Below are 72,089 nucleotides of genomic sequence, written 5' to 3'. Positions count from 1 at the left end.
AAAAATCTATTAAAAATCAAATTTAAAATCTGAATTATTTTATAATTAATTTCTAAATTATTTTGGTAATTTGGATATTCAAAATTAATTAATTATTTAATTATTTAAATATTTATCTAAATATTTATCTAAATATTTATTTAATTATCTATTATTTTATAATTAAGTAATTATGTAATAAATAAGATTAAATAATAAGATTGAATACTCGATTAATGACTCGATAATTAATCAATAAATGCGAGTAACCCGTAATTATTCGAGTTGTGTTTCGATAATTCGAGAATGGCGTTCAAGTGTCGATTTGATTGTTTATGCGATCCGATTTAGTTATAATTATTGGTGTCGTATAAGTAATCATAAGTAAGCGATTTAATCAAATAATTCGTAATTAATTATAATTAATTTTAAAAATTAGGGAATAATTATTTTAAAATATATTAATTCTTAATTAATTATTTAAAAATATAATTAAGGTTTAATTAATTAGGATTAATTAATTATAATTGATTTATAATTAATTAAATTTTGTTTAATGCGTAATAATTAAACCGTTAATCCGATTTAAGTGAAACGAAGACCCTTAGACTCAGAAAAATGAACCGATTCCATTAAAAATAATTATAAATCATAATTTCTTTTGAAAGCGAGTCGGCTTATGATAAATAATTGTTTATAGACCCTATTAGTGATAAAAACAAGTCTAATAAATCCTGAAAAATTAGGAATCGAACCAGCTCGTGTTTGGTAACGCGAATATAAGTCTAGTATTGATTCTAAAAAACTAATTATAAGTCTAAAATTAATTACGTGCCTTATGTGCTATGTGCTTTGCGTGATTATGTGAACCCTATGTGTTATATAGTAATATGCGAGTCAGATAAAATCGTATGGGTAAACAATTAGGGCTACGTGGTATCAACCTGAGATTTCGTATAAAGTAAGTCATCTAAACGCATATCTTTCCCTGATAGATTCAGTACCAGTAAGGCAAATCAAGCAGGAGACAGAAGGCCGTGAATCATACGAGGTGAAGTGCGCACCAGACAAGTTTTTCCCTTATTCTAAGTTCAGAATAGTGAAATATATCCAACTTTCCATATCAATTACACCTTGATAACTCTTGTTCACATATACTGATACATAATTATTGATCCTTATTTCTATTTTATTTCGATTCTCGATTTCTCCTAATTCATTGAATCCTCTATTCATATTCCAATACTAATACCCTTACATATATATACTCTGGTATATCCTGATGTTGGGATATATCGAAAGTATACCGATTGTTCCGGATGCTAAGTTATGGACTGGATGGTTACGATGTGGGCCGAGTATTAACCAGACCCTTGATTATTAGGCCATAGTTGCCTGGGTACCCCATATGTTGGTTGGGTCTATGCAGTTGGGTATAGATCCGCACTGTATCCTGACTGATCAGCAGGTTATAGTGCATATATTGGTTCATGTTTCCAGTCTTGTTCATTTGGCATTCGCCAGTAATGGCAATTATTATTCTTTAAAAAAACAGATGGTTGTTTAAACCAGCAGATTACCGGTTCATTTATTCTTCTCTCTTTACACCATATATATTGTTACAGGCTTGTTGAGCAATTTTGGCCCACCCCCTCTTATTGTTGTTCACCTTGTTTTTCAGTTAAGGTTGAGAATGAAACCCATCAGAACCCGAATAGTCAAGAAGCGGGTCAAACAGCGGAACCCTCTAATTTCAAGAGTGTTTGTCCCTATCCCAAAAGAGAGTTTTGAGTTGCCAGAGCAGGTGTAGCAGGATAAGTGATAGTGAAAATTAAATAAAAGATGTTTATTTTAAAACTTGAATAGAATAATGGTTTGTAATAAAGAGAGTTCTCGAGATAGTTGGTTTATAATGATTTGTAATAAAGTTGATTTTTCGTTCTTGTTTTCAATCCTTAACCTTGAAAAGATCCTGAGTAGTAGTAGTTCGGGGTAATTATTTATTTATTTTATGCTTGTACAGGTTCAGTAAGTAGTTAGTGTTAATAATGCCCTAAATCTATACCCCAGATTTGGAGAGTGTTATAGCGCGGCCGCGCCAGGTCGGGATCCCAGAATCCTGATTCTTATGGGCTTTTGATTGGAGGACTTCTACTATGCATGGGCGGCTATATATACCTAAATAAAGGTTGATTTTCACAAGGAGACGTACCTGAGCACAAGGAGAAGGCGTAAGAAGGCCGTTTTAGCACAATTCAACGAAGGCGAAAAAGATCTAGTTTATACTTGTGATTCTTTGTTCTAAGTTGTAACTTTGGATGCTAGTTTTCTTATTCGTGAAATTATACTCTTGTTTAGTACTTGGTTTATTATTTATTCAGTATAAAGACTACATTTATTATACAATGCTTTCATCGGAACCCACATTGATGATGAGTCCAATTATGGGCTAATCGTTATCATGGGGTTCTAGTAGATTTATTTATGGATTTCTTTAGTTAATTTGTTTCGATGCCTTAGTGTGTGGTGATTGTATAATAACCTAGTATTGGTTGTGTTTATTTGTCTTATGAGCGTCACGAACTTATAAGATAGTGTATTAATCTTTAATGAAGCGACAGTGAATATAAGGATTTAGAACTTGCCATGCTAGCATAGATTCATGTGTTACTGTTATACATGATTCGTAGGTAATTTTAACCATCTTACTTGCCCTATGTAATCACAATAGATAACTTGTGCATTAAACCGTTATGTTGTCAAATTCTATAAACATATAGGGTCTCAATATAATTGGTGTCTGTTCAGCTTCTATCTCTTTTGTGGATCTCTGGTAGTATGTTATTCGTACAACAAAAGTTGGCATTTATCAGTTTCGTGTTATCTGATTAGCGTCATCACCATTACATGCTAAGGTTAAGAATGAAAAGGCTATTGAAGGAAGTATTTAACGAAGTTAGAATCCCATGTTTGTGTCATATATTATTCAACTCTCTTTAATCTCTTAGTTAATGTTCTCCAGCATAATTCTCAAGAGTTAATCGTAGTATAATCAAAATCCAAATTATTATTCGTCTTAGCATTGAATAATAGCCATATCATTGTTGCATAAGTGCATAAATCATAAAGTTAATCTAACCAGTCTTTATGGGATGAACTAGAAATAATTCTATATTGCTTGCGATCGCGTATACTTGCGTGAATTATTAGCGCGTGCTTAGGGACTAACAATGGGAGCACAAATGGGAGATCTGGAAGAAATGTACTGAAAAAAATGTTGAGGAAGAAGAATGAGGAGTAGTAATAAGGCAGGGGAAGTAACTACGGCCTCAAACATATATGTATTGGTGGGGAGATTCCCTATGGACAAAAATATAAATTTTCAAGCTATGCTGAACGTGCTGACATCGATATGGAGACCAAAAGAAGGTCCCTTTTTCTTTTGCTCAACAACATGAATGTCTGGTATTTGAGCATCTTAATCATCTTCACTTGCTTCACTGTCATTGACCATTAGGGAACTGGATCCATCAACCACATGTCCTTGGTTTGCCTTCAATGACTTTCTTTGTAACATCTCAAGCTCTTATGTTTTCTAGATCCCATACAAAACTTTTAGTGTTATTCTGCTCAAGTCTATTCCTTCTCTAATAGCTGATATTTTTTGTTCAAGATGGTCAGAAAGAGCTAGCAAAAACTTTAGGTTAACCTCCATAGCTTCATAATATTTATCATGAAGTTACAAGTCATTTATCAATTTATTGAATCATTCAAAAACTTCATTAATTCTTTCTTTAGGCTTGGCCATGAAAACCTCATACCGAGACATCATTATTCTCCTTTGATTAGATCTTACTTCCCCTGTACCCTCACACATAATTTCATTCTTTTCCCAAATCCATTTGACTGTATTACAGTTGACAATATTGTTGTACATAACATTGTCAAATGACTCTATCAGTATTAGCTGCAAGCCACTTCAAAGAAACCTTTTCCTTTTCAGCATCTGTGTATTTTGAGGGGGCTTTAGAAGTATAGTGAGTTGGAATGACCATGTCTACATCAATAGATTCATCAAACCTTTCTTTGGGGATTAAAAGGCCATTCTTGAGAATATGGATGTACATGGGATTGGCTATCCTTATAAATAACATCATCTTTTTCTTCCAAAGTGTATAGTTGAATTTATCAAAGGTTGGTATCTTCATACTGCTTAACTTTTGTGCACTCATTCTTCCAAGATCTTTATCTGTTTACTTTCAGATTTTGCTCTAATATCACTTGTTAGATATTAAATGCAACACAGAAGGGGGGTGGATGGGTGGGTGAATGTGTTTCTTGGATTTTAACCTTTTTAACTTGTCTGGATTTTAGGTGAACAAAGCAGTTTAGATTTTGCAGAGATATTGTGTTTACAGAAATAACTAATAAACACAGTATTTTTAAAACTCACTTAATTTATATTAATTAAGTTGGTATTTCTACATATTCTGGGTTCTTAAGAATTAAGAAATCAACTTCTATCTTGAAAGAATACAAGAAAATTTAGATCTATTTTATTACTTGTGAACTATGGACCAGTGCAAGCTTTATAGACTAGCAACACGGGTTTACAAGACTTGCATTAAAATGTACTAAACAACTTCCTAAAACAACCTTTTTCTATTTCTATTTCTAGCTTAGAAAATCTGTGCAGAATCTTGCAGGTGCGTGACCATCCTTTATCCAGTTAATCTTGGACCTTGATCTTGTATTCTTTCAGCTACTTTGTAGACTTTTCAATCTAGTGAATAGATCATTTGTTGACCGATAATCTTAAATCTTGAACTTGTTTGCATTCTGTATTTGAGAAGTATGTCAAGATCTCCAGTTTGTTCTATAGAGAAGTGACATCTCGATAAGTATAATGACTTATCGAGATCTTTGAGTTATCTATAGGTATACTTGACTTGTCGAGGTATCTGAATCCTTGTATGTGAAATGACTTATCGATATGTCTGAGAACTCTACATATAGAAATTACTTTTCTATATCTCTAAGATCTCTATATACTCATTTTAACTTGTCGATATCTCTGAAATCTCTATATGAGAAATTGACTTGTCGATATCTCCAATTCTTTACATCTTCATTTGACTTGTCGATATCTCTGAGTTCTCAACATGCAGAAATGACTTGTCGATATCTCCAGTTCTCTACATCTTCATTTGACTTGTCGATATCTCTGAAATTTCTCTATAAGCCATTTTGGACTTTTCGATAAGTTATTATGAACTTCTCGAATGACGTCTCGATATAACTTGATCTGTGACTTGTCAATATCTTGACTTTGAACATTTTTCATAGAACAATTTTATTCAATTTTCAAGCTTCTACACTTTTCTCTGAGGCATGATCATGGTTTGATCTTCCTCTAAAGTTTATTCCTTAGATTGAATCTATTCACAGAAAAATCCTCCAGTCTAATCTTCTAACCTTTTTACAGACTCAAGAAATACAATATAGAATACCAAATTGATTATCAAATAACTAAATCTTAGGGTTGTCAGTGTGACTTAGTCTTGTTATTTTACAGGCATGTCTTGTATAACAAACAGTAAGGGCCTAGATCCCTCAACCTTCAACCTTGACTAAGGGGAAGATGATGGAGCCCAAGATAAAGTCCAGCCAATAATCAATCAAAAATAAAGATGATATTGGATTTGAAAGACTCAAGATGGTAGCTAAAGGCCCTTGTCTTGACAATGAGTTTGCTGAGTTCCTAGAAGCCTTGAAAGTCTCCTTCAACTTCAATCAGTTGACATACTGTTAGGCACAAAGCATGCGCTAAATAATTCACGCAAGTATACGCGTTCACAAGTAATATAGAATGATTTCTAGTTCGTTCCCACAGAGACTCTGATTAATTATATTTAATTAACACTTACTCACCAATGTATGATTATTCATTCAATGTCAAGACAATAACCATTAAGGTTGATTAACTAATAATTACTACGAGAATTAAACACTTAAATTAAAAATATTAAATGCACATGAGATCCTGACTTCATTAGTACCTCATTCAATAGTTATTGTTATTACCCTTAATATGTAATGGTGATGATATTAATCGAAAAACACGAAACTGATAAATGCCAACTTTCGTTGTACGATCACCATTCTACCAAGCATCCACAATTAAGATAGAAGTTGAATAGGCATCAATTATGTTGAGACCCTATATGTCTACAGAATTTGACAACATAACGATTTAAGCGCAAGTTATTCATGATGATTATACAGGGCAAATAAAACGGTTAGAGTTACCCGCTAATCATGCATACAATACATGAACCTATGCTAGCATGGCAAGTTCTAAATCTCAGGATTCACTGTCGTTTCACAAGAGATTAACAGGCTATTTTACATGTTCGCGACGCACATAAGACGAATAAGCATAACCTATACTAGATATCATACAATCACCACATATCAAGGTATTAAACAATTAACTAAAGAAATCCATAGTAAATCCGCTAGGATCCCATGATCACGATTAGCCCATAATAGAACTCATCGTCATCATGGGTTCATATGAAAGCATGATAATAACACAATGATATAAACTAATAAAAATACTTAATAAATAATGAAGCACGTCACAAGAGTATTAAGGTTCAAAACATAAAGAAAACTAGCATCCACAGTTACAACGAATTAAAAAAATCACAAGATAAACGTATGCTTCATCTTCTTTGTTGTTGCGTGCTAAAACGGTCTTTTCAATCTTCTTGCCTTCGCTCTTGATTATCTCCTCTATCAAGAAAACGTCTTCCCACAAGGTTTATATAATAACCCAAGAGAACCAGCACTAACAGAATCCCAATTGTAATAGAATTAATAAAATCCAGATTCTAAAATTCCGCCCACAGGCGGCCGCCTGCATCCTCCATGCGGGCGCCTGCTAGCGCACGACCGCCTGCTCTCTCCAGGCGGGCGCCTGCTACCCTTCTGGAAAATATTTTATTTTGCTTTTGTTTTTGCTGATTTCTTTGCTCATCTCCCCTAGACTGATTCCAAGCACTTCCTTAAGCTTTATTTGATGAAAACCACCTATCTAAGCTAGTTATACCCTAAAATGCAAAAACACTAGAAAACGCGTCAAATACACAAAATACTCGAGTTCAAGACACCAGTTCAAGCCGTTATGAGACGCTCTAAGTGGTATAAAATGCTACTTATCACACCCCCAAACTTAAATCGATGCTTGTCCTCAAGCATCACAGACTCAAACTCAGAATAAAACATGCATGAATACAACTATATGAATGCAGCGATCCCCATCGCGATGACTTAACCAACCAACACATGACATATCAACAAATGCAATTAGGCGAAGATCAATCATATCACGCAAGCTAACATACAACTAGAAACGTGGTGTGTGCGAATGCTTAACAGATATACTTCGAAACTAGATCAATCATCATAACTTAATTAACCTCAAGGCAATCACAAGCTTATACGAAGAATATATTCTAGACACAAAATGACTTATAACACTTCAAGATTATTGGAGTTTAGTAATCATGCTTTTATCAACACATAAAACAAATGCTTATTTGATCGTGCAATAAGCGAGGTCCACAAAAGACTTATGCAATGGTACCCATTTAGCGAGCATTAGGTTAGCGGATCCCAGACTATAAAAGCCTTAGGTCACTAGGCACAAAGTCCCCTAAGAACTTAATAACTCGAATACCAAAGAGCTCACTCGTGATCAATTGTGCATTAAACCATTTTTTTTTCTTCTTTTTTTTTCTTTTTCTTTTTTTTTTCAATTTCCGAGCAAGTGCATTTCGCTCCATCTTGCTCAACCCTAGACTACTCGTATACAATACGAGCCGGATACTAGCCATTTGACGCCTAGCCATAACTAGCAATGAATTCCAATTTTTATCTCCAATTTTTATCTTTTCATGTCTTTTATCATTAAGAGCCTATCATGCATTCTAAGCATAAGCAATAGATCAACCTCAAAAACCATCAAACCATGACAACAATCTAGTCCTTAAGCATACTCTAAGACTTAGTGAAATTATAAGTGCTTATAGCATGCATGCCAACCTAACAAGATTCAACATCAGTCTAACACTATCACAATACTCGCATCAATATCACATATTAATCAGTAAAGCAACACAAAAGGATCATGGTATATGGATGAGCTATATGACATGATAAATAAAGCTATAAAATAAAATAAAAAAACTAAAAAAACTATATGGTAAAAATATATAACTATATGAACTAAACTATCATGAAAATGCAACTACATGACACACACACAAATATGTTCCTTAACTACCACCCCCAAACTTAAAATCTTCACTATCCCCAGTGAAGGTAATAGAAAGGAACGCAGGGTATACCTACTCAGATGAATCATCATCATCATCATCACCCTCACCCTCAGAGGGTGGAGTGTTAGGAGGTTGATAAGCAAAATCCTCACCATAAACGGGCCACTGGATATTAGCTCCAAGGCCTCTAAATACAGTCCCAAGTGCTTGGGTGAGCTCCTGCGCAAACTGACTCTGTGACTCATACATCGCATCCATCATCTTGGAAAACCTCCTGTATTAGACATCAACCAATGCCGAACCATCTCCTCCTTGAACTCTCGAAGAGCCTGCCTCTCCCTGAGCCTGACTTGACCTAGCCATGGTAGCACCAGCTGCTGGAACTCCTCCTGGAAGGTGATATCCCAAACCATGTGACTCGGGCTCTCCACCCGTCTACTCCTGCATCGCATTCAAAGTTGATGAATCAATAGGAGCGGACGGCATCTGCAGTTGCTCATAAGAAGGCCACTGGACTCCACATGCCTTGCAAAGCTTCATGACAATAGAGGCATACGGGATAGAGTACTGCGATTTCCCCCTCAAAAAATTCAAAATCCCTTGGTAGATGTACTCACCAAGGTCCACATAATATTCATCATTCAAAATTCCCCATAACAACCTCGCCCTCTCCACTGTAACCTCATGTGAATGCAAAGAAGGAAGAATATTAGCACACATAAATGCATTCGAAGCACGAGCATACCTGTTCATCGCGACAGCAGGGAAATTACGATACTCGTTGGTTCCCCTTTTGAACTTGCACACTGTGCCCGACCGATAGAGAGTAGCAATAATCAAGTCCATATCAAAGTCCTCAGGGGTCTTTTCATTCCAATGCTCCTCTTGTGGGTTCCTTTGTCGCTGTCCAATTACCTGGCGAATCGCCTCGGGATGATAATCAATAGTAAGCCCATGAACAACAGAAAACCCATTCTTGTCGGCCTTGGCGTTCGCATATAACTCGCGAACGATACTCATCGGAACCACCTCAGGTGACTCGCAGAACGTAATCTATCCCTTCTCAGCAATCATCGGTAGCAAATCACCATCCCTCCCTGGTGGCAAGAACCCCCTCTCCCTCATAATAGGCTTAGTCAAAAGCTTGGTGTACTCTTCTTCAGCAGCCCCATCCAACAATCGGGGCCTCGTAACATTATTCCTCGAAGAATCAGTAGTAGTCGGGTTGGTCCTGCTGCTACCCACAGTTCGTGATCTCTTTGGGGCCATGAAAACTGAGAATAAGAGTTGGAGAGTTTGTGTTTGGTGTGTAGGAGAGATTTTGTAGAGTTGAAAGTGTGTATGATGTTTATGTAGAGGTTGTATGTATTTATAGGGCAAAATTAGGGTTAGAATTTGATTAGGAGTGGGGATTGTGGCTATGTATAGGGAGAAGTCGTGGGGTAATGGGTGATATGGGTTCTGTAAATTTTGTTTTTGTTTTGTTTTTTTATATAGGCTGAAAAATGATTTTTCAAAAATCAGGGGCGCAGTCGGTCGCCTGGCACCAGCAGGCGGTGCCTGCTAGCGCGCGACCGCCTGATCCTAGCAGGCGGGCGCCTGCAAGGCTTCTGGAAATTTTTTTTCCTGCCAACTTTTTTCAGATTTTTTGGGTTTTTGGATAAAGTACTAAATTCTAAGGTGTCCTATGGTCTCATATCTTGGGTTGCCTCCCAATAAGCGCTTCTTTTACGTCATTAGCTTGACGTGGAGTTATGCGATCAAGTTGACAATAAAACGACACTAACCACTTCACGTTTTTCCGTATCCCCATAATAGTGCTTCAGTCTTTGACCATTTACTTTGAATGCTTGGCCCGGATCGTTCTAAAAAATCTCCACCGCTCCATGTGGAAACACAGTTTTGACGATAAATGGTCAAGACCACCTTGATTTCAACTTTCCAGGAAAATGTCGGAGACGAGAGTTAAATAGAAGAACTTGTTACCCCGGCACGAATGCCTTAGGAAATAGTTTCCTGTCATGCCACCTTTTTACCTTTTCATTGTACATTTTGTTGTTTTCGTACGCTTGAAGTCGAAATTCATCAAGTTCATTTAACTGAAGCATTCGCTTCTTCCCAGCTGCATCTAGATCAAGGTTTAACTTCTTCAATGCCCAATAAGCCTTATGCTTAAGCTTCACAGGTAAATGACATCCCTTACCATAGACAAGTTGAAACGGGGACATCCTAAGTGGAGTCTTGTATGCTGTTTTATAAGCCCAAACAGCTTCATCGAGCTTCAAAGACCAATCTTTCCTTGACGGACAAACGACTTTCTCTAGAATGCGCTTGATCTCTCTATTTGACACTTTAGCTTGACCATTAGTTTGCGGATGATAGGAAGTAGCAATGCGATGATTCACATTGTAGCGTTGCATCATTGAAGTGAACTTACGATTGCAGAAATGTGACCCATCATCACTTATGATAACTCGTGGCATTCCAAACCTTGTGAATACCTGCTTATGAAGAAAACTCAACACTACCCTTGCGTCATTAGACGATAAAGCCTTGGCTTCCACCCATTTCGAGACATAATCGACTGCTAACAAGATGTACTGATTATTGCAGGACGAGATAAATAGTCCCATGAAATCGATTCCCCAAACATCGAAGACCTCAACTTCAAACATCACATTTAAAGGCATCTCATCCTTTCTGGTAAGATTCCCAACTCTTTGGCAATGATCACACCTTAAAATGAACTGATGTGCATCCTTAAACAACGTAAGCCAGAAAAAACCTGCTTGAAGAATACGAGATGTTGTCTTTTCACCACCATAATGTCCATTATAAGCTGTGGAATGACAGTCTCATAATATCCCCTCCGTCTCACAGAATGAGATACATTACCTGATGATCTGGTCAGCTCCTTATCTAAACAAATATGGTTCATCCCTCATGTACCACTTCACCTCATGCATAAACTTCTTCTTTTGAGCCGCATTTATATTAGGAGGCATTATATTGCTAACAAGATAGTTCACAAAATCTGTGAACCATGGCTCTTCCTCTTGAATTACAAACAACTGCTCATTCGGAAAAGATTTGTTGATCAATGTCTTATCATGTGAAGTAGAATTGGGATTCTCTAATCTAGAGAGATGGTCAGCTACTTGATTTTCAGTACCTTTTCAATCCTTGATCTCTAACTCGAATTCCTGTAGTAAGAGAACCCAACGAATAAGTCTAGGCTTCGAATCCTTCTTTGAGACCAGATAGCGGATGGCAGCATGATCAGTGAACACTGTCACCTTTGTCCCAAGTAGATAAGATCGAATTTTTTTGAAACCAAAAACTATAGCCAAGAGCTCCTTCTCAGTAGTGGTGTAGTTCAGTTGGGCTCCATTTAGCATCTTACTAGCATAATAGACCATATGAAAGATATTAGTCTTTCGCTACCCAAGAACTGCTCCCACTGCATAATTACTTGCATCACACATCATCTCAAAAGGTTCTCTCCAATCCGGTGCCGTAATAACTGGTGCGGTGATTAAATTCTTCTTGAGAGTCTCGAATGCTGCCAAGCATTCTTTATCAAATTTGAAAGGCACATCTTTTTCGAGCAAGTTGCACTACGGCTTAGATATCTTAGAGAAGTCCTTGATGAAATGCCAATAAAAACCCGCATGACCAAGAAAGCTACGGATTCCCTTCACAGAAATAGGTGGCGAAAGATTTTCAATGATGCCCACCTTGTCTTTATCCACCTCAACACCTTTACTGGAGACCATATGCCCAAGAATGATGCCTTGTTGCACCATGAAGTGACATTTTTCCCAATTGAGCACCAGATTGGTTTCCACACACCTTTTGAGCACCAAACGGAGATTATTCAAGCATTCATCATACGAATGTCAAAAGATGGAGAAGTCGTCCATGAACACTTCAACATTATTTCCAATCATATCAGAGAATATAGCCATCATGCATCTCTAAAAAGTGGCAGGTGCACCACATAAGCCAAAAAAAACTCTGCGAAAAGCAAACGTGCCAAATGGACAATTGAAAGTAGTATTCTCTTGATCTTCTCGTGTAATGCAAATCTGATTGTATCCCGAATAGCCATCCAGAAGACAATAATACTCATGACCAGCCAACCTGTCAAACATCTAATCAATGAATGGAAGAGGGAAGTGATCCTTCCTCGTGGCTTTATTCAACTTGTAGTCCATGCATACCCTCCATCCTGTGACTGTTCGAGTGGGGATGAGCTCGTTCTTCTCATTTGCTACCACAGTAATACCTCCTTTCTTAGGTACACTTTGCACGGGGCTCAACCAAGAACTGTCAGAAATAGGATATATAATTCCTGCATCCAGCCACTTTAAAATTTCTTTCTTGACCACTTCTTTCATGATAGGATTAAGCCTTCGCTGTTGCTCAACAGTCAGCTTGCTACCTTCCTCTAGCATAATTTTATGCATGTAGTACGAAGGGCTGATCCCTTTTATATCTGCTATAGTCCATCCGATGGCCGATTTAAATTCTCTCAAAATCCTCAAGAGCTTGTCCTCATCACTACCTGAAAGGTCAGATGCAATAATAACAGGCAAAGTAGATGCATCGCCTAAAAAAGCATACCTCAAGTGTTCAGGCAATGGTTTAAGCTCCAAAGTAGGTGCTTCCTGCATAGATGGTTTGAGCTTTCCCTCAGCATTCTTGAGATCAGTATTTCCCAGAGATTCAAATGGCATGTCTAGCTTTCGTTTCCAAGGAGAAGCATTTAGATTTTGTAACTGCTCATTGCCTTCATCATCTACACTGTCAAAATCCCCCAATAAGGCTTTTTCTAAGGCATCAGACCTTAGCACATGATCAAGTTCTGAAGTAACTGTAGAATCGACCTAATCCACCTTGAATCACTCCTCATCTTCCGTAGGGAATTTCATCGCATTGAACACATTGAATGTCACATCTTGATCTTGCACCCTCATAGTGAGTTCACCTTTTTGCACATCTATCAAGGTACGGCCTGTAGCAAAGAAAGGTCTTCCCAAGATTATGGGAATCTTCTTATCTTCCTCGAAATCCAGAATGACAAAATCTGTAGGAAAGATGAGCTTGTCCACCTTTACTAGCACGTCCTCCACGATGCCTCATGGGTATATAATCGGATGATCAGCCAATTGTAGAGACATGTAGGTGGGCTTCGGATCAGGTAAATTCAACTTTTTGAAGATAGACAACGACATCAGATTGATGCTTGCTCCCAAATGACAAAGGCACTTGTCAAATGACAACTTGCCAATGGTGCAAGGAATGGTGAAGCTACCTGGATCTTTAAGCTTTGGAGGTAACTTTTGTTGCAGCACGACACTGCACTCTTCCGTCAGAGCAACGGTATCTGGATCATCAAGTTTCACCTTCCTTGAAAGAATACCTTTCATGAATTTTGCATAACTAGGCATTTGCTTAAGAGCCTCAACGAAAGGTATGTTGATGTGAAGTTTCTTGAACACCTCCAGAAACTTACCAAATTGCGTGTCCAGCTTTTGTTTTTGCAATCGCTTAGGAAAAAATGGTGGAGGATAGAGCTCTTTCTCCCATGTATTACCCTCAGGCAGAGTGTGTTCAACAATAGTCTACCTTAGTTCCCCCTCTTTCTCCTTTTGTATTCCTTCTTCATCTAATCTTCAACTTCTCCATCTTTTGCTTTTTCAGCATCAACAACTTTTCCAGACCTTAAGATGACAACTTTGACTTGCTCTTTAGCTTCCTTCCTGCCTGGCACTTCAGTATCATTGGGAAGTGTGCCAGGTTGACGATTGAACAAGGCATTGGCTATTTGTCCAATTTGATGTTCCAAGGTCTTCATAGAAATAACCTGACTTTTGCACAGCAACTTTAACTCCTCAAAATCAGCACTAGAAGGTGGAGCAGCACCTCCTTGTTGATGATATGATTGCCTTTGAGCAAATTGCTGAGGTTGCTGGAATCTAGGTGGATTAAACTGTTTACTTGCAGCTTGCTGATATGGTTGCTGAACAACATTCTGATTATTGCTCCAACTGAAATTGGGATGATTTTTATTATTAGGATGATAAGTAGCGGGCACAGGCTGCTGCGGTCTCTGAAAATTGTTCACATACTGAACAGATTCATTAACAAGAGAACATTGATCCGTAGCATGAGAGCCTGCACAAAGCTCACAGACACTAGCTATTTGATTTACTCCATAGTTGGCTAAAGAACCGACCTTCATAGACAGCGCCTGGAGCTGCGCTGCAATAGCTGTAGCTGCATCAACTTCCAGAATACCTGCTACCTTCCCATGCATCATCCGTTGAGTTGGGTTTTGATACTCGTTTGCAGCCATAGTTTCAATAAGATTATAGGCCTCATTATAGCTTTTGGCCTACAAGGCACCTCCAGAAGCTGCATCAAGCATGGGCCGAGATTGGGCCCCCAAACAATTGTAGAAACCAGTGATCACCATCCAGTCAGGCATACCATGATGTGGACACTTTCTCAACATCTCCTTGTCGCTCCCAAGCTTCACACATAGATTCTCCTTGTTGCTGCGCAAACTGAGTAAGAGCACTCCTCATAGCTGCAGTTTTGGCCATTGGATAGAACTTCACCAGAAACTTTTGCACAAGATCTTCCCAAGTAGTGATGGACCCAGCTGGTAAAGAATGTAACCAGTCCTTAGCTTTGTCCCTCAGAGAGAATGGGAAAAGCCTCAGCTTGATAGCCTCATTAGTAACGCCATTATATTTGAAAGTACTACAGATCTCGAAAAAATTCCTGATATGCATGTTGGGATCTTCAGTCGCAGCACCTCCGAAAGAAACAGAATTCTGCACCATCTGAATAGTGCCCGACTTGATTTCAAAAGTATTGGCCTGGATAGCCGGATGAATGATGCTTGACTGAATGTCATCAATTTTAGGCCGAGAAAAGTCCATAAGAGCTGGATCAGCTTGAACTACACGATCACCCATTGTTTCAGGTTCTTTCTTTTCACTATCTTTATCCGAATCTTCAAAAACTCTTCTCCGGAAAGTCAAGAGCTGTATCTGTGTCCTCAGCTTTATCCAGATTTCTCTTGTGAGTGCGAGAACGTGTTTGCATATACGCTCGCTAGAGTACCTGAAACACAACCAGAAGTAGTAAGTAACAAGTCTTAATCAATGAATCCTAATGACCACTGATGGCAAGTACATAAACTAAACAAATTAACACCGAGTCCCCGGCAGCGGTGCCAAAAACTTGTTAGGCACAAAGCATGCGCTAAATAATTCACGCAAGTATACGCGTTCGCAAGTAATATAGAATGATTTGTAGTTCGTTCCCACAAAGACTCTGATTAATTATATTTAATTTACACTTACTCACCAATGTATGATTATTCTTCAATGTCAAGACAATAACAATTAAGGTTGATTAACTAATAATTACTACGAGAATTAAACACTTAAATTAATAATATTAAACATACATGAGATCCTGACTTCATTACTACTTCATTCAATAGTTATTGTTATTACCCTTAGCATGTAATGGTGATGATATTAATCGAATAACACGAAACTGATAAATGCCAACTTTCGTTGTACGAATACCATTCTACCAAGTATCCATAATTAAGATAGAAGTTGAATAGGCATCAATTATGTTGAGACCCTATATGTCTACAGAATTTGACAACATAACGATTTAAGCGCAAGTTATTCATGATGATTACATAGGGCAAGTAAAATGGTTAGAGTTACCCACTAATCATGCATACAATACACGAACCTATGCTAGCATGGCAAATTCTAAATCTCAAGATTCACTGTCGCTATACAAGAGATTAACAGGCTAACTTACATGTTCGCGACGCACATAAGACGAATAAGCACAACCTATACTAGATATCATACAATCACCATATATCAAGGTATTAAACAATTAACTAAAGAAATCCATAGTAAATCCGCTAGGATCCCATGATCACGATTAGCCCATAATAGAACTCATCGTCACCATGGGTTCATATGAAAGCATGATAATAACACAACGATATAAACTAATAAAAATACTTAATAAATAATGAAGTACGTCACAAGAGTATTAAGGTTCAAAGCATAAAGAAAACTAGCATCCACAGTTATAATGAATTAAAAGAATCATAAGATAAACGTATACTTCATCTTTTTCGTTGTTGCGTGCTAAAACGGTCTTCTCAATCTTCTTGCCTTCGCTCTTGATTATCTCCTCTATCAAGAAAACGTCTTTCCATAAGGTTTATATAATAACCCAAGAGAACCAGCGCTAACAGAAGCCCAATTGTAATAATATTAATAAAATCCAGATTCTAAAATTCCGCCCAAAGGCGACCGCCTGCATCCTCCACTCGGGCGCCTGCTAGCGCGCGGCCGCCTGCTCTCTCCAGGCGGGCGCTTGCTACCCTTCTGGAAAATATTTTATTTTGCTTATGTTTTTGCTGATTTCTTCGCTCATCTCCCCTAGACTGATTCCAAGCACTTCCTTAAGCTTTATTTGATAAAAACCACCTATCTAACCTAGTTATACCCTAAAATGCAAAAACACTAGAAAATGCGTCAAATACACAAAATACTCGAGTTCAAGACACCAATTCAAGCCGTTATGAGACGCTCTAAGTGGTATTAAATGCAACTTATCACATAAAAAAAGGTTATGGATAAAAAATCAATTTCCTGAGGGTGGTGTTGGTGACAAGACAAAACTTTCTAGAAAAAAGGGTAGTTGTGAATGTAAATGATTCAGGAGTGGATGGGTGTATGCAGGTGTCCCTTTCTTTCCTACAATAGAGAAGGGCATATGAGTTGGACATTTTCATCAACAAAGTCAAAGTGATGAGTCCAAAGGACACTCTCTTGATGCATGAGCTTAAAAATGGACAAATAGCTATTTTTTCTGAAGCATATCTATATCCAAGTAAGGGAGTGGCCTACATATATCCCAACACAAAAAGATGCAAGCACTTCCAACTACCCAAGCACTGTGTCATGGGGAATAAAAAGTTGATGATGATTTTCGAGACAAACTTGAAGACCAAGAAAAATAAAGCTCATGAAGATGTTGAGATGATAAAGATTCTTGCAAAATATTTGAAAAATGCAGAAGCTATACTACCAAGGACTTAAATTAATCAAAAAGATGACTTGGATGATGATTAGTAAAAAAAAGATGAACATAAATCTTCTGACTCATATTCTAGTCAATCTAGCAAAGGAAGTGGTTGTGATGTGGATGAGAAGAAGAAAGGGAGGGAGGAAAAGAAGGGAAATGATGACAGCTAGGGAAAGAATAGAGATGCAGGAGATGGAAGAGACATCATAAAGAGACCAACAACCCAAATATCCAAAATCCTACCCATCCAAATACGAACACCTAGCCATACACAATATCAAACTGTCCAAACCTCTAAGCCCAAGTACCTGTATAAACAAACTGCAAATTTTTTACTCAAAATCCCTATCAGAGCAAGCCAAACCTTTCTAAAGAAAATTTCCAAATCAACTTCATTCAAACCTCTAACTAAAACTCACTTCAAGTCTGCAGGAAGAAAGCCAATTATATTCAACTTGAAACTGGTGTACTTTGGGATTGCTTTAATTAGGATGACTTTCTACCAATCTTAGAAAATATATCAGATAATGAATATAACAAACATCTAGCTGAAGAAATAACCAAAGTTTGTGTTATTTCTTTAGGAGAAATCATGATCTACTTTAAAGATGGCACATTCAACTTATTGAATAGAGAAGTTATTGAGAATTATTCAACTACAGAACTTGAAAGGATGAAAAATTTGATGAATGCAAGAGATTCTTTTACAAGGATGAGGAAAGCTGAGTTGGCAGGGAGATTGAGAGAAATAAATATAAGACATGCAAGGGAAAAGGCTGAAAGGGAGGAAAGTGAAAGAAAATATGCCAAGAAGATTGAAATGTTTGAGCAAAGGTTAAATGAGCTGAAAGCCAAAAGACTGAGCATGATATCTCTAAATGGTCTATTTCTGCATGTAAAGACTCATAAGTTATTAAGGTACATAATCAACTATCTTGATAGTTACTCGTTGGATGAACGACTCAAGCTGGTTGAATCTCTAAGAGGAACATAAATCATAGAAGAACTTGAAGTCCTAGAGTTAGACTGAAAGATCTAATTAGAGAGCAGCCATGCTATGAAAAATTCAGATAATCATGTACTTCAAATTTCATGTAACTACAAGAATATATGAAATCCGTATTTTGTAAGTCTCTATTTATTTAATTTTATCTTGGGGTTAGTCTTGTTATCAGGCATGAATTTATGACAAGTAATCTTCTCACAAATTGGGGGAGATTGTTGTGCAAGACATGCCTGTACATAACAAGACTAAGTCATCTTGACAACCCTAAGGATAAGTTGTATGATAATCTAATTTTGTATTCTGTAATTGTATTACTTGAGCTTGTAAAAATGTTAAGTAGATTAGACTGGAGGAGTTTTTTGTGAACAGTCATCAAGCAAAGGAATAAACTGTGGAAGAAGATCAAATCCTGATCATGCCTTAGAGAGAAGTGTAGCAGCTTGGATTTTAATAATTCTGTTCTAGAAAAATATTCTAAGTAAGATATCAACAAGTCACATATCAAGGAATATCGAGAAGTCTATCGAGAAGTCCAAAATGACTTTTAGAGAAGTCCCAAGAGATATTGATAAATCAATATGCATGTAGAGATCTTAGATATCGACAAGTAAAAAAGAACATGTAGAGAACTGAAGATATCGACAAGTCATTTCTTCATGTAAAGATCTAGAGATATCGACAAGCCAAATCTTCATGTAGAGATCTGGAGATATCGACAAGTCATTTCTTCATGTAGAGATCTAGAGATATCGACAAGCCAAATCTTTATATAGAGATTTAGAGATATCGACAAGTCAAAAGCCTATGTAGAGAACTAGAGATATCGACAAGTCATTCTACATGTAGAGAACTGAAGACCTCGACAAGTCATTAACACATGTAGAGAACTCAAGATATTAATAAGTCATTTTACTTATCGATATATGACATTTTTATAGAAAAAAGAGATCTCAACAAACTATCTCATAATTTAGAATGCAGACAGGTTAAAGATTTAAGATTATTACTCACCAAACAATTCTATCACTGAATCGGAAAGACTGTAAAAGCAGCTTGAAGAATTTAAGATCAAGGGATAAGATTCACTGGACAAAGGAGGGTCACAGACCTATTAGTGTCTGCACAGATTTGCTAACAGTGGAAATGGAAAATATACAAAGTAGCTTTAGAAACTGTGTTAGTCCATTTTAGTGCAAGTTTTGTAATCCCGTGCATGTTGATCTATAAAGCATTCACGAGTCCTTTGTTTAGACGTAACAAATAGATAAGAAAAATCTTGAATTCTTTCTGAAGAATTGTATATGAGTTCTTATCTTTAAGAACACATATTTGTAGCACAACAAATTTTATATTAATAAATCAAGTGAGTTTTTGATATTTGCTTGTGTGTTTTACATTAGTACAATATCTCTGCAAATTCATACATCTGTCTTATTCTAAATAGCCAAATACTTTCACAAGTTAATATTTCAAGAAAACACATTCACCCCCACCTGTGTTGCATACCCAACAAAGATCTCAAGGGTTCAAGTGAAGTTGATTGAGAATACAAAGATTATAATGCGAAGGCCTGGGAGCAGAACTAGTCACCTGTGAACCAGACCATTGTACTAGGCATCCGTGAAAGGAAATTGATTATTATCTCTATAAAGATTGTTAAGTGTGAATTTGTATTGAAGCTTAAAGTCATATGAAATGTACAAAGACTCAAAGGTCTGAAGATTGAAAGATGAACAACTTATAAGACTACGAAGATCAAGGTTAAGGGTTTAAGGACAAGAAAGCTTTAGTGGATCACAATTACAAAAACATTCCTTATGATTTTTGTTGGCTCCAAGACTTAAAATAACAAGTAAATTCTTTCTTAGAGATGTTTATACTTCGGTCACCATCAAGAACTCAAGGAATATAATTCTAAATGTCCTGTCACAATGATTCTTATAACCCTTTTGCTTTGTGGCTACACCTGTGACTCCGGTAGCATTTGTACTAGATCTTGTTGGCTCCAAAAATTAAAATGTAAAGTAAACTCTAAGGAAAATCATGTATGTTTATTTAAAAGGTTGGATTTCAACATCTAGCTGTCGTGAACCCTATGTTGACTTCTGAGCTTAAAACCAATAAGATTTTCTGAGGCAAAAGTCAGTCATCGACATAACCATTACTCTAATCTATGTCTAGCTTTTCCTTTGGTTCTTGTCGAGTTCTAAGGTCCTTCACCTTGCACATATCGACATCTGAAGAGTCTGAATGCCTTAAATCATGGTTATGGTTGACATGTAGCTTCTCGAGGGTCCTACTCGACACGTTGCTATTATACAAAAGACAAAGTAATGTGTGGACATGATTGGTCGATATATAGAATGATGTCATAGGATTGGTCGATATCTAAAACTAAAGGAAGATGAATTAGTCGACATCTAGCCCCTATTGGCCAATGCCTTTGAATTTAAGTGGACTAGAAGTTGCCACCTCACCTATCCCTTTGTCCAAGCAATATTCAGATCTACATGCCTATATTTTCAATCAAATCAGAACTTCTCTTCAAGCAAACATTCTTTACAGTAAAGAAACTTTGCAGAATTTATTTCTCAAGCTTATTTGATTCAATCTATTAATTTTTACAAGGAGAAGTGTGGCTCAATTTTCTACACACCATTAAGAAACTTTAAGAAAACGATTAAATTACATTTACCCCTCTCTATAATTGGACTTTAGACCTAACAAATAATGGTGTGATTTGTTATGTGTAGCATGGTGTGGGCAGTGGATCAGGTAATGTAACCATGGTAACACGGATGAGGATACAAAAAGAGGCTACGAATTTATAAATGAAACTATTGTTGTGGACTCAAAAAGGAAATGTGTAGCTGAGCATACTAACTTGGATGGAAATGAGCCTATAATCCAGTCTGTTAATAATCGGGAAATGGGCCAAAAAACTTGTTGGAGGAGGGACCTGTGTTACAGGCCCTCCCAGAAAAATGAGTATCTTAGTATGGAATTGCTGTGGGTTGGGTAAACCATAGACAATTTATTTTATTAAGAAAATTACCCAACCAATCAAATCAAATATAATTTTCTTGTCAGGAATTTTAGCAAAGGCACATAAAGTGAGGGATTTATGTAAACAAATAGATTTTGTAGAGTATTGAGTGGTCGAAGCATACAAGGTCATAATGGCGGATTAACATTATAATGGAAGAACGAAGGAGGATGCTAAATAACAAAGAGTGGAGCTTATTGTATAGATTTTGAAGTTAAGAATGCGCAAATTGGGCGATGATGTTATAATAGGTATTACAGATGTCCGGAACGAAGCAGGAGAAGAATCTTATGGGATATACTACGAGGTCTAATAGGGGAATCAATATTCCCATGGTGTATTTTAGGAGATTTTAATGATATAATAGTTGTAGGGGAGAAATGGGGTGGATGTGAACAACATTTGGGTTTGTTAACGGGGTTCACAGAAATGATAATTTGATTGTAGTTTGTTGAACTTATGGTACGTAGGGGAACAGTTTACTTGAGAGAAGTATAATATATAAGAGAAGTTGGACAGAGCATGTGCAAATTAGTCTTGGCGTAATTTATTTTCGTAGGAAGAGTTGAGAGTTATGCTAGTATCTACGTCTCACTATACACCAATTTATTTCCAACAGCATAAATATGTATACATTCCAAAGAAATGATGATTCAAATTTGAGAATGTATGGCCGAAAGAGGATGAATTTTAACAAATTGTTAAAAATGGTTGGGAAGATAATGGGGACATGGAGATCATGGAAAAAATAACATTTTGTGGGTTACCATAATGTGGGGAGGTATGAACATCGAGCATAAAGGAAGAATAAAGGTGTGTTGGGTAAAACTCTGAAAACTTAGGTCTAAAGAGGATGCTCATGGAATTAGTACTGTATATTGAAACGCATGTGATGGGACTTTTTCTAACTATTCTAAAAAAAAGAAATATGTTGGAAGCTCCGGTTGAAAGAGAGAGATCAAAACACACATTTTTTTCAAAAGTATGTTTTGCCAAGGAGAAGAACGAATTTAGTAGAAAAAATCAAGGACAGCTTTGAAAAGTGGTGTGAGATAATGAAAGAAGTAAAAATAGTAATTCAAAATTACTTCTTAGACCTGTTTACATTATCAACTTCTAATGGGCAATTATCAGTTAGAGAAGAGGTAAATTAATTATCTGATCAGGTGATTATGGATTTAATATCGGGAATCACGGAAGAGGAGGTGCGATGTATCTTCTTCTCTATACACCCGGAGAAATATCCACGGTTAGATGGCTTTATCCATGCCTTTTACCAATCATTTTGGAGTGTGGTGAAGAAGGACCTAACTCAGTTTTGTCAAAGATTTATGTGCATGGGTGAGTTGCCAGTAGGGATGAATCAGACGTTAATATGCCTCATACCAAAAGTTTCAGTCCCACAAATAATGTCAAATTTTCGCATAATATCATTGTGTAATGTTTTGCTGATGATATTGTTAAAGGTACTATCTAATAGACTAAAAGCATGCCTGGGTTTGTTTATATCAAATAGACAAAATGCATTTTTTGGTGTGCATTACTAGATAAACTTCAATAGATATCGGCCAGAAACCGATGTTAAACGTTTTCCTGAACGATGTCTATGCGGGTGTAGAGAAAGGTACCCCCATATGATATCGATTGTGAACCGATGTGTGGGAACATCTTTAACATCAGTTCCGAATTATAGCCCGATGTATATTCTCTATTTTTAAACAGAAGCTGCATTACAATCTTTTCTAAATAGCTTTTATATGATCTAATCATGAACTTTAACAATTAATTTACAAAGTATAAGTCAGTATTCATATCATTTTTAAAAATAAATTTGATGTCAAAGTTGTCTTCTGACATCGCTTTCAAACAATAACCGATATAAGTTCTTATTTTTCACATTGGTTATAGTTTCTGACATGATGTGTTTTTCCTTTTCAACATCAGTTTACTAATAGGAACTGTTGTCTATCTGTGCCTGTGTCCATCATCTTGTATCCGATGTAAAAGGTAATGACCTTTCTCCTTCTTTGACATCAGTTTTTAAAATTTTGCCGATGTATTTGTTTTAAGTTTATATCAACTGCTTTGCAGATTTGTTTAAGAACTGATGTCTATGTAGCTTTTTAACAACAGTTTTTTAGAAAGTGTAGAAATTGATGTCTATATGCCTAAAAATTAGACAGACACTGATTGTTTTATATGCACCCATGACATACTAAATGGCAAAAATACCAAATGCCTTCTATATCAATTGCCAAAACAGAAAAAACTGGCTACCTAAGGTAACCAAATCACCAGCAAGCCAACACAATAATATATCCGATCAAACCAACACAATAATATCCAAATCTAACACAAAATCTATATAGAAAAACATTTGTTTCATTACTAAAACATCATCAAACCATCATAGCATATCAGCAGCCTGCAACGTACAACCTTAAAGTATCATAATTAAGACCACATGTCATGGTAAATTTACAATTTTTTTGACATAACTAATAAGAATAGTTTCATTTCATGAAAGTTAGAGAAGCGAAGCAGCTAGCTACATGAATCCTTCGATGTAGCCAAGAGTCTCCATACGAACAACATCAAGATCCTTCATGCTGTAGGATTTTCAATTCTTGCTTGATCACTGTGCATATTTAACAAAAATAAAAAATAATAATAAAAATAATAATAAAACAAAGAAGCATTAAAATTGAAGGACTACAAAAAACAAGGAAGTGGCGAGATTTCTAATTTTTACAAACTTAAGAGGAAGAACGACAATGTAGCTCACCAATTTTTTTTAGTACAATGCAGCTCACATTATCGATGTAGCTAACATTGAAAATTCTTAGCTTAAGTAAATTATGATGGATTTGAAAGATGAAGCAATCATGATCATTTGAGTAAATTATTAAATAATCATATTTGAGTAAATTATATTATGCCATGACCGAGATTTTGTTGTCAAATGTGAACTAAAAGAACAGTCATAATATACCTCCAAATATGTTGGATTACTTAATGCTGCAAATACAGAAACTTCAGCAGCAACAACCACATTACATGGTTTTTTGGCCCTGCCTAATAGTCCAGTTTGATTCTTTTTTCGATATCATACAAAGATTTCTTTTTTCTTAATATCATTATAAACATTGGTTATAAAAGAAAAAATACAAAGCAAAATACCAACATGTGACGCTGCTTTGTTTTTCGATCTCCTTTTTTTCCAGTTTGTCTAACTCCCCTTCGTGATCTCCAATTTCACCTATATGGTAGTTCTTTTGCAGCTAAAATAAGCAATTACATCTTTGGCCATTCTGCACACTCTGGATCATTCAATGAAAAAAATTCACTGAGTACTATTATAACAGAAGATACATTGATTCCAAAGGTGAACGATAGTTTAGGCATATAATCAAACGAAGCTTATCAACCTTTAGGAGGCAGAAAATTAGATAATACATTTTCTAACCTATTTCATCAAAAAATAAGACACTATAATGAACTTACCAAAAGGATTGCCTTGTACATGTCTTTGAGCTGAATATAATATGAAATAAAGTCTTACCAGTAAGCATATGACGAGTCATAGAATTAGAAATACATGATCGGGATCTATCCAAGTAATCTAGTTTGGCATCCCCAACTCTATAGCATGTAACAGAGCCCAACTAGTAGGTGTTTGACACTACAATACATTATATTAGACAGACAAAGAAGCCATATTTGGAGTCCTAACTGCTAGTTTTAGTAAATTAACTAAAGACATTTCCGCCAAACCGTTCTATATATACTTCCTTGCTCTATCTGTAACATATATCCTGAGTATTTGCATACACACATATAGTAAGAGAAAATGGCAAGAATTTTATACTTGGCAGCAGTGTTGGTGATGGCGGCTCATGTGATGGCAGTGCCAGGGGAGGCGCTGAAATGTAGTGACCCTGAAATGTATGCAAATCAGTTATCACATAAAAAAAACTTGTCTGAAGTTCATAACACACATGAACTAGATTAAGTATGGTAAATTTTATGAAGGCCCCCATAACATTAAATTATTAAATGACTAACCTCATATTTAAATCAATGAGCTCATTCGCGCCGCACCCGTCAAGAATGTATTCATATTTAAGACCATATAATTTAAAACTTTAAGATTAAAACTAATTAAAAAGTAAAGCATCAACTAGTTACAAAATTAGAGTTTCAATTCAAAACCCCCAATTAAAAAATTAGGGTTTAAATTAGGCTTACCCAATCAAAGCTTTGACCTCTTCTATCGTCGATTGTGGTTCTGAGCAGTTAATTGAAAATATGTTAAGCTTTGACCTCGGATTTGAAAGAACGAACAAACGAGCTTGAACGGAGAGAACACAGTCGGGGAGATAGCATAGTCGAGGATAGAGCGCAGTCGGGGAGATAGCATCATTTTTAGTACTGTTGTTGATGGTAGGTTCCACCGTCGAGATAGATGAGAGAGGTGAGAAAACTGAGAGGTGAGAGGTGAGATGTTTTTGAGCTAAGAAGTCGATGAAGAGAGCTTTTTATTTTAGTTTATGTTTTTTGATATATATTGTTGTGTTAGTTATTTTTTTATAATTTTAATTTTTAATGTTTGTGTGTGGGTAAAGTTGAACAATAGGAGGGAGAGTTGAAAAAACTCTAAGGCGGCGGGGGGGGGGGGGGGTTAAGATGGAGTGAAAATTTTGTTGACGGGGAAAACAAAGGGGGAAATCGCGTTTCTCTTTTTTATGAAATGAAATACATCGTTTAGTTTGGAACGATGTAAAAAATAATTTTAACACCGGTGTACACTTGAACCGATGTCTAAAGAGTGATGTCTGTTCTACTTTTTCTAGTAGTGATGGCTGGCTTAAAGATAGACATCACAAAGGCATATGATAGATTAGAATGAGACTTCATTAAAAACATTATTTTAAATTTTAATATCAGCAAACATGGATCAGAAGGGTGATGAAGATGTTAGATTCTGTGCCATACAACTTTACTTATAATGGACTAAAATTTGGAAGTGTTAACTTAACTCGGGGTCTATGACAAGGTGACCCAATTTCACTCCATATTTATATACAATATGATGAAGGATTAAGTGTAATGATTTGACATAAATGAGAATGCATGGCTTTACATGGATGCACCATTGCGAAGGGAGCCCGTACTATATCACATTTTCTATTTGTATACGACCGTTATTTCTTCTTTAGGGTTATGGAAATGGAGGCCAATGTGATGAAAATAATATCGAACATGTATGAAGAAATTTTAGGACAAGTTGTAAATTTCATTAAGTCTACAACTGTCTTTTCTCCAAACATGGAAGAAGCGAAGAAAAGTGTGTGATTAGATTAGTGTTTGAGAAGTTAGGCACCCTGGTATCTATTTGGGCATGCCAATGTCAGTAGGGAGATGGAAAGTATCTGTGTATAAGTTTTTACCGGGAAAGGTTGAGCAGAAATTGCAGACATGGGAAAACAAATATATCTCAAAGGCTAGTAAGGTGACTCTCTTAAAAACGGCTGCTCAAACAATTCCAATTTTTTTGAGGGGTATGTTCTTAATTTCAAAAAAGATTACTGATAAAATTGAAGAAGGATGAATGCATTTTGTGTTGGGTTTCGAGCACATAAACGTAACGGAAACAGAAATTAAAAACGTGAAAAGCAGAATTTTCAAAACCCACCGCAGGATCCATGCAAAAAATAGATATTTAATCCATAAATCAGATTGTTTACCTTAAGAAGCTTTACAAATTGGTTGACTAATGGAGTTCCAAAGCTTGTTCAATCACCAAGCACCCCGCTCTCGCGATCTACGCTCTATCGGTATCCACACGAATGCTTGAACGCAAGGATTGAATGTGTACTAGCACAAACTCGTTTCTTCTTGCTCTCTCCATCTTCTCTCTTGGTGGCTAGGGTTTTTTGTAAAAGTCTTGCTTGTAAAATCAGCCACACAAGAGATATTATATAGAGAGTAGAAAAATGAATTATAACTCTAAACTAATTAGGAGTTATTATTAATTCGAAATTCCTATTTGTATTATAATTAAGTCTCGCTTAATTATTTAACAAATAAATTTCATAATTAATATTAGTAAATTCAAATATCAATATTTATCTAATTAATTAAGTAATACTTAATTAATATTATAAATAATTTGAATTACTTTAATTTAATTTAAATCCAGTTAAATTAAATAATCCTTCAAGCATTCTTTGTGTGTGACCCTATAGGTTATTATTACATTGGCAACGAATTTTAAATCTAATTTAAAATCGTAAACAATGAGCGGCATCTGAGAATACATCAATGCTACCCAAGTAATAATAATTGAATAGGTGATTGATTAAACATTTTGTGAATAATGTACAATATAGTATAATCCCTTTAACCAAATATTATAGATTAAACTAGAGGCATGTAATGTGTCATCCTCATCATAGTTTAATCCAAGTTTCCTTGATCAATGAGTAGACTATCATATCAAATCAACATTTGAGCATGGCCACGCATTTCATAGTCTAGCTCACACAAGAGGCCAATAATATCACTCCTAAAATAGGAGGGTTAAATCCCATCTAGATCATTTATATTTCTCATACGATTCATAATATACCCAATGTCCACTTTTATCATTACCCGGTCAAGGATAACTTTTAATGGAATCAATGTATATTAATTCTCGTATAGAAATATAATGACTTCAGGTCTAAGGACCATTATATTATTATCACTGTGAGAATTACTTATGACACAACAGACATGTAAAATCTCACATTGGGTCTTTCCAGCACCATGTACATGTACACCTGCCCGTGTCTTTGACTTTAGTATCACTATACCTATGATCAGTGAGATGTGATCATCACTCAACAAACACACTAGTCTTAATGCATTATTATTGTCCCTTAATAATAATACTCGACTAGGGACCTTTAGGAATATTAATACTATTCTCGTAATCTCATTTCTAAGTTACGTACTTAGAGATATAGAATTGCATATCATATTTCAAGGACATTTATTAATCTAATATTTATATCGCAGTAAATTAAGAATTAATAAATTATAAAGAGAATAATCGAAAGAACATAAACATTAAAAATCCTAATGTCTTAAACTAAAACATCATAGTGTTGTCTCTAGAGCACAAACACTAACAATCTCCCACTTGTACTAGAGCCAATCACCCAAGTATCTAATACTCATGGAACTAGTATGACCATCTGTTAGTCGCTAAACACGCGCTAATATTACACACAAGTATACGAGTTCGCAAGTAGTATAAGATATAAATCAGATTCGATCCCACGGAGACTATATTGGTTAACTAATCGACTCATGCACTTAAGCAACAATGTATGGTTATTATTCAATGCTAAGACGATAACAAAGTAAGGTTGTTTATAACTAAGAATTAAACTAATTAATATAACTACGAGAATAAGATTGACTGAGTTAATATATATGACAAACATGGGATTCTAACTTCATTAAGTACTTCATTCAATAGCCTTATTATTCTTAACCTTAGCATGCAATGGTGATGACACTAATCAGACAACAAGAAACTGATAAACGCCAATTTTTGTTGCAAGAGTACCATTCTACCAGATCTCCACAAAAGAGATAGAAGCTGAATAGGCACCAATTATATTGAGACCCTATATGTCTATAGAATTTGACAACATAACATTTTAAGCATAAGTTATCTATCTTGATTACATAGGGCAGGTAAGATGGTTAAAATTACCTACGAATCATGCATAACACTACATGAACCTATGCTAGCATGGCAAGTTCTAAATTCTTAAATTCACTTTCACTTCATTAAGAATTACACACTATCTTATAAGTTCGCGACGCTCACAAGACGAATACGCACAACCATAACTAGGATATCATACAATCACTTCATACTAAGGTATATATAATTTAACTAAAGAAATCCATAAATAAATCCGCTAGAACCCCATGATAACGATTAGCCCATAATCGAACTCATCGCCAACGTGGGTTCCAATGAAAACATGATATAGCAAATGTAGTCTTTATACGAATAAATAAACCAAAGTACAATCAAGAATATAGGTTCAGTAAAAACAAGAAATAAGCATCCAAATTATAACTCAAAACAAAGATTCACAAGAATAAACTAGACCGTCTTCGCCTTTGTTGAATTGTGCCCAAAAGGTCTCTTGCCGTCTTCTCCTTACTTGATGTCTTGATATCTCTGAATATCTCTTAAAAAACGACCTAAGTTATGTTTATATAGCAGGCCATGCATCCCAGAAGTCCAGTAATTCAAATTATAAAAGAATCAGGATTTTTTTATCCCGACCCAGCGCGGCCGCGCGCGGCCGCGCGCTTCACCAGCGCGGGCGCGCCTGCCTTCTCCCAAAAATTATTTTTTCTTCTTCTTTATTCCTTGCAGCTTTGAGCCAATCTTTCAAGCTTTTATTCCAGCACATCCTAAACACCATATTAGCATCAAAATAATGCTAATTCACCTGATTCACTAAGTAAATCCTGAAATGCAAAAACACTTGAAAATACGTAACACAAATAACTTGAGTATAAATACACCAACTCAAAGCTTATTAGATCATAAATAAGTGTCATAAATGCCATTTATCACACCCCCAAACTTGAATCGATGCTTTTCCTCATGCATAAACAATCTCAAAGAACAAGAAATAAAAATGCATGAATGCAACTAATATGAATGTAGCGATTCCAAAGAATAAATAAACCAATCAACTAGCAACACCTTAGCACTTGAAATTATTCGCATAAAGATCCATCAAATCTCACAAATCAATCTACACACCAGAGACGTGCATGTGCGCAAATGATTACAGATTTACTATCACAACTAGTTCGACAATCATAACTCACTACTTATCAAAACAATCACAAGTTTATTAATAGAATAAAAGCTAGACTCAAAATAACTTATAACACTTCAATTCTTATATCGGAGTTAACAGGGATTCATGCTTTTATTCACAACAAAACAGCACAAATATGTTTATTTGACCGTACAATGAGTGAGGTCCACAAAAGACTTATACAATAGTACCCATGTAGCGAGCATTAGGTTAGCGGATCCCAGACTATAGAAGCCTTAGGTCACTAGGCACAAAGTCCCCTAAGAACTTAATAACTCGAGTACTAAAGAGCCCACTCGTGATCAATTATACATAACACTTTTTTTTTCTTTTTTCTATATTTTTTCTTTTTTTTTCTCTCTTTTTTCAATTTCTGAATGAGTGCGTTTCACTCCATCTCATTCAACCCTAGACTACTCATAAAAGTATGAGCCGACTACTAGCCATTTGATACCTAGCCACACAACAAGCAATGAAATCCAATTTCTCCAATTTCTAAATATCCATATCTTTATTTTTAAGAGAATACCCTAAATTCTAAATATAAACAAGCGATTAAACCTCGACAAACCAACAAATCATGATCATGATCTAGAACTCTAGCAACCTATAAGACTTAGTGAAATAAAAATGTCTCTAGCATGCAAATCAATCCAATAAGACTCAACATCACTAAATACAACATCAGTAGACTAGCATCAATATCACCAATTAATCGGAAAAATTATCTTAGGGAATCATAATATAATGCAACTGCATGAAGCTACATGAACAAACTATCATAAAACTACCAAAAATTATAAAGAAAACTACATGGCAAAATATATACAACTATATGAAATAAAACTATCATGAACATGCAAACTATATGAGACTCACACAAACTATATTCCTTCAACTACTACCCCCAAACTTAAAATATTCACTGTCCTCAGTGAAGTTAATAGTAAGGAATCAGGCATACCTACTGTGAATCAGAATCCTCACCCTCAAGGGGTGGAGTATCAGGCGTGTTTGGAGGTGGATACACGGAATCCTCACCAAAAACTAGCCACTGAATGTCAACTCCGGTGGCTCTAAATGCAGTCCAAAGTGCCTGGGTGAGATCGCGTGCAAAATGACTGTGGATGTCGTGCATCGCATCCATCCTCCTCGCAAGACGCCTATACTCCGTCGAACTCAAACAGCTCCCATGTCTGCTCCTGCTGCCTCCTCCTGCTGCTGCAGCGACGGACTGGCTTCCTCTCCCAACTCGGCTCTCCAAGCCGCCTTGCTAGCCTGTGTATCGCCGACATATGACTGAGGGGCTGGACGTCCTCCTGGTAGATGATCATATGAATAACCAGGCCCCTTAGGATCGGGCTTCTCTTCATACCACTCGACCATGCTGTGCAGCGTAGAACTGTCAATAGAAGCACTGGGAATTTGAAGCTGCCCATATGCGGGCTAATGAACATCAACTGCCACGCACAACTTCGTCACAATGGACGCATAAGGAATAGCCCCAGTAGTACTTCCCCTCAAAAACCTCAGGATCCCCTAATATATCACCATCCCCAAATCAATGTAATCACCCTGCAGAATACCCCAAAGCAAACATGCACGCTCCACCGTAATCTCATGCACATGCAAAGATGGCATGCTGTTAGCACAAATAAACGAGTTCCAAGCCCGTGTATACCTGTTCATGCATGAAGCAGGGAATATGGAGTAATCAGTAGTGCCCCTCTTGAACTTCCAATGAGTCTCAGGCACACAGAGAGTTGCAACGATGAGATCCAAATCGAAGTCCTCAGAAGTCTTATCATTCCAAGTGTCCTGGCCCACCTTCCTCGCAGGCTGCTCAATCACCATCTTGATAGCCTCAGCACTGTACTCAACAGTCCTCCCTCTCACCATCGTGAAACCATTCTTCTTCACCTTGGTGTTGGCGTAGAACTCCCGTACAACACTCATGGGCACAGCAGCGGGAGCCTCACAAAAAAGAACCTAGCCCATCTCCAAAATCATCTCCAACAGCTTACCATCTTTTCCTGATGGCAGAAATCCTCTCTCCTTAGCAATAGGCTTCGAGAGAAGCCTCGTGTACTCCTCCTCAGCCTCAGGAGTAGAGAACCTGGGCCTTACACCACTCGCAGTAGAAGAATCGGTGGCGCTGCTTCCAACTTGAGTTCTCTGTCTTTTGGGTGCCATCGGGATTGACAAAGAGAGAATAAAAGCTTAGGTGTTTATAGAGAATATGTGTTTGAGAGTTTGTGAATTGGTGGAGAAGATGTATGCAAGTGTATTTATTTATAGGTGGAGGGGTGTGAATCTGATAAGGAATAGAAGTGGGAATTGATTGTGGGAATCGTGGGAATAATGGAATTGATTAGGAGAGGTAATTATGGGATGTGGAAGAGTAAAAATTGGTTTAGAATTGATTTTGGAATTAAAATCCCGATTTTCTCTTAATAAACTGCTATTTTTTTTTGAACGAGGACTCGGCAAGGCCGCGCGCTTGGACAGCGCGGGCGCACTCACATTCTAGGAAAACCAGCGCGGGCGCGCACTAGGACGGCGCGGGCGCGCGCTAAGACAGCGCGGGCGCGCTTGGTTACTGGAAAAACAGCCCGGCCGCGCGCTTGCCCTGCTTCTATACTTGGCCCCAAATTTTTTTCCTTTTCTAATTTTTTTGTGTTTTTCTATTTTCTTCTTGCTTCCTCTACCTACTAATGTACAACATACTTGGGTTGCCTCCCAAGAAGCACTTCTTTTATGTCGCTAGCTCGACGTAGAATCTCGAGATCAAGTGGACAATAAAAGGGCACTAACCACCTCGCGGTTTGCCATTTCACCATAATAATACTTCAACCATTGACCATTTACCTTGAATGCTTGGCCCTGATCATTCTCAAAAATTTCCACCGCTCCATGTGGAAACACAGTTTTGATTAGGAAGGGCCCTGACCATCTTGACTTTAACTTTCCAAGAAAAAGATGGAGACGAGATTTGAATAAAAGAACTTGTTGCCCTGGCACAAATTTCTTGAGCACTAGACCCCGATCGTGCCACCTCTTGACTTTCTCCTTGTATATTTTGTTGTTCTCATAAGCTTGAAGTCGAAATTCGTTAAGTTCATTCAATTGAAGCATCCTTTTCTTCCCATCCGCATCCAAGTCTAGATTCAATTTCTTCAAAGCCCAATAAGCTTTATGCTCGAGCTCCACCGGCAAATGACACCCCTTATCATACACCAACTGAAACGGCGACATTCCTAATGGAGTCTTATATGGTGTTCTATATGCCCAAACAGCTTCATCAAGCTTCAAAGACCAATCCTTCCTTGATGGACATACCATTTTCTCCAAAATGCGCTTTATCTCTCTGTTAGATACCTCAGCTTGACCATTTGTCTGAGGATGATAAGCCATAGCAATGCGATGATTCACATTATACCTCTTCATCATGGCAGTGAACTTGCGGTTGCAAAAATGCGACCCCTCATCACTGATTATGACTCTTGGAGCCCCAAACCTTGTGAATATCTGCTTGTGAAGAAAATTAAGCACGACTTTCGCATCGTTCATTGGCAATGCCTTAACTTCAACCCATTTTGACATGTAATCAACCGCCAACAAGATATACTGATTGTTGCAAGATGAGACAAATGCCCCCATGAAGTCAATTCCCCAAACATCAAAGACCTCAACCTCGAGAAGCACATTAAGAGGCATCTCATCCTTTTTAGACATATTGCCCAACGTTGACATCGATCACATTTTAAGACGAAATGATGAGCATCTTTAAACAATGCTGGCCAAAAGAAACCTGGTTGAAGAACACGAGCTGCCGTCTTTTCTCCACCATAATGTCCTCCATAAGCCGTTGAGTGGCAATCTCGCAAGATCCCCCCCCATTTCACTGTAAGGAATACATCTCCTGATGATTTGGTCAGCTCCTTGGCGAAAAATAAATGGCTCATCCCATATATACCACTTTACTTCATGTAGAAACTTCTTCCGTTGAGCATAAGATAAGTCGGAAGGCATGATGTTACTCATAAGGTAGTTCATAATGTCTGCAAATTACGACTCTTCTTCTTGCACTCCAAACAGCTACTTATCGGGAAAAGACTCATTTATCAAGGTCTTATCCAATGAAGTAGCATTATGATTCTCTAAACGCGAGAGATGATCAGCAACTTGATTTTCAGTTCCTTTTCTATCCTTGATCTCTAGTTCAAATTATTGGAGCAAAAGAACCCATCTAATCAATCTAGGCTTCGAGTCCTTCTTTGAGACGAGATATCAAATGGTGGCGTGATCAGTGAAAACTGTCACCTTAGTCCCAAGTAGATAAGATCAAAATTTCTCAAAACCATAGACAATAGCCAAAAGTTCTTTTTCCGTAGTAGTGTAATTCAGTTGAGCACCATTTAAAGTCTTACTTGTGTAGTAGACTACATTAAATATATTGTTCTTCTTCTGCCCAAGAACTGCTCCAACTACATAGTCACTTGTATCACACATCATCTCAAAAGGTTCATTCCAATCTGGTGCAGTTATGACCGGTGCCGAGATTAGACTCTTCTTCAATGTCTCAAAAACCGTGAGGCACTCGTCATCAAACTTGAAAGGGACATCTTTCTCAGTAAATTGCACAATGGATTTGAAATTTTCGAGAAGTCTTTGATAAAACGTCTGTAGAAACCCGCGTGACCAAGAAAACTGCGAATTCCCTTGACAGAAATAGGTGGGGGAAGATTCTCAATGACCCCCACCTTGGCCTTGTCCACCTCTAGACCCTTATTAGAAACCTTGTGCCCGAGAATTATGCCTTGACGCACCATAAAGTGACATTTCTCCCAATTGAGAACCAGGTTGGTCTTTACGCAACTCTTGAGAACGTGTCCAAGATTTTGTAAGCATTTATCAAAAGAATCTCCAAAGACTTAGAAGTCATCCATGAACACCTCCACATTCTGGCCAATCATGTCACAAAAGATGGCCATCATGCATCTCTAAAATGTGGTTGATGCACCACACAGACCAAAAGAAACTCGTCTAAAGGTGAACGTACTGAATGGACAAGTGAAGGTAGTTTTCTCTTGATCTTCTGGAGCGATACAAATCTGATTGTAACCCGAATAACCATCAAGAAGACAATAGTACTCATGACCATCCAACCTGTTAAGCATCTGATCAATAAAGGGCAAAGGATAGTGATCCTTCCTAGTGGCCTTGTTTAGCTTCCTGTAGTCCATACAAACTCTCCACCCCGTGACTGTCCGTGTAGGAATAAGCTCATTATTCTCATTTTCTACCACAATATTGCCACCTTTCTTTGGCACATATTGAACCGGGCTTACCCATGAACTGTCAGAGATAGGATAAATGATCCCTGCATCTAGCCACTTCAGAATTTCCTTCTTCACTACTTCCTTCATGATTGGATTAAGTCTTCTTTCCTGCTCGACTGTAGGCTTGCTACCTTCTTCTAGCAAAATTTTATGCATGCAGTAAGAAGGGATGATTCCCTTGATAGTCCATCCAATTACCGATTTGAACTCTCTCAGAATTTTCAAAAGCTTTTCCTCATCGCTACCTGAAAGGTTAGATGCAATAATAACAGGCAGAGTAGATGCATCACCTAAAAAAGCATACCTCAAATGTTCAGGTAAATGCTTAAGCTCAAGAGTAGGAGCTTCCTCAATAGAAGGCTTGAGGCGTTTAGGAGCTTTGCTCAATTCTTCTATTCCAAGAGATTCAAAAGGCATATCGATCTTCCTCTTCCAGGGAGAAGCATTTAAATATTGCAATTGCTCATCACCTTTGTCATCTTCACTGTCTGAATTTCCCAATAAGGTTTTTTCTAAGGCATAAGACCTTAGCATTCGATCAAGTTCCGATATGACCACCGAATCGACCAACTCGACTTTTAAGAACTCCTCATTATCAGTAGGAAATTTCATAGCATTGAACACATTGGAAGTCACATCCTGATCCAACACTCGCATTGTAAGCTCACCCTTCTACACATCAATCAAGGTTCGGCCAGTTGCCAAGAAAGGCCTTCCCAAGATATGGGAATCTTCTTATCCTCCTCGAAATTAAGAATGATAAAATCAGTAGGGAAGATGAGTTTATCCACCTTGACCAAGACATCCTCCACAATACCTCTTGGATATGTAATAGAACGGTCGGCCAACTACAAGGTCATATAAGTTGGTTTGGGATCAAGTTAGTCCAATTGCTTGAAGATTGACAAAGGCATCAGATTGATGCTTGCTCCCAAGTCACATAAGCATCTGTCAAAAGACACTTTTCCAATAGTACATGGAATAGTGAAGCTTCCTAGATCTTTAAGCTTTGGAGGCAACTTCTGTTGCAGCACAGCACTGCATTCCTCCGTGAGAGCGATAATCTCTAAATCATCTAGCTTCACTTTCCGAGAGAGAATACCTTTTATAAACCTTGCATAACTAGGCATCTGATCGAGAGCCTCAGCGAAAGGTATGTTGATATGAAGTTTCTTGAACACCTCCAGAAACTTCTAGAATTGCTTGTCCAGCTTTTTCTTCTGCAGCCTCTTAGGAAAAGGCGGTGGAGGATAGATCTGTTTCTCCCCTGTATTACCCTCAGGTAGAGTGTGCTTAACAGTAGTCTTCCTTGGTTCCAGTTCTTTATCCTGTTGTTTTGCTTCTTTCTCAACCCCAGCTTCTTTAGTCAACTCTTGAGTTTGTACGGGATTCGCACCCTTCCCAGACCTCAAAGTGATTGCCTTAACCTGCTCCTTAGCTTCCCTCTTTCCTGACACTTCAGTGTCACTAGGTAATGTACCAGGTTGACAATTTAGCAAGGCATTGGCAATTTTCCAAATTTGATTTTCCAAGGTCTTGATAGAAATAACTTGACTCTTGCACATGAGCTTCAACTCCTCTAATTCAAATTTTTCATTAGCTTGTTGCAGCTGGAGTTGTTATTTTGGTGCATACTGCGGTTGCTGAAAACCAGGGGGGTTGTACTTCTTAGTTGGATACTGCTGATAAGGCTGTTGAACCGCATTCTGAGCGTTGCTCCAGCTGAAATTTGGATAATTGCGGTTGTTGGGATGATAGGTGGCTGGCACAGGTTGCTGCGATCGCTGAAAGTTGCTTACGAACTGAGCTGATTCACTAGAAATTGTGCACTGATCAGTCTCATGGGCACCAGCACAAAGCTCATAGACACTAGTGATTTGATTAACTCCATAATTAGCCAAAATGTCCACCTTCATTGTCAAAGCTTTAAGTTGGGCAGCTATAGCGGTTGCTGCGTCCAACTCCAGAATTCCTGCTACTTTTCCCTGAGTCAGTCTCTACGAAGGATTCTGGTACTCATTAGCAGCCATCAGTTCAAAAGTTCATAAGCTTCATCGTAGATTTTAGCCCACAAGGCTCCTCCTGATGCTGCATCAAGCATGGGTCTAGAAGTAGCACCCAATCCATTATAGAAACAGTTGATAATCATCCAATCAGGCATGCCATGGTGTGGGCACTACCTTAACATCTCTGTATATCGATCCAAAGCCTCACACAGAGATTCTCCAGTTTTTTGAGTAAACTGAGTAAGAGCATTCCTGATTGCGGCAGTCTTCGTCATGGGGAAGAATTTAGTGAGAAACTTTTGAGCGAGATCTTCCCAAGTGGTGATAGATCCTGCTGGTAGAGAGTGTAACCAGCACTTTGCCTTATCCCTCAAAGAGAATGGAAAGAGACGTAGCTTGATAGCATCTTCAGTCACATCATTGAACTTGAAAGTGTCGTAGATCTCGATGAAATCCCTGATATGCATGTTGGGGTCTTCAGTAGGAGAACCCCCAAACTGAACTGAGTTATGTATCATCTAGATCGTGCTTGACTTGATCTCAAAAGTGTTAGCCCTGATGGCTGGTCAAATGATGCTAGACTGAATGTCATTAATCTTAGGCTTAGAATAGTCAATCAAAGCCTTCAGATTTTCTGCTTGATCACCCATAGCTACTACAATTGGCTCTTCAACTTTCTCTTTTCTTATACCTTCTTTTATTCCTCAAAACTTCCCTACGAACTACCACAAGTTCTTCCGCGGCTTTATCCAGTGTTCTCTTACGAGTACGCGAATGCGTATGCATACACCCTCGCTAGATCACTTGAAATAAAACAAGGAAACAAATAAGTAACAATATCCGAGTCAATGAACTTTAACGACCACTGATGGAAAACACATAAACTAATAATTAACACTGTAGTCCCCGATAGTAGCGCCAAAAACTTGTTAGTCGCTAAACACGCACTAATATTACACGCAAGTATACGAGTTCACAAGTAGTATAAGATATAAATCAGATTCGATCCCACAGAGACTGTATTGGTTAACTAATCGACTTATGCACTTAAGCAACAATGTATGTTTATTATTCAATGCTAAGACAATAATAAAGTAAGGTTGTTTATAACTAAGAATTAAACTAATTATTATAACTACGAGAATAAGATTGACTGAGTTAATATATATGACAAACATGGGATTCTAACTTCATTAAGTACTTCATTCAATAGCCTTATTGTTCTTAACCTTAACATGCAATGGTGATGACACTAATTAGACAACACGAAACTGATAAACGCCAACTTTCGTTGTAAGAGTACCATTCTACCGGACATCCACAAAAGAGATAGAAGCTGAATAGGCACCAATTATACTGAGACCCTATATGTCTATAGAATTTGACAACATAACGGTTTAAGCACAAGTTATCTATCTTGATTACATAGGGCATGTAAGATGGTTAAAATTACCTACGAATCATGCATAACAACACATGAACCTATGCTAGCATGGCAAGTTCTAAATCCTTAAATTCACTTTCGCTTCATTAAGAATTAACACACTATCTTATAAGTTCGCGACGCTCACAAGACGAATAAGCACAACCATAAATAGGATATCATACAATCACCACATACTAAGGTATCAAACAATTTAACTAAAGAAATCCATAAATAAATCCGCTAGAACCGCACGATAACGATTAGCCCATAATTGAACTCATCCCCAATGTGGGTTCTAATGAAAATATGATATAGCAAACGTAGTCTTTATATGAATAAATAAACCAAATTACAATCAAGAATATAGGTTCAGCAAAATAAGAAACAAGCATCCAAATTACAACTTAAAACAAAGTCTTGATATCTCTGAATATCTCTTAAAAAATGACATAAGTTATGTTTATATAGTAGGCAATGCATCCCATGAGTCCAGCAATTCGAATTATAAAAGAATCAGGATTTGTTTATCCCGACCCAGCGCGGCCGCGCGCTTCACCAGCGCGGGCGCGCCTGCCTTTTGCCACAAATTATTTTTTCTTCTTCTTTATTCCTTGCAGCTTTGAGCCAATCTTTCAAGCTTTTATTCCAGCACATCCTAAACACCATATTAGCATCAAAATAATGCTAATTCACCTGATTCACTAAGTAAAGCCTGAAATGCAAAAACACTTGAAAACACGTTAAAACACAAATAACTTGAGTACAAATACACCAACTCAAAGCTTATTAGAGCATAAATAAGTGTCATAAATGCCACTTAACACCATCGTACTTCTGCTGCGACAAAGCCTTAGTCAGTGGGTCTGCAACACTATCATTACTATGCACTTTACATTTATATCTCCTTAATCATTAATCTCATTAATAAGGTGATATTGCCTAAGGACATGCCTAAACAATCTCCTTGGCTGTTTCAAAAGTATCAATATATTCGGCTTCCATTATAGAATCATCAATGTTCTTGCTGTGAACCATTCCAGCTAACATAACTTATATTTAGACAAAACACAAACCAGATATAGACACATGATCATCCAAAAATTAGGTTCACAAACTAGTATCAGTGTAACCCTTTACAACCAGTTCCCTATCTTCTCCATACACCAAAAATAAATCTTTAGTCCTCTTTAAGTACTTAAGAATATTCTTGAAAACTATCAGGTGACCCTCACCTTGATTAGACTGGTATCTGATCGTCATGCTCAAAGCATATGAAACATCAGGATAAATACTTTTATTGTACACATTATAGATCCAATTGCCAACACATCTGGAACTTTCTCAAACGGCCCTTATCATCTAATGATTTAGGGGGAAATTATCTTTTGAGATCACTATCCCATGAAACATCAAAACATATCCTTTCTTTGTCTCTTGCATCATAAAATGATATAATACTTTATCAATGTATGTACTCCAACTAGGTCGATTAATCTTTTCAATCTATCTCTATAGATCTTGATCCCTAATATATAGGTAGCATCACCTAAGTCTTTCACTGAGAAACTATTTCTCAACCAAGTCTTAACAGCCTGTAGAGATGGTATGATATTCCTTATTTGTTATATGTCATCTAAATATATTACTAGGAATGTCACATGGCTCTCACTAACCTTCTTGCAAACACATGATTCATCTTCATTTTGAATAAAGCCAAAATCTTTGACCAGTTCATCAAAATGAATATTCATTCTCCTTGAGGCTTGTTTCAATCTATAAATAGATAGAAGCAACTTACAAACTATCTTAGCAAACTTTGGATCGACAAAACCCTCAGGTTGTATTATATATACATCATCTTCAAGGCTCCCATATAAGAAAGCAGTTTTGACATCCATTTGCCAAATCTCATAGTCAAAGTAAGCAACTATTGCTAACAAAATCCTGATGGACTTGACCATTGTAACCGATAAAAAAATCTCATCATAGTCTATACCATGATTTGTTTGAAACTTTTTGTCACTAGTCGCTTCTTATAAGTCTGTACTTTACCATTCATGTCATTTTTCTTCTTGAAAACCCACTTGCACCCTATAGGTTTTACCCCTTCGAGTGGATTAACTAAAGTCAATACTTTATTTTGATACATGGATTCCATCTCAGATTTCATGGCCTCTAGCCATCTCTCGGAGTCTGAACTGTTCATAGCATCTTGGTAGGTGAGAGGCTTATCATTATCCGTAAGCATCACATCACCATCTTAAGTTAAAAGAAATTTATAATTTCTCCCGGGCTCAGGGTGAATCCTACTAGACCAACGAATAACCTGTGTTTCTTGGACAAGATTACTTTCAACATTTTGATGTACATCCTGATCTTATTCCAACTTTGGTTCAATGTTATCATGTGGTTCTCGATCTTCATCGAGATGTATTATCCTCCCACTGATTTTCTTAGAAAGTAGTTCTCCCTTAAAAAATACAGTGGCCCGAGCAACAGACAGTTTGTTCCCGGAAGGATTATAAAAACTATACCCTAGTCTCACTTGGGTATCCCACAAAATAGCATCTATCTAATTTTGGTCCAAGCTTGTCAGAGGCTAAAATTTTTATAAACGCTTCTTGTCCCCAAATTTTCATAAATGACATGCTTTGACATTTATCACTCTATATCTCATACGGAGTATTTTGAACCACTTTAGTCGGAACTTGGTTAAGTGTATATGCAGCCGTTTCTAGAGCATAACCCTAGAAACTGAATGGAAGATCCGCTTGACTCATCATCGATCGCACTATGTCCAACAAGGTACGATTTCTCCTCTCAGAATCTCTATTCCATTGAGGTGTTCCAGAAGGAGTAAGTTATGATACACTATCACACTCCTTCAAGAAACTCTTGAAATTGAGGTTTAAGTATTCTCCTCCATGATCTGATCGTAAAACTTTTATACTTTTCCCTTGTTTGCTTTTTTACTTCGGCCTTATTTTCTTTGAACATTTCAAAAGAATCGGATTTGTTCTTTATAAGAACCACATATCTATATCTACTGAAATCATCAGTAAATGTTATGAAGTAGTATAAGCCCCCTTGCCATCATACGCATTCGACCATATACATCATTATGTATAAGTCATAATCGTTCGATGGCCCTTTCACCTGATTAAGTAAAAGAAGCTTTAGTCATTTTGCCAATGAGACAAAGTTCGCATCTTCCGTATGATTCAAAATCAAACTTATCCAAGTATTCATCTATATGTAACTCAGAAATGTGTTTCTCATTAATATGGCTTAACGACAATGCTAGAGGTAATGTTTGATTTGAGTCAACTTAGAACATATAAATTGTTAACTAATTGTGCAACATTATAAGTATTATCATTGAAATAGAATAAAAAATTATTATTTATTTAATTAAAATGAAAACCTTTCTTGTCCTGACAAGAAATTGACTTAATGTATCCGCTAAAGGCAGACACGTAAAAACACTTTATCAAGTTCTCAATCTCGCCTTATGGGCAACATTAGGTATCGAGTCCTTCAACTAGAGCAACAACCTTTGCTCCAATTCTAACCCTATACCTGAAGCTTGACCATTGCTAGTCTTCTTCTTTAGATCTTCCAAATAAGCTCGACAATTTAACTTCCATTCATCCAGTTATTTCCACAGAATTGACAATCATCTCCTTTAGCAACACCACTATCAGGCTTCAAAAGCCCTTTGGGATTGGACTTTGGTTTGACACCGAATAAGATCTAATCTTCACCTTGCCTGTCCACTTTCCTTTCCCATTTGCATTCCGTGTGTACATCATCAATATAGACGTAATTCATGCCTTTACCGTGTTATTTTCAGCAGTTCTAAACATGCTTAACAACTCAGTGAGTGTTCAGTCTATCTCATTCCTTTTATTCTTAACAAACTAAGAATAGAAGTTGTTCAAAGATTGTTTGATCAAATCAAGCTGAGTCTCTAGACTATTCTTGAAACCCAAAATATCAAGATACATATACCTATCATCTTTAGAACATGTGGTCCAACCGGATATCATTCTCCCATTAATGCAAAGTATGGTGCCCTATTATTGTCAAATCTTTCTGACGAGCCTATCCTTCAAACATCCTTTGAAGGTGCTCAATCATATCATAAGCATCATTATGCTCTTGTTGCTTCTAAAGATCAGCACTCATAATTACAAGCATGAGACATGTAACATCAGTTGCATAATCAATTTGCTTCTGGTAAGCATTTTGTTCAACACATGTTTCATTCTTAGCTAGAAAAAATAAGGGAGGGGTTTGAGTGACATCCTTGAACATGAGGACAATCCTCAAGTTCCCGTGTCAATTGAGGAAATTATTTCATATCAGCTTGTCCTTCTCAGGGACTATTACATAGAGAAGTTATTTGTGTTATTTGTCATTCGATATCTACAATATTAAAGTGCATAAAATGACTTAGTCTACAGATGATCATTTAATTATGTTCAAGTGATTATTCATATATATATATACACACAATATATATCTCCCACTATTTTAATCAAAACAATAGCCCTAACTATTAATTCGGAAAGAATATCTTCTATATCCTTTCTAGTGAGCTAAGATCCATATTTCAGCATGCGTTACGTCAGCTTTGGCTTTTCTCCTAAAACATGATTATTTAGGTATGCAACATTTATCAGTTATATCAACTATATAACTCTTGGTTAGCTTGGTGGAACAATATTTGTTCACATTTATCTAATAAATCTCGCCAAACTCTATGCCTTTAAGTTCACAATCCTATTGTGGTAAGTTAGTTAAGTCAAACCTAATAGTCAAAAAGTATCAATATACTTCAACACATCTCCCACGATAGATGGGAGTACTTCGCTTTGGCGAACCCACTCCTGGTCGATCTAGGGGTTAACACATTGGACTTATTGGAAGGCATCTAATCAACTAAATATTAACTTTAGGATTTTGTTAATTTTAAAACGATCATGATCCCATCATAAAAAGATTCCCAATTTTTCATTGAATTAAAATACTTCAAATCAATATTCGTCAATGGTTTAATTTCCAGGTAGTGAGGGAGTCACAACGATCTCTCTTAAAACCCACAACCTTACAAGTTCAATGAACTCGCTTTTGACAAAATCGCCCCATGTCAGAAACAAATAAAATTTGTATTTTATTCCGTGTTTCATAAACACGAGAATCTCATAATCATTTGTTCATTTTAAAATCTTGAATTGTTATAGAGTTTATCTTGTTTAGCAAGCATGGCATGGGTGTCGTATCTAATACATACATCCTTAATCTAATTAAGCATGCATCTTTATAAACTACTCTACACATACATTCATCATATGCGCATATATATGTAAAGTGCAATCAATAAATGTGGTTGGTTATGGCTTCATCCTATGTAATCTTTATCAAGCTAATGACAAAGATCAAGGTCAATCTAAGGTGGAAAATAAATACAGGCTAACTATTACATGTCTTCTTTCTTGTATTGCTTTCTTGGATGGCCTCCGTGTGGGATTACCCTTGATCTTCAAATCTTCATGTCTTCATATACATTACAAGAATGAATAATGAAAACTAATCTAAAGAACTTACAAGAAGAACTCGAGTTACATTCGAGATTTAATAATTACAAGATTAAACGACATGCAAGCCGTATTTGAAAAACCAAAACCATTAACCTAAGGCCATAAGCCATAACCATCCACCATGCTCAATTAAGACATAAGAACATGTTAAAACACATAATAAGATCTTAAAATATCATACCCATCATGATCTAATCATAAAAACCAAATATTGAAAAAAAAATCAGAAAATCCGAAATTAAATCTGATAAAATTAAATCGCAGATTACAGGGTCTAAACAACGTCAAACGCCTTACAGATCAGTCGATGATAGCTTTTGCTATCTATTACTTTCAGATGCTCGATTCCATATGAAGTAACGTATTCGTTCGCCAAAATCGGACACCAGACCCAGATTTTAGCAAATCTGCCGCATCCGATTCAGAATCGTATCAAATACGATACATATAATATGAACAAACACAAAACATGTATATATCAGTATATATACATATTATATAATCATCATATGATTATACAACTCTCATGAATATCATATATTCTAAACATATACATATCTATGCATATACCTTAAGAAGCTTTACAAATTGGTTGACTAATGGAGATCCAAAGCTTGTTTAATCACCACGCATCTCGCTCTCGCGATCTACGCTCTATCGGTATCCACACGAATGCTTGAACGCAAAGATTGAATGTGTACTAGCACAAACTTGTTTCTTCTTGCTCTCTCCATCTTCTCTCTTGGTGGCTAGGGTTTTTTTGTAAAAGTCTTGCTTGTAAAATCAGCCACACAAGAGATATTATATAGAGAGTAGAAAAACGAATTATAACTCTTAACTAATTAGGAGTTATTATTAATTCGAAATTCCTATTTGTATTATAATTAAGTCTCACCTAATTATTTAACAAATAAATTTCATAATTAATATTAATAATCAATATTTATCTAATTAATTAAGTCATACTTAATTAATATTATAAATAATTCGAATTACATTAATTTAATTTAAATCCAATTTAAATTAAATAATCCTTCAAACATTCTTTATGTGTAACCCTATAGGTTATTATTACATTGACAACGAATTTTAAATCTAATTTAAAATCGTAAACAATGAGCGGCATCTAGTAATACATCATTGCTACCCAAGTAATAATAATTAAATCGGTGATCGATTAAACCTTTTGTGAATAATGTACAATGTAATATAATCCCTTTAACCAAATATTATAAATTAAACTAGAGACATGTAATGTGTCATCCTCATCATAGTTTAATCCAAGTTTTCTTGATCAATGAGTAGACTATCATATCAAATCAACATTTGAGCGTGGCCACACATTTCATAGTCTAGCTCACACAAGATGCCAATAATATCACTCATAAAATAGGAGGGTTAAATCCCATCTAGATCATTCATATTTCTCATACGATTCATAATATACCCAATGTCCACTTTTATCATTATCCGATCAAGGATAACTTTTAATGAAATCAATGTATATTAATTCTCGTATAGAAATATAATGACTTCAGGTCTAAGAACCATTACATTATTATTACTGTGAGAATGACTTATGACACAACAAACATGTAGAATCTCATATTGGGTCTGTCCAGCACCATGTACATGTACATCTGCCTGTGTCTTTGACTTTAGTATCACTATATCTATGATCAATAAGATGTGATCATCAATCAACAAACATAATAGTCTTAATGCATTATTATTGTCCCTTAATAATAATACTCGACTAGGGACCTTTAGGAATATTAATACTATTCTCGTAATCTCATTTCTAAGTTACGTACTTAGAGATATAGAATTGCATATCATATTTCAAGGACATTTATTAATCTAACATTTATATCGCAGTAAATTAAGAATTAATAAATTATAAAGAGAATAATCGATAGAACATAAACATTAATAATCCCAACGTCTTAAACTAAAACATCATAGTGTTGTCTCTAGGGCACAAACACTAACATTTTGGTGGGGAAATGATGGAGGGAATGGTGGTATAATGTGGATGGCGTGGGATAGAGGTTGCTAAATCAAAGTGGATGGAGGTTTAGGATTTAATAAATTGATTGAGTTTAATTTAGCTATGCTAGCTAAGCAAGATTGGTGCCTAATGAATAATGTCAACCCACTAGTTACTCAACTACTGAAAGCTAGGTACTATCCGAAGTCAAATGTTTTGAATGCTGATATGGGTGTCAATCCAAGCTAAGTCTAACATAGCATTATTGAGTCTCAGGTAGTGGTGTGACAAGCTTGTAGGAGAATAATTGGTAATGGTAAAGATACAAGGGTTTGGCAGGTTCATTGGTTTCCAAGTGTAGAGAATGGATGCCTTACAAGTGAGATACAAGTGTAAATGGACAGACTTAGGATGATGATATACTTAATGAGTTATGAAATAAGTGGGACATAACACTTGTAAATCAGGTGCCGATACCAATGAGATGCATATCAGATTCGTGATTCTGGTTACCTGTATCCAAAGGTGACTTTTTTGTCCAAAGTTGCTATAAACTTCTTCGTAGTAAACTTGAATGTCAGGAGATAAACTTCTGAAAAAGCTAAGGGGTTTAAATTACCTAATAAGATATCATTTTTTTTGTGTAGAGTGGCGAAATGTGTACTCCCTTCAGAAGCTGAATTAATTAAGAAACATATGGATATAGTACCACAACAGTCATTTAGAAGATGCAGCACATTGGTTATTTCAGTGCACGATAATTCTGGAATGGTATGGGGTTATATTATTTTGTGTTTACAGGGCATGAGGAGACAGGGAGGGAGACAATCAAACGTGTCGTTAATACTACTACTAAAGATAAATATGTTATATTTGGTACATTGGGGGTTATGGGTGAGAAGGAATAAATGGGTATTGGAAAAGTTTTTCATGTCAGGATTTTGAGTTAAACTTATGGTTATAAACTTATTATATGAATGGGAACGAGCCAGGACAAATGTAGAGGAGCAGCAAGGCAGGTCTACAACATTTAAAAGAAAATGGCATAAACCTCCACCTGGATGGATCAAAGTGAACATTGATGCTGCTTGTCCTAGAGGGAGTGATTATGTTGCTGTTGTGTTGAGAAATATTGAAGATGTATATATAACTCAACAATACTGGTTTGGATAACTCAACATAGAACAAAGGACTTTGAAATAATCTATATTCTACTAGAATCACTACATATTATTTATTGGGCATATACACTATGGTTTTGGTAGTTATAGTGAAGGAGACGTTAACAGTGATCCACATGAAGTTCATTAAAATGTTCAGCCATCGGAAGAATAAAGTTGGAGTCATTCGAAGCATCTATTAGGATCAGTATGAAGACCTCAAGGATTCTTAGTGAAGTTGTTTATATCTGGTAGAAGACTTGATAATGATTTGATAAGATATAGTACAGAGGCCCGAGAGTGGAACTAGTTACCAGTGAACCAAACCATTGCACTAGGTGTCAGTGATTCGTGAAAGGAAACTGAGTACTATCATTAGAATGATTGTTAAGTAAGGATCCGTATCTGGGAATACAGGTTTTATGGTTCAGACGAAGAGTAAAGAGAGAAGACTTGAAGACTGGACATCTTTGGGAGTGCAGTGCTCTACAAAAACTAAGTCAAAGTGATCACTATCTTGTAGTAGGAGTCACCCTGATTAGTAAATTGAATATCAGAAGTGATATCCTGGAAATACAATTCAATATCTTAGTACAGGAACTGATCTTGATTTGGTACGAGCCTCAGGGAAAAAATGAGAGAAAAAAGAAAATTAGAAGTGTAGTTTTATTACCCTTGGTCGTAAGTAAGTATACAATGAGCATTGTTCAACTATTTTCTAAGTCAAAATACTTCCCTAGCTATACAAGGAAGCTTAGGTCGCAAGTGAGAATGGAGAGGAAAGAGAAAAATGCTTCCATGTGATCTAGGCCCCACAGAATCTTTCCAAAACCTTTCCAAGCATGCTAGGTCGCAAGTAACATCTTCCCTAGCTGCATGAAGTCGCAAGTAACATTGTACAAGGGGAATATAAGTCGTAACTTAGACTCCCAAGCTATCATAGGTTGATCTAGTCACAAGTAAGGGCTTCACATGCCCAGTTGAAGTCACAAGTTAAGAAGAAGCTCAGAAAAATTCTAAGGCAAGCTTCCATCCCTCTTGTAGTCGCTAGCTAGGGTGCATGGAAGACCTTGGAGTCGCTAGTAAGCCCAAGGAGGAGTATTTAAGTCACAACCTACATTATTCACCAAGGCAATCTCTTTGTTTTTCTTCTAGTCGCCAATAAATGAATAGGAACTACAGGGACGCAAGTAAATTCAAGAAGTGCAAGATGTATATTTCAAAGTACTTGGTTCTGCTGCTTCCACGTAGTCCTACTTCTCTCACATGAACCTACCAGCTATATAATCAAATAGATGCAGATTGAAATTGTATCTCTCCCACATTGAATTTAACGAAGCTCTTGCAAATTATATTTAGATATCTTAAAAGCTTGATTTGACAAGGAGATGTCATGTCCAATTTGATTCACACCATTTAAAGCCTTACATACTTGTAACACTCATTTTTAACACCTCTTTGATTATATTTAATATCATTTGATAATAGCTTTATATTTTTAGAGTGATAAGAAGAACCCTGGATTGATAACTTGTTGCTTTGGTTCTTTTTATATTTGTAGCTTTGAATATCTGTATTTGGAGTTGTAAGCAAACCCTCTGAGTATTTATACTTTGAATAAAAGAATATTTACCTAGAATCTCTTTATTTGTTTATTTCTTTTTAGTTTTGATATTCCGCTGCATTAAATTGATAAAAAAAATACATTCACCCCTCTATATTTACCTTTTGGACCTAACAATTGGTATCACAGCTTGTTAATCGATATACAGATCAGATCCGTTAGATTAGCAAGTTTTGTTGTTGATTTTAGTTGTACGGAGTCTGGGAGAGCTTCTAGTGTGTAGATCTGACTTTGGGTTTGTTGGTTTTGACTTGACTGGCTTGGTATTTTTGACTGAATGGGTTATCAGATTTTGAGACGGTATATTGCGAATTTTATTAGATCTGAAAAGATGAGTTCTCGAAAGGTCAGTAATATTAAGGTTTCTCAGTTCGATAAATCGAGATACAATCTATGGAAGAAGAAAATGCTATTATAAATTCGGGAATCAAATCTAAAGTATATGAAGGTATTAAGAGAAGGAAGAATGTGCCGATGCAGGAACATCCGGAGCTGCCTAATATGAGGTTATCATGTCCTGAAGCAGAATGGACTGCTCATGATAAAGAACTGATAGCTCTGAATGAAGGCCTGCAACTTTTTTTGGTGGATTCGAAGGATGATGATACGAGTCACCAAATTATGGTACGTGTTAGTGCCAAGCACATGTGGGAGACTATAGAATTGCTCATGAGGCTTTGTTCACCTTTGGGCACGAACACTATTCAAAAATCGACTGGATATCATGACTTTACAATATGAGGCGTTTAAGTCCTTTCCTGGAGAAAGCATAACACAAGTCTTTGAAAGACTTAATAAATTGTTGAATGAATTGAGTATTCATGGAAAGACTTATCCTCAGAGAGAAGTCAACAGGAAGTTTATGCTGATCCTACCTCACCATCTAGAGAACAAGGCTTCATCTATTCGTGAGCGTGTTGATTTTGAAACCATGACACTTGAGAAGTTGTATGGTAAGCTGAAGACTCATGAAATGAAGAAAGAACAAAGGAAGATAATCTATGGTGGTGGTACAGTTGATAGCAAAAATGTTGAACTACTCAAGACAACTGCTCTTGTAGCCAGTGGAATCAAAAAGCTTGACATTACTGCTAAAAATCCTAAATTTAAAGCTGAAACGCTCTTTAAAGCTGAGATGGTTGATGAAAGCCTCTCTGGTAATCCTAGTGACTACTATACCTTTGAGGAGCTGCAAGGTATGGAAGACCCTACTATGGCCAACTTAGCTAGGATGTTCAGTAATATCAGGTTCAGAAGGAAGCAAGGCTTTAATGGTTCTGGAAGCAACAATCTTGGTAAGAGATCAAGTTCGTCTTCTGGATCAATTTACAAGACAGGGATGGTAGACAGAAGCAAGTTCAGATGCTACAATTGTGATGAGGTTGGGAACTTTACCACTAATTGTAGGATATCCCAACAAGCAAGGGATAAAGGCAAAGCTTATCAGAATAAGGACTCAGGTAGCTCAAGGAAGTATCCAGTAAAATTTTACATAGCTAAAGGGAAGAGCTGGGATGACACCGATGATGAAAAAGAGCAATATGGAAATCTAGCATTGATGGCAGAATCTTCTTCTCAGGTAAAATTCTCAACTATTCGTGCTTTACCCCCAGATAACTTGTGTGAGAATGAACACCATGTCACCTTTGGGCAGACTGTCCTAGTGTATAGATACTATTTTTCATCACTATCTTAAGGCATAATGCAATATAAAAGAATGTATCGAACAACATAATGCCATAAAAGAAGTGTATAAAAATGTTAGTACTACACTAAGATGTACTCCGGCTGATGTCGAAGACCTTAAAGTAGAACTAAAGAAAGTTAAAGATGAAAATGATAAGTTAGTTCTAGATAGGGTCAGTGTGGAGACAATATGTAACACAACAAAAACGATTACACAAATATTCTATTACAAATAGGATAATTCATACCATACACTCTACAACGGTTATGAATAAGATATAGACGAAATATTCTTATTCAATAAATAAATCTTAATATTCTTATTTAAAATCTCATGGTTCTAAATCATGGTCACACTATGCCAGTGACACGGCTCTATAATTCGATGCTTCGATGGGGCTAGCTTACATCACAATTTACGTCAAACTCAACAAGGTATATATGTGTTCTAGAATGTGCATACACTAGTTCAATATGTCACATTATCCTGTAACCGGATTTTATTATTTGATATGCAACTTAACCCCGGGAATTCTGAAAATAAATTCATATCTTATTACATACATATTGATATCTTATTTAGAATGACAAAAATAAGTATTTGTGATTATGTGGAACTTCAAACTAGTTATATTCTATAGATTGATCAGTACTAGCAAAATCTATTAAACATATAGATATCCATACACAGAAAGTGTTGGTTGATACAACAAATCAAGTGTGTTATAATGGAGATATGTAGTCAGGAGGAAATTACTATACATATGGAAAATAATGATATATAAGATTTTTTTTCTAATTTGGTTCTAATTCTTTATTTATATAAACACTATTAGAAAAATGTCAATAGACATCAGTTCTGAACTAATGTTTATTTTCTTCAAAACGGATATCTACGTGGATGTTGAGAATAAGTAATTTATTTTTACATGGGTCCAAAACCGATGTGAAATGTCAATACAGACATCAGTTCCTTCTTTTCACAATGGTCCATGATCATTGTAAAATATCACCCCCTCCTTGAAAACACTGATATCTAATCTATAGATAAACATCGCTTTTAAATGATCTCTCGTTAATAGACATCAACTATAAACTGATGTTTAGTTATTTTAAAACTAATTTTTTATAGGTGTGAAGAATGAGTTATTTTCATCGGTTTTTTAAAATATTTATGATGTACGTAGGCATTTTAGACATTGTTTACAGTTATATAAACTGATGTTGTTGAATATTACTTAATCTAATCATAACCATATCAAAAAAATTAAAAAAATGAAAACCAACCAATGCTATTGTATTTAAATAACTAAAACATTAACTATCATTTCTAAAATAATTAAAAAATATTAATTATAATTAACAAACCAATACAAAGGATTTTACATACACAAGAATTAACTTCACAAGTTTCTCCTGCAACTGATCTCACCTGTTGGCCATGCCAATAGCTAAATAAGTTTAGATAATGGTATATAATAATGATTGGGCCATTTAATACTCCAAATTCATTGTACTTACGATTCAATATTTCAGAACTATAGTTGTCGAGTTAGCTCTTCCGACCGCTCGCTATTTGATTGAAGATTTCAGAAGTATAATCTTGACTTTATAAGGCTATACGGTGAAATAATCTGATCTCTGTAGATTTTTATGGAATCAAAATTTTACTTTGTCCTTGTTTTACTCCATTGATTAAATCTGAGAACTAGAACGTCTAATTGAAAATTAAAACACCATGGATTAACCTCAAAAATTAAGTATACGATAACTAATATTAACATAGAGAGAAGTGAAGAGAAGAGAAAAACAAGAAAGAGATTAATTTACCAATTAAGTGAAATTCCTAATTTGTTCCCTAACTAATCACCGCCAAAATCAAAACAAAGTTAGATTTCAACACAGAATCAATGAAAGTGGAAAGAGGAGAGAAAAGATAATAGAAAAGAAGAGAGAATATGCTATTAATTTATTGCAGGGAGTGTGGAGAAGATGGTGAGAGTTTGAGTATGAATCAAGAGCGGAGATCGTTGGGAGTCAATGTGAAATGAAATTAGGGTTATTTTGTCTAGTTATCGCCGTTTTTTTGGTGAAATACTTTGTTGGGGGGATTTTGTCGCCGATTTTTTTTACTTATTTTTTTGTTTTTCAGTTTCTTTATTTTAAAAATTTTGGATTTGTTTAAAATAATATTTCATTTTTTTATAAAAAATTTGTTTATTTCAAATTAAATTTTGCTGGATATCGAAAATGCTTTTAAATTTTAGAATTACTGTTTCGGACAAGTGCAATTGACGGGAATGTGTCATTTACCGTTTTTATTATTATAAATTCACATCAAATAAATTTAAAATATTAAACATTATATCTTCAATATACAAATGACAAATGCGATACTATATGCCCAAATGTAACACTTCAGTGACACATCATCATGCGGGGCACATGCTAACATGGTACTGCCATGTCTGCTAAAGGGTCCTAATAATGACTGCCACATTAGCAGAATCTAGGCTCCACAAAAATGACACGTTAGCAAAAGTGGGCCAACACGTTAGTGTGTGGTCCCACATATAATGATATTGATGTGCCAAATTATTACCATGGCGTAGCTGGGGCCAATATATATTTTAACAACATGTGGGCCATAGTATCACAAAGTGAGTGTTGTATTCTAAAAGTATTGTATATGGCCTTCTATGGTGTAGTCATATTACCTCGGTATTGAAGTCCAGCAAGGTGAAGGGTTTATAAATTTGGAAGAGGCAGCATATGCTAAGAAAGTGTTGGACAAGGCTGGTTTTGGTGAGTTTAACCCTACTAATTATCCATTGGATCCTAAGCTGTTAATTATAAAATACGAGGGGTGGAGGCTATAAATACGATAGATCTGAAGAGTTTGGTGGGAGGCTTACTGCATACTCGTCAACGTTTGGCGTATTATTTTGGGATTGTAAGCGTTTTTATGAAAAGACCTACGCTAATGCACCAGAATATTGTAAAACATAATTTGTGATATGGTAAAGGTACGGTAAATTATGGTTTGACCTACTCGAAGAAGAATAGAAAGAATAATATGCTCTTTGGCTACTCTGATATTTATTTAGGCTGGAGTGAATTTTTATCTGAATGAAAGCTTAATTTCCTTGGCTTTCTCATAAAAAAGGATGTAGTTCTGTCCTCATGTGAAGCAGAGTTTATGGTTGCAACTGCAACAGCTTTTAAGGTTATATGACTCTGAAATTTGCTGGTAAAGATTATTATGACAACATTGGTCCATTGGTTCTAGTTGTGTACATTGATCATAGATGAGCTATCAATTTGGCAAAGAATCCGGTATGATCGTTCCAAACACATTGATATTACTTATCATTCTATGAGGAAATATGTTGAACAGGGTGAGATCATTTTCAGGCATGTACGTACTAATGAATCAAGAGCATATCTGCTTACGAAGGCCTCGTCTATTGTCATGTTCGAGAAGATGATGCTAGTTTAATCTATACTTAAAAACAAAATATTTATCTACATGTACATCTAGTGGTGTGTGTTGTGACTTGTTCCACAATATATTTGAGTATTTTTTGGACTCTAGTTAAATAAAAATAAGGAAGAGATAAATTTTAGAATTCATTATATGGTAGTTCCTATTTTTTGGAGTAGGTGTTTGTTATTGTATTTTAATTTTCCTTGTAATTCAGTTTGAGATTTTATGTTCTCACCGTCTTGTTTCCTTATTTTACTTCTAAACACCTATATCTATATAACTCTATACAAATACAAATATAAGCTTAATTAGAGAGGTTAAAGCACAAAACCTGCACTTATATAATACAAATAATGTTCTTGTATAGTGTTGGGAAGTGTTGGTTGATACAACAAATCAAGTGTGTTATAATAGAGATATGTAGTGAGGAGGAAATTACTATATATACGGAAAATAATGATATATAAGATTTTTTTTTCTAATTTGTCTCTATTTCTTTATTTATATAAACACTACTAGAAATAGGTCAATAGACATCAGTCCTGAACTAATGTTTATTTTCTTCAAAATGGATGTCTACGTGGGTGTTGAGAATAAGTAATTTATTTTTACATTGGTCCAAAACTGAAGTGAAATGCCATTACATACATCAGTTCCTTCTTTTTCACACACTACTAGGAACCTGCCTTAGACATCGGGTAAAAACTGATGTCTTTGTTATAAAGGAGCGATGTCTTCGTGAGTGATGTTAATTATATTTTTACAAAGACTTCGATTTTAGCCTATGCTTATAGGCACCTTAGAAAATCCTATAGAGATGATTATGATGTCTTTATCAGTATTTTGAAAAATTAATGAATAACTAAAGTTAAGTATTGCAATATTAGGAAGATCAGACCTATTTAAACTTTTAACCCACAAACTATAAAACAACATTAACATCGATTCTTAGATGAAACCCGATGTCTATGAAAAGTAATAACATCAGTTTCCACATAATGTGATATCAAAATCATGGTTTAGACATCGACATCGATATTTTAACAGTAAAAGTTGTAGAAACTGGTTATGACATTAGTTTTTTGATTTATAGCAAATGTACGAAATATGCTTTAACATTGAATTTTTAATTTTGGCTAATATCTTTGCAGTATTTAGACATCAGTTTTGGTTCATTAAAATGTTGTCATTCATGGTTTTTAATATCAATTTGAATAAAATGTGATGTTTAATTTTATGGAAGTAAATTGTACAAGTTTTCGTACTACGAAAATATAGTTACTATATATATACCAAATACTATAAACCAATATTTATATTATCCAAAGAAACCAGATTCACCCAAATACAAAAAGATACTATAACAATAGTATCTAACAACCAAGAACTACTTCAACGTTCTAGTACATTGTCAAACCTAACACAGTTTTATACATTCAAATATTTTATCAACAACCATGACCTACAACCTCCAAATCAAACTAATTCAAAAGTACCAAGAAATAAGGAATGCTAAATTTACATTTTGTCCAACATGAAGTTGATGGCCTTGGAATGAACGCCTCATCAACTCAAATAAAATAAATTTCAGGTTAGAAAATAAGATCCCAAAAGTAGACCTATAATACAAGCATTATGAGTAATTTAGTAAAATTGTAGGCTTGTATTTAATGGTTAGACATTTAGAATATTAGATTAATAAGCACAATCAGGCTAAACTTGCCAAAATAAAATGCTTGAATGTTGGACAGGGGAGCAACATAAATTAGCTGAACTAAAAATAATAAACATATTGATAGGACCCAAAACAAACCTCATACAGCCAATTGTTTATGACCATAGAGCACTAACCAGTAGAATAAGGGTTAAATTACTTTGGCTTTCAAAAAACAACCTGCAATTCCAATGTTAGCCACAGTCAGAACATAGTACAATCATTATAAAAATCACTGAATATATGAAATTCTTGTTTTGCGTGATAAAATCTATTTAAATCAAGTATGGTACAACTTTACTTGCCAACCTAAATTAAATAAATTATTGATCTATCTTATTGAACATTATATAAAACCAAGCTAATATGATCCGTAGCATAACCATCAAAAATAAACATCTCAAAGTACTAAGAATGATTATCATTAGAGAAACAAATCACTTTAAATTACAAATATGACATCTAATATTAAGAAAATAAATATTTAGATCGTGATAATAATAATTAAACAAATATGATATCTAAAATTTGGAATAACAAAGAAAAACATATCAATTTTTAATGCTATACATTATAGCATTTTGGGGAGAAGCATACCAAAGATACTAGCTTAATTTTTAGTTGGACTATTCCTGATCTTAATCAGTAATTTAGTTGGAAGATACTTGATACCATAGAGTCCATACTAAGTTTTAGTTCTGGAATTTGGTACATTACCTCCGAGTAAAAAGATGCTAAAGCTAGTAGAGGAGCCTGGCCAAAAAAAATTGAAATATACGTGCACATACACATACTACCTTTTTTTATATTGTAAAAAAATCAAGAAACTCCATACACATACATTAGTGTAAAATCATATTTGTAGCATCTAAACAGAAAATATGGCCAAAAACCTACAATCAGACCTTTATACCTTTACTAAATCTAGCAGCTTGCCCACGAGTTCAATTTAAGCCCAAGGAACAATATTGGGACTTAGAGACAATGCCCTCTAATGCCTTTAGTACCTGACTAGAAAGTTACAATAAAAATTTAGAATCTATAATAAAAAAATAATAAGAGGAATAGTTATTCAATCCATCTTTACACATAATAATCCAAAACTCACATGAGAAAACAGGGTGCAATACTTGTTTAATGACTTAACATAACTTATAAAATCCAAATCTTGGAGTTCCAATCTGTAAAAAAACAAAATTAGGGTGTAAACCCCAATTTTTGTAAACAAATTCAAGAAAACGCAACTAAATTAAGGGGGAATAGTTAATGCAATTATATAAATCAAAGAAAATTAAAGAGAGCACGATAAGAGGAAGAACAAGTAAACAAACCTCGGTAATTGAATTAAAGCTCACTTAACTCAGAAAAGGGGAGAAGAACAAACAAGCTCCAACCTGAAAATAGTAGAAATAATATTAAGCAAAACCCAATAAAGTTGAAATTATATTCAAGATGTAGAATAAACAAAATCCAATCGAAAGAGATAAACATGTATCTCAGTGGATAAATTAGTGTTTCTCAAAGCTTGAGTTCGATTAATTGAAGTCATTCTTCAATTAGGGTTTCAATTGGTACCTAAATTATAAAGAATGTTAGGTGGTGAGAGAGAATAAAGGTTCGAATTCAGGTAGATGGTGAAACGGGAGAGGGGGAAGAGGGCGACAGAGAGTGACGGGAGATAGCGAGCCGGGAGAAAGCGAGTTTGGAGAGAGGGGAAAGTGAAGGAGAGGGGAAAATGGGGGAAATAGATTGTAGTGAAGGGGTGCTATGGATTAAAAATTAAGATGTATAATTGTTGTATTTATTACTAAGGAACGCGACCTTCGAGGCTCGGTTTGACTGCTCTTGTGTTTCGTGACTCAATCTGCCTTAACAAGATGCCTTCGTACCTTGCTGATTGCCAATGATCAAGTCAAAAAATGTAGTTCTGATTTGTGGGGTGAGGCCCCTTATATAGATGTTGGGAGTCCTTGAATTGGACTTGGTGTAGGAGACTTGGTGGTCAAGTCTCTGAATTAGAATGGACTTTGGAGTTCTAGGAAGTAGGAAGCTGATTCCTTATCCCATGAGGTTCCTTGGAGGCCAATCTACAAGGATTTATATTTCCATCAGGACTTATCGTAATGGCTGCTGTATTTATTACTAAGGAACGCGAGCTTCGAGGCTCGATTTGACTGCTCTTGTGTTTTGTGACTCAATCTGCCTTAACAAGATGCCTACATACCTTGCTGATTGCCAAGGATCAAGTCAAAAAATATAGTTCTGATTTGTGGGGTGAGGCCCCTTATATAGATGTTGGGAGTCCTTGAATTGGACTTGGTGTAGGAGACTTCGTGGTCAAGTCTCTGAATTAGAATGGACTTTGGAGTCCTAGGAAGTAGGAAGCTGATTCCTTATCCCATGAGGTTCCTTGGAGGCCAATCTACAAGGATTTATATTTCCATCAGGACTTATCTTAATGATTGATATTTCCCTTATTAATTAAATTACGAAATTAATTAATAATCAGGATTTTGGGCCTTCTTTGTTCCACCAGACCTGATCTGGTCCATCAGGCCTGATCAACGTGTTGACCTTTTTGGTCTGAATGTCATACATCTTCTTATTGGGCCTTGCAGCCCAAATCATGTGTAATTTATACAACATTAACTACGTAATCAGGATTTATTTATTCCCTATCATTTGCCCTCCAACTTTTGGGAAACATTGAGTAGGTTTCGCAAAAGTTAAATTCATTTATTCCCTTCCAGGGTATCGTTTTTGCGTTAAGTGTGGAGCGACCTACACAATTACAACGATCTTCTTTTATTCCTTTTATTCAGGAATTATCTTAATTTTCAGGAATTTTTCCCTTAATTCTGGGATTTTTCCTTAATTTTCTGGATTTTTCCCTTAATTCTGGGATTTATCTTTAATTTTCTGGATTTTCCCTTAATTTTGGGATTTTTCCTGAATTTTCTGGATTTATTCCTTATTTTCTGAAAATATTAACATTTTTCAGAAAATATTTTAAGGAATTTCCTTAATTCTGGAAATATTCAAAATATATAATCCTTTTTTCAGAAAACACATTTTTTCCTTCTTTTTTCCTCCCTCTTTTTTTCTTTTTCCTCCTTTTTTCTTTCTTTTTTCTATATACCTGGCTCGACCAGGTATTCTGTTCGACCAGGATCCTGGTCGAATTAGCCTCTGCTGTGCCTTGGTCGAAGGAAATTCGAGGAGGGTGCATTCGACTAGGAATCCTGGTCCAATTTCGGCCAGGATTTTCTCCTATATATATATATATTTTTTTTTTGGCGCAGGAGACTTTCGACTAGGATTTTTCTTCCCTTTCGATCAGGATCCCCTGTTTTTGACTGAATTATCCTTCTTTTGGTTTCCCAGGTCGACAAGATTTCGACCTCAATGATTTTGATCAGGATTCCTTTATATTTCGTGGTCGAATGGGTCTCAATTTTGGTCGAATTAAGCCTGTTTTTCAGCCCTAATCGACAGGACTCCGACCTCAGGTATTTCGATCAGGAATGTGGTATAAATTCTGGTCGAACTGGGTCAAGAGTATATTTCTTTTTTTTTTCCATATATTTTGTAATTTCCATATATTTGGATTTGGGCCCTTAAACCTGGGCTGGGCCTTTTCCTTTAATTTTCAACTAATTGGGCCCTTTTCTGGGCTGGAATCTTTTGGGCCAACCTCTTTTTTGGACCTGTTTTCAGCAGCCCTCTTTTTTCTGGGCTTCAATAAACAAGATTTTGGGCCCATTTTTCTAAGTTTTGCACTTGGCCCATTGGTTTAACTGGGCTTCTTTGGTCCATTTTAAATTGGGCTTTTTTCTAGACTTTATTATTCAAGTCTCATTTAAACTTGGGTTGGGCCTTAACTCTCAAGCCCAATTTCCAGAATATTCTGGAATTTCTAGATTATTCTAGATTTTGCCATAATTTTCCAAAATTTTTCTAAAATTTTCTGGAACATTCTAGATTCTTCCATTATTGGGCCCAAATGGGCTTTTTTGAGGCCCAATTTGCCCTACCAAGGGCTATATAAGAGTGAGGTGTGGGAGGTCTGACATCGCACTTCTCATTTCATTTCTTCAAACTCCCAAACACTCTCCTCTCCTTCCTCCTTCCTCATTTTAGCAAATTTTCGGCCAAGTTCCTTTCAAGGTTTTCAAGTCTTTCCAAGCTTTTCATTGATGGCTGACAAGAATTCCGAGAGAGCGGCCAAGATAGCCTCGGCTTCAAAACGAGGTAAGGATATCGAGATCCGTTCTTCATACATGTCTTTGATCGATATGATTAACACTAGGGGGGATGAATATCCCTCCACTGCACATCTCGATTCTTTTAATCATTGTAACACTTGGCACAACATAGATTTCGATAAATTAAATACACGTTATAATGTTCTTCCTCCTCTTAGATTAGTTCCAGTTTCTGGTGGTGACCGTACTTGCCACTGGAAACCCGACACTCTTTTTATTTATACAGATGCCCTCGATGCTGGGCTTAGGTTCCCTTTTCATTCCATCATTCCTCATCTTCTAGCTGATTTACAAATCAACCCATGTCAGCTTCCTCCAAACGCTTGGATGAACATTTTATGTTTTATGGTTTACTGCCTTAGGGAAGGTTTTCCCCTTTATGTAGTTGTTTTTAGGAAGGTTTTTCAATGTTACAATAGCGCTTCTGGTAATTGTGGTTGGGTCTATGTCAAACAAAGACCCAAATGTAAGCATATCTTTAATGGCGCCTCCATTCCTGATAATAACCAAAATTGGAGGAATAGTTTCGTCGGGTTACGTTGGGAGAATGGCGACTGGGGCACACTCTTCAGATCTTCCTTCGGGAAGGTTAGTGATGATAGCCTCAAATCCATTCACTTAACTCCCGAGGAAACTAATATTTATAATGAGCTTACTCGGGATGACGACACTACTACCAGCTGGACTCTCTTAGAGGAATTATCCCTCATTCATGTGGGACTATCCTCTGTTTCTTAAAATGGTATTTTTCTTCCCTTCTCAATTTTATTTCATTTCATGCATTATTGACACCACTTATTTTGTTTTTTTATCTTGTCTTGCAGCTGCCAAGGAGATTAATGAAGATAACGTGCCCCTCGTTGAGGAAACTGCTAGAATGAAGAAAGCTCGCCTTGCGGGTCTGGACACTCGAGGAAAGGCCACGGAGCCTATCTTCTTGGGGAAACACAAGGAGCCCATGGGGGAGGCTTCAGCTGAGGGAGCTGAGGGCCACAGTACTCCTATTACTGCTGCTGCTCCTACTGCTGCTGCTACAGGCGCCTTCCAGCCATCCAGGATTATTCGATTTTCTACATCTGCTTGCCCATTGGCTTGCGGGTGAGCCACAGAGGTGAACCGTAACTCAATTTCATTTTCTTCACAGTACCTCTTGAATTCCTCATTGTTAAATTGTGTTCCATTTTCGGTGACTAGGATACGGGAAATTCCATACCGGCATATAATATTTTCCCACAGGAATTGTGCAACCTGCTTAGTTGTGATTTTGGCCAAGGGTTTGGCTTCAATCCACTTAGTGAAATAATCAATGGCTACAATCAGGAACTTCCTTTGTTCCATGGCCATGGGGAAAGGCCCCAGAATATCCATTCCCTACATAGCAAAGGGGATGGGCGAGTTGATAGAGGTCAGCATCTCGGGGGGTTGTCTAACAACCGGTGCATGCTTCTGACAGCGGTCATACTTCTTCACATATTCTTTGGCATCAGCCATCATTTCCGGCCAATAGAAGCCTAAACGGGTTATCTTATGAGCCAAGGCCCTGCCCCCCAAGTGTTGCCCACAAATACCTTCATGTACTTCTTCAAGAGCCAAGTGTGCCTCATCGGGCCTGAGACACCTTAAGTAAGGAACCACAAAAGATCTTTTGTACAGAATCCTATCTATCAAAGAGTACCTTAGTGCCCGAACAGCTAACTTCTGTGCTTCAGTAGCATTGTTTGGCAACCAACCGGTTTGAATGTGGGCCTTAATGGGATCTATCCATGACGTCCCCAGGCCTACAAGAGCTACAAGCTTAACATCTATGCTCCGTGTCTTCAAAACGCGGAAGTACACACTTCCTGAACTTTCTTCTATCTGCCTTAGCATTTTTCTCCCTTAGAATGTGCTCAACATGGCATTCATTGAATTGGGTCATCACAGCCCTTACTAGGCGGACATACTTAGCCATCGTATCATCCCTTGCCTCAAACTCTCCCTTTACCTGGGATATGACCAGCTTCGAGTCTCCACGGACATTTAAGTGCTTGACTCTAAGCCCTGCTAGGCCGAGGCCATCTATCATGGCTTCATATTTTGCCTCATTGATTGTGGTTGGGAAGTCTAACTTCATGGCATACTCAATCAAGAACCCATCAGGGCTTTGTAAAACCAATCCTGCTCCACTTGAATTTGTTTTTGATTCTCCATCAAAATAGAGAACCCAATATTCTTTCTCCTTATCATCCTTCTCTTTGCCCCCTTATCAACTTCCTTGTCTTGAGATATGGTATCTTCCTGCCCCCCGACTTCTTGGTTGGGTATGGTACATTACACCATGAAGTCAGCTAATGCCTGTGCTTTTATTACCGTCCGTGGCTTGTACTTAATGTTGAACTCTCCCAGCTCTATTGCCCACTTGATCAACCTCCCACTAGCCTTGGGACTATGAATGATATTTCCCAGGGGCAGATTTGTTAACACCTTAATTTGATGAGCCTGAAAGTAAGGACGTAACTTTCTTGAAGCCATCACCAAGGCTAGAGCAAATTTCTCAATAGTTGAATAATTCAACTCAGCACCATGCAGAATTTTGCTGACATAGTATACGTGTTTCTGGATTTTCAGTTCCTCCTTAACCAATACAGCGCTCAAGGCACTCTCTGAAACAGCTAAGTACAAGAATAAAACTTCATTCAAAGCTAGCTTGGCCAACAATGGGGCCTGGGCCATATATTTCTTTAATTCCTCGAATGCCTTCTGGTTTTCCTCATTCCATACAAAGTCCTTAATGTTTTTTAGTGATTTGAAGAATGACAAGCACTTGTCTCCTGACTTGGAGATGAATCGTCCCAGCGCAACAACCCTTCCTGTGAGCTTCTGAACATCCTTGACATTTTTTGGTGGTTCCATGTCCAGGATTGCCTTTATTTTATCAGGGTTAGCCTCGATCCCTCTCTTGGAGACCATCAATCCCAAAAATTTTCCAGACCCTACTCCGAAAGCACACTTTGTAGGATTTAACATCATCTTGTGGTACCTCAGGACCTCAAAAGCTTCCCTCAAATGGGTTATATGATCAGTCTTTACTAGACTCTTGACTAACATGTCATCAACACAAACTTCCATAGTCTTGCCAATAAGATCCTTAAAAATTTTATTTACCAACCTTTGATAGGTGGCTCCTGCATTCTTAAGACCAAATGCCATAACAAGATAACAATAAACACCAAAGTCAGTGATGAATGATACCTTTGGAATGTCACCCTTGTGCATCTTAATCTGATTGTATCCAATAAATCCATCCATGAAGCTCAGCATCTCATGCCCAGTAGTGGCATCAATCAAAGTATCAATCCTTGGCAACGGAAAACAGTCCTTAGGGCATGCATCATTCAGATCAGTGAAGTCTATACACATCCTCCACTTTCCATTGGCCTTCTTCACCATTATAGGGTTTGCTAACCATTCCGGAAATTGAATCTCCTCAATGAAACCAGCCTCTAAGAGCTTCTCTACTTCCTGTTTTATAACCTCTTGTCTTTCCGGGGCAAAGTTTCTTTTCTTTTGCTTCACTGTCTTCTGATTTGGGTCCACGTTTAACTTGTGAGTAATCAGCTCTGGGTCTATGCCTGGCATATTAGCTGCTCACCACACAAACACATCACTATTTTCTTGCAAAAATCTCACCAACTTCCTTCTAAGGGGCTCCTCAAGTGTGGCTCCAATGAAAGTCATCCTCTCAGGATTCTCGGAGGCTAAAGAAATCAAAACCAAGTCTTCTGCTGGCTTTCCTCTTTTCTCATCATTCTCTCAGATATCCATATCTTCAATAGGAAGAACCTGCCCCTCAACTCCATCTGCCCTCAAAGAGGCTACATAACAGCTTCTAGCCATTTTTTGATCTCCTCTCTCTTCTCCAATCCCATTCCGGGTGGGAAACTTCATAACTGAATGGTAGGAAGAAGGGACTACCTTGAAGGCATGTATCCCTGTTCTCCCCATGATAACATTATAAGTTGAACTAGCCTTTACCACCACAAAGTCCAACATCTGCGTTGCTTGCCTTGGTTCCTGACCTATGGTGGTTGGCAACTTGATTATCCCTTCCACGGGACATTCTACTCCCGCAAATCCATATATCGACATGTCGGTTGGGGTCAATTGGGAGTCGTTATATCCCATCCTTAGAAAGGCGTCATGGAGCAAGATATCCACTGAAGCACCATTATCCACAAGGACCCTCTTGACCGGGCTATTTCCTATTATTGGTGTTATGACCAACGGGTCGTCATGAGGAAATTTCACACCCTCTAGGTCAGAATCATCAAAAGCCAATGTTACTTCTGTCCTGACCCTCTTCGGGGCTTCTCCAACAATATGCATAACCTCTCTAGTATATGCTTTTCTGGAGTTTCTGGATAATCCAGCAGCAATTAGTCCTCCAAATATTGTGTTTATCACAGGCCCTCGAGGTCGCGGCCCTCCAAAAATTGCGTTTATAACCGGTCCTCTAGGTTGGGGATTCCGCCCCTGATCGTCTTGGTCCCTCCTACGATCTTCAAAGTTCTTCCTTCCATTGTTATTCCTATCCCCTTCTTCTCCAGTGTATTTGTTCAATCTTCCTTTTCGAATGAGGAACTCAATTTCATCTTTCAGCTGTCTACACTCATCGGTGTTATGACCAACATCTTTGTGAAATCTGCAATACTTGCTCTTATCTAGCTTGGCAGGATCAGCCTACAAGGGCTTAGGCTAACGAATATCTCGATCTTTTTCGATTTCCATCAGGATCTGGCTTCTAGGAGCATTCAGCTTAGCGTATTCAGTGAACTTTTGCCCAGGTCCTCCCTTCTTGGGGTTTGAATCAGGGTTTTACTCGGTTCTAGGATACTTGTCCTTAGCGATATACTCCAGATCAGTTTTCCGCTTCTTGTCTCCAGTGGGCTCATTACTCACTACGGTCTTCCTCATGCTCTCTTCCACCTTGATATACTTCCCTGCCTTATCCTGGAGCTACAACATGATTTCAGGGGGGCGTTTGGCCAAGGACATCTTAAAAAAACTCATCCCTAGTTCCTTGTTGCAGTGCTATCATGGATACCTTATCATCAAGGTCTGGGACTTTTAAAGCCTCCTTTGTAAAACGATTCAGGTAGTCTCTCAAGGATTCTTTTGTTCCCTGCACAATGCTCATAAGAGATGCTGAACTTTTCTCTTGTACTCTCCCGCTGATAAATTGCTTAATAAAAGCCTGACTTAATTCTCTGAACGACCCAATAGAGTTTGGGGGCAAACGACTATACCACCTTTGAGCCATACCCGACAGGGTTTGAGGAAAGGCCCGACACTTAATAGCATCATTCACGGGCTGCAACAACAATGCATTAGAGAATGTCCTAACATGATTAGCGGGATATCCCGTGCCATCATAAGTTTTGATAGTTGGCATCTTGAACTTCCTTGAGATATGGGCATTCATTATTTCTTCAGTAAAGGGCGGAGTAGGATCATCAAGATCTCCAAGGGGAAGAAGATTGCTTGGATCAGCCCTTGGGACAACAGCCCTTCTCTGTATCAGACCATCCAGGTCTATGACAGGATGAAGATTTCTCCCTCTAGGAGGTATTGGGGGTCTGGTGGTCTGGTGTCGCACCTCAGCCTTTGAATTTCAGCCTCGTGAGCCCTGATCCTTTCTTGCACTTCTTGGGGATTCGTCCCTTGGGTGCTTTGAGGATGTTGGCTACCATCAGTCATCAGCTCTTTGCCAGCACGTCTCCTTCTTGGGGCTATTTCATCATCCGAAGATTCGGAGTCTCTCTCAGTGTAAGGACCAGAAAATTCCTAATACTCGGGGATAGGAGCTAAACCTCGTATGTAAGGGGGCGATCGCCCTCGTGCTTCACTCCGTCCAGCATGTCCACTTCCTCCAACCTCGGGGTAAAGGGGCATCCCATAAGGAGGGTTAGTGGTCACAACAGTTGAATACTCGTACCCAATGGGTCGAGAATTCACAGGTGCATGTAGTTGTTGAACTTGGGGATTCGTACCTTGAATAGCCGAGGGAATCGTCCCTTGTGGCTGAGGTTGAGTTGCCCCTATCTGGGCTTCCCCTTGGGTAGCTGCATAAGTTGAGTGAGAAGGTATTTCCATGGTTGACGAAACCACTTGGGTTGTCCCCGATGGCGTTCCTTCCTCAAGAGCTCTAATTGTTCTCCGTGTTCTCGCCATGGTTGTTGTTGTGCTCCCCATAATCGGCGCCAAATGTTATGGATTAAAAATTAAGATGTATAATTGTTGTATTTATTACTAAGGAACGCGAGCTTCGAGGCTCGATTGGACTGCTCTTGTGTTTCATGACTCAATCTTCCTTAACAAGATGCCTACGTATCTTGCTGATTGCCAAGGATCGAGTCAAAAAATGTAGTTCTGATTTGTGGGGTGAGGCCCCTTATATAGATGTTGGGAGTCTTTGAATTGGACTTGGTGTAGGAGACATGGTGGTCAAGTCTCTGAATTAGAATGGACTTTGGAGTCCTAGGACGTAGGAAGCTGATTCCTTATCCCATGAGGTTCCTTGGAGGCCAATCTACAAGGATTTTTATTTCCATCAGGACTTATCTTAATGGCTGATTTTTCCCTTATTAATTAATTACGAAATTAATTAATAATCAGGGTTTTGGGCCTTCTTTGTTCCATGGTCCATCAGGCCTGATCAATGTGTTGACCTTTTTGGTCTGAATGTCATACATTTTCTCATTGGGACTTGCAGCCCAAATCAAGTGTAATTAATATAACATTAACTACATAATCAGGATTTATTTATTCCCTATCAAGGGGGGAAATAATATTGTTGTTAAGGGGGTAAAATTTCAGAAATAATAGAGGGGAAGTAGTACGCGTCTTTTTTTTTAATTTTTTAAAATTAATCATTGACAACGATTATATTTAATCCGATGTCTAAGCAAAGTTAACAACGGTTATGCCCAGAATTGATGTCTAAGTCATGTTTTCTATTTTTTAAAATTATGATCAACAATAGTTATTTTGTAAACTGATGTCTAGTAGAAGTTGTAACATTATTTTAAAAATAACCGATGTCTAAACATTGTGTAACATCGGTTTCCTGACCAACCGATGTCTAAGCATCGACGTTATATTCTGTTTTTCTTGTAGTGATGGTCCATGATCGTTGTAAAATATCACCCCCTACTTGAAAACACTGATGTCTAATCTATACATTAACATTGATTTTAAATGATCTCTCGTTACTAGACATCAACTATAAACTGAGGTTTGGTCAATTTCAAACTAATTTCTTCGTAGGTGTGATGAATGAGTTATTTACATCGGGTTTTTTAAAATATTTATGATGTAAATAGGCATTTTGGATATTGTTAACAGTTATATAAACTGATGTTGTTGAATATTTACTTGATCAAATGACATCCATATCAAAAAATTAAAAAAATGAAAACCAACCAATGCTGTTGTATTTAAATAACTAAAACATTAACTATTATTTCAAAAACAATTTAAAAATATTAATTATCATTATCAAACCAATACAAAGGATTTTAGCATACACTAGAATTGACTTTGCAAGTTTCTCATGAAACTGATCTCGCTTATTGCTATGCTAATAGCTAAATAAGTGTTAGGAATATATTGTGAACTTGATGATAAGTTAAACAAAAAACCTTAGTAGATTTAACTTAGTGAAATTTGTACTCTCGACGGATGATATAATATAGTCCCAACGGATGAACTTTATAGTCCCAATGGATGACAATTTGACAACCATCGAGAGTGTAGCTTATGTAACAAATACGTACTATAGCTCATTTCTGCAAACAACATGTTTTAGTCTGGTAGATTGTATAGGGTTTTTTAAGTCATGTTGACTACTAGATTGATATGCAGAATAGGTTGACTAATTATAAATATGAAATGTCTTGTAATTCTGTGTAAGTGAAATATAGTCAAGTGGCAGATAGACTCCCGACGGATGATCTACAAGACTCCCGACGGATGACCAACAAAGCTCCCGACGGATGACCAACATAGTCCCGACGGATGATCAAATTCAAAATAGTCGTTGACAGTGAAAACACAGTCACATGCGTTGGGTGTTTGCAAAAGGAATGTGGCAGCCTGTTAAGCAGGATTTTGAGAACAAAGAAGCATTACCATTTCCATGCAAATATGAAGATATACAAAGATGCTGGAATAGAGTAGTGAAGCAGCATAAAGTTAGGCTAGATATATTTTGTTTTATTATCTTGTCTTACTATCATGTAACTTGGTGATATATAAACCAAGAGTAGCAAGTAGAACATTTAACTAAGCAAGTTCATTTTCAGAGAAACATATCAAGCTGTATTCTGCAAGAATTTCTCTGTAATTTGTTTGTTCAACTTGTAAAGAAGCTATGAGCTATTCAAAGCTTCACAGAGTTCTCAAATTGATATATATATATATATATATATATATGGTGGATATATTCAATTCCACCAGAAAGTTTTAAAGCTTGTGTTTTATTACTTAGTGCTTTGATTTCAATTATCTTTCTATTCCGCACTTCAGCAAATCAAACACTGTTATATGTATTAAGTTGTTAATTTTTAAAATAAAGAAAAAGGAGCCATAATTACATTCAACCCCCTTCTGTAATTCTTGTATTGTTAGGGAATAAAAATTGATATCAGAGCAAGCTCTTGAAGTACAAAGAGTTTAATATCACAACAAACAACAAGATGAACAAAAAAGATGTTGGAGTTAAAATTCCAATTCTGGACAAAGATAACTATCACCATTGGAAGGTGAAGATGCATCTACATCTTCTTTCTCAAGATGAGGCCTATGTGGACTGCATAGAGAGAGGTCCTCATGTACCAATGAGAGCTGCAACTGACAATGAACCATCTGTTCCAAAACCTAGGCATGACTGGTCAGATCCTGACATTGAGCAAGTCATGAAGGATAAGAAAACCATGAACATATTGTTCAATGGAGTTGATGGTGATATGTTTAATAACATCATTAACTGTAAAACAGCCAAAGAGGTTTGGGACAAAATCCAGATTATTTGTGATGGTACTAAGCAAGTAAGGGAGAACAAGATGCAGCTCCTAATTCAGCAATATGGGCATTTCTACTGTAAAGATAGTGAGTCACTCACTGATATATTTAGTAGATTTCAAAAGCTGCATGGAAGATTCTATTAAACAAAAGACTCTAACCTCAAGTTCCTTAGATCTCTTCCAAAGGAGTGGAAGCCAATGACAGTCTCATTAAGAAATTCACAAGATTATAAAGAATTTACCTTGGAGAGACTGTATAGCATCCTGAAAACCTATGAGCTTGAAATAGAGCAAGATTAAAGGATTGAGAAAGGAAGGAAGAAAGGAGGGTCCATAGCACTGGTTGCTGAGTTAGAAAAGGAGAAAGATATGAAGGTAGAAGCTGTTGAGTCTACTTCAAAAGTCTGTGAAAGCAAGGGTAAAGGGCTGGTAGCTGAAAATGAAGATCAGTTGAGCCAAGATGATATGGATGAAATTGATGAACATCTAGCATTCCTATCCAGGAGATTTTCCAAGCTCAAATTCAAGAAGAATTTTGGAGCAGCCAAGCCAAACAGAAACATGGTTGATAAATCAAAATTCAAGTGTTTCAAATGTGGCTTGGCGGGTCATTTTTCTAGTGAATGTAGAAAGTTTGATTCCAGCAAAAAGAAGTTTGAGCATATTGATTACAAGCAAAAATACTTTGAGTTGCTCAAGCAAAAGGAAATGGCTTTCATCACACAGGAGAATGACTGGGCTGCAGATGGACTGGATGAAGATGAAGAAACAAGCTATGTCAATCTAGCCCTAATGGCCAAATTTGATGAAATAGAAACAAGCTCTTCAAGCAATCAGGTAATCACCACTAGCCTAGCACATTTATCTAAAGCTGAGTGTAATGATTCAATAAATGATATGTCTACTAAATTATATTACCTGCGTGTCACACTTAAGTCCCTCACTAAAGAAAATGCTAAAATTAAAGAAAACAATTTATTTTGAAGTGAGAGGAATAATGTGCTAGAGTCTCAGTTTATTGAATTTGAAAAATTGAGAATTGAGTGTAAGATTGCTAAGGATGATTAAATGAATCCTTGAAGAAAGAAGAGATTTTAAAGAAGCAGCTTGAACGAGAACAAGAAGTGATTAAGGCATGGAAATCATCTAGAAATGTTCATGCTCAAATCAATAAAGTTCAAGGTATTGAGTCCTTTTGTGATGCAGCCTGGAAGAAGAGTAAAGAGGAGCTTGAGTCCAATTTGGTTGAAGGATTGCTGACAGATATGGACTCGACGGATGATGAAAATCATCCATCGAATAATCAAAAGGATTATCCGTCGAGAGACAAGGAGCCACATCCGTCGGCTGTGAGTAAACCAGTTAGCAAAGCTAAGCTAGCTAAGTTAAATGAGAAATATGGACCAGTTTCTAAAAACTTTATTCCAGGAGAATCGAGTCAAGTTAGAAAAGAAAAGAGAGTTAATGTTGGGCATCTGTCTATCAAGCAATTGAATGACATATTAGAAAAGATTGAGGTTAAAACAGAAACTAAAAAGAAAAACAATAGAAATGGGAAAGTAGGAATTAACAAACATAACAACTACACACCTGATAAATATGCACTAAGAAAAATCTGTGTTAAGTGTGGTAGTGTTAATCATTTATCTATTAATTGCAAGCTTGCCATGCCTACTCCCATGTCTGCACCTCTTTTTTACCAACATTACTGCCATGCCTACCATGCCTATGAATGCTATGTCTACTCAGAATATGAATGCACAATTTGCTAATATTCCATTTGCACCTAATCCTTATTATGCTGCATTTAGTATGCCTCAAATGCCATTTATCATGCCTTACTAGAATAACATGTTTGCAAATATCATGCCTTTTCATGTAAGCCAAAATGTGCATGATAATTTTGTTCTAATGTCTTGCTTCAAAGGTTCAACTCAAATGACTAAGGATAAATCTGAAATTCTTAAGTCAAATGAGATCAAATCTAAGAAGCCAAAGAAGAAAGCTAACAAGGAAGGACCCAAGGAAAATTGGGTACCAAAATCAACTTGATTTGATTTTGATGTGTGCAGGGAAATAAAAAGAATCTTTGGTATCTGGATAATGGTTGCTCAAGGAACATGACTGGAGATTCTACCCTGCTCACTGAGTTCAAGGAAAGAGCTGGCCCAAGTATTACTTTTGGAGATGACAGTAAGGGTTATACTGTGGGATATGGCTTAATTTCAAAAGATAATGTCATCATTGAAGAGGTTGCCCTAGTGGATGGACTCAAACATAATCTGTTGAGTATCA

At 36.6% G+C, this 72,089-nt stretch overlaps 2 non-coding genes across 2 annotated transcripts; both read left to right on the top strand.

The window, feature by feature from the left end:
• The first annotated feature begins 14,815 nt into the window (after nt 1-14,815).
• LOC141715990 (small nucleolar RNA R71) lies at nt 14,816-14,920 on the top strand. The gene has a single exon (XR_012572727.1). It is a non-coding gene; the product is annotated as a small nucleolar RNA R71 (small nucleolar RNA).
• Nucleotides 14,921-37,930: 23,010 nt separating this feature from the next.
• LOC141715485 (small nucleolar RNA R71) lies at nt 37,931-38,037 on the top strand. Its single transcript, XR_012572246.1, has one exon. It is a non-coding gene; the product is annotated as a small nucleolar RNA R71 (small nucleolar RNA).
• The last annotated feature ends 34,052 nt before the right edge of the window (nt 38,038-72,089 follow it).

This window comes from Apium graveolens, chromosome 3 (genome assembly GCF_009905375.1).
Source record: "Apium graveolens cultivar Ventura chromosome 3, ASM990537v1, whole genome shotgun sequence".
Lineage (NCBI taxonomy): Eukaryota > Viridiplantae > Streptophyta > Magnoliopsida > Apiales > Apiaceae > Apium > Apium graveolens.
This window is presented reverse-complemented; position numbering and strand designations above follow the sequence as displayed.